The sequence below is a fragment of the Nelumbo nucifera genome, chromosome 5 (assembly GCF_055504915.1).
Source record: "Nelumbo nucifera cultivar China Antique chromosome 5, China Antique-T2T, whole genome shotgun sequence".
NCBI classification, from domain to species: Eukaryota; Viridiplantae; Streptophyta; class Magnoliopsida; order Proteales; family Nelumbonaceae; genus Nelumbo; species Nelumbo nucifera.
In genome coordinates, this window is record NC_142653.1 from 57,042,648 (window position 1) to 57,104,828 (window position 62,181).

The following is a 62,181-nucleotide window of genomic DNA, read 5'->3' on the forward strand; positions in this document are numbered from 1 at the left end:
ATGAACATGTTAGGTTGGTTTTATGCGATAAGCAGGTTGTGAAAGGAACCTAAGAGCTATGGGTTGTCGACCTTTCTCATAATTTTTTACTTAGGTTGGTAAATTCAAAATTTTATTAAAACTTGTAGACTAGCAAGATACAAGTAGAGGCTTGTAGACTAAGTATTTACATCAGGCTCTCCTCAATACCTCATGCCAAAACAATTTTGCTTCATTTACCCGATGTCTAACTCATCAGCAATGCTATTAGCACATCTACAAACCCATTGAAAGTTGAATCTAATTTCCTCATACACTAGGTTATTAATCGGGACAAGTATAAGATGGTTTATTTGGGAAGGATAAGGAAATTGATTAACTTGTTGGCTGAAAGAAATGCATCTCTTAGTTGGATGAATGGTTAATTTGATCAAAAGTGTATTTATAATGTCATTGATTTGAGTATAAATAATATGGAAAAAATAATGTAAATATCCAAGAGAATTTCCTTTCTAATAGATATGGAGACAAGAAAATGCTCATTTTGTTGCAACGGTATGGATAGTTAGATAGACTTATACACTTTTGTTGCAATGGTTTAATTGCATTACACTTAACAGGGGCTAGTTCTTTGGAGAACATTGATATGCTTTAATCTTAACTAAGGCTGGTGAGCTCAATTATGTAAATCTAGAATTGTCCTCCTATTCATAGATTATCACCTTTAACTTAAGCTTCTACTCCTATGTCATAAAATTTCCATTGACTTAGACCTAGAGGTGTTGATATCTAAAAAGCACAAGGATCTGAATTTGCATTTTTGCTTTTCTATACCTGTGAGTGCAGTTGAATTGTTTCAATATTTGAATGTATGTTTTTCAAATTTAACCATCTTGAATATGTATGTTTGTATTTGTACTACTTCAATCACCACATTTATAACATATTCAATTTTTGAGTCCCCTCCTATCTTAGAGGGGCCTGATCTCAATCAATTAATTTATAAGGCACAAGCCTCTTATCACAAGAGATATGCCAATATTAAAAAGGATGAAACCTAACCATTTAAATCTTCCCACCAAGAGCTAAGTTAACCCATCATTGTATCTCATTGTACAATGCATTAACAATGAGGCTAGATGGTATATGCATTCATGTATGAATAGTTTCTTGAAAAAAAATAAAGAAAAACAAATAGGAGAGAGAGGGAGAGGGAGTGAGTGATATAAAGAGAGAGGTATATATTACTAACACTTGGGTTGACCCAATGGCTCCTCTTCGCAAGTATAATGGTGATGTCAATTATTGGGAACAAATGTGTGAAGAGTGAAAACTTCCAAACACCAATAATAATGTACTATTGTTTGTATCATTCAGAACCAAACATAAACATTGCAAAGTGGGTGCCAAAATGTGAACCTTCTTTGCATTAATGAACCAAGAATAAATCGTAAGTGTAACATACATATTTGCATTTGCACTCCTTACAAACACAGCCCTAGGAACCATTTAGGAAAAGTGCAAATGCAAATATACTTAGTGCAAAACCTTATATACTGTATTTCTAAACCTTGTATTTACATTATTACATTTTTGTATTTGTGCTCTTCCTAAACTTAGCCTTAAGAGTTTAAGGTTTAAGATTTGGGATTTACATATAACAATCAAAAGGTGGTCGGGTGCTTTTAGCCAACCATGGTAGGAGCCAACTAAATCCCTTCAAATCAAACTTCAAATGGAAAAACTACACCCGTATACATCAATTAAAACAGTGTTCTCCTAGAAGTATTAAATAATCTCTCTCTCGCACACAAATTTATTACACGCTTTGTTTTATAATTTTCATTTATTTAATCCAGTAACCAAGTGATCAACTATGAAAATGAAGAGCACAAGATTTAAAGCTCACTACGACAATAATAGTGAATGAAAGAATAGCTTTTATACTATTTACATTGAGATGTGTACAACTATTTGTGGTTACAACAATAATTTAAGATAAGAGACGATTAAGATTCCAAGATAGAGTGGATTTTAGAGAAGATAAGTCCAATACTTCCACGTGTATGAGATGTCTAACATCCCCCCTCAAACTAAACTTGGGAGTCCAATATTCAGTTTTCTACAAAGAGATGTAGACCGAAAGTGTACTAAGCTCTTGGTGAGAATGCGAGCTAGTTGGTCAAACCTAGAAATATATTTTACAACAACCACACCACTTTTTTTTTATCAATAACAATAATTTTATTAAAAAATATATGGAAATTACATCCAGATTGGAGGGGTAAGATATCTTAACCCTCACTTACAGAACTGTAAACACCTATTACAATATAGCCCAAAAGAAATTAGATCTTCCCACCCCTGTTTAGTCAAGGTGTCAACCATGGAATTAGTACTCCTCTTAGCCCATTGAATCCTTACAATCATATTCTGAGTTTGTTGCTTGATTTTCTTTCTTTCATTTGAGAACTTCCACAGCCTAGACTCTTCCTTCTGCAACCAACTAACAGTCAGTTGAGAGTCTCCTTCCATCAGCAGCTTACTAATATTCATCTGCTTAGCTCTTTTTACTCCTTCTAGAACTGCCAGGATTTCAGCTCTCAGAGAATCCCCCCAGCCTATAGATCCTAAGAACATAGCAATAATTTGACCTTCTCCATCCCTGAAAATACCACCTATGCCTAAATGGCCTGGATTACCTTCATTGCTACCATCGAAGTTCAATTTGATGAAACCCAAATCTGGTGGAGTCCAAACAAGTCTAATAGCACTAGACATAAAAGTTGACCGAGCCACTTCTTCCAAGTTTCTAATGATGTCTCCTACTGAATAGGCTTCAAAAAGCTTCAAAGACTTGACCTAGTGTGCCATCCTAACGTAAACAATTTCTATGAGGGCTTCCTTGATTTTTTGTTTGTTAAGAAATAATCCTTGATTTCTTTCTTCCCAGACTGTCCAACAAATAACATAAACAACCACACCACTTTGAAAAAGCACCCGTATAAAGTAGAGGTCAATAGCAACATGCTTCTTGCATGAATGCAAAATAGGTTGGCATTAAGGTGTGTAGCACCCGCATAACTTCAAAACAAATGATTGAATCCACATAACTTCAAAACAAATAGTAGCCAAGTTGCGAGCAATAATCATCTAGGCATTTGACCCAATTAGCACCAAAGAATGCCTTAAGAGATGAGCTAGAGGAAGAGTAAAAGTTGAGGCCATTTGAAAGCAAGATGTGCTTCACTACAAGAAGATGAGTTGTAGTGGGTGTGTGCATAAATTGACACACTTTGTTCACTACAAATGTAAGTTCAAGCCTTGTGATAGCAGCGTATTGAAGGGCACCGACCAATTATACACATAGGGCTAATTATTTCAATATTGTAGTCAAGCCCTTCACGTTGGGTGTAGCCCTTCATAATGAGTTGTGCTTTGAAGTACTCAATACTCCCATCCAAATTCCTTTTGATTTATAAACCTAATGACAACCAATGAGATTAACATCGGAATGAAGGGTAACTAATTCCCATGTTCAATTAGCCATGAGAGCATTGAATTCATCAACCATTGTGGAATTCCAAGGTGCATCTTTATTAGCATTAGTGAAGCAAGTTGGTTCAACATCAGAGGGTATTGGATACTTGGAGATGGCATATAGCTTGGGTTTTTGAATGTCATTATTAGAGTGAGTGACCATAGGATGGATAAAAGTAAGGGGTGGTATGGGAGGAGTCATTGGTAGGTTGGCTGGTTCAACAATGGAAGGAGAGGGTGAAGGTGAAGAAGAGGAAGTGGGAGCAGTAGAAGGAGTGAGTAATGATTCAAGTGAGGAGGGTGGCAAGTCAACGTTGTAAGATGCCATTTTAATTAAGTTGGATGTGAATTTTTGAAACTCCCTACCACCATCAGATTGGAAAAAACATTACACATATGCTCACTAAATTTTAAACATGCTTATTAAACTTCATAAAAACATCCATAGCATCAGGTTTATGTATAAATAGAAATATCCAAATGAAATGAGAGTACAAATCAGTAAAATGAATAAAATATTTGTAGCCATGTGAAGATGGTATAGGGGAGAGACTAATGAATAAAATATTTGTATCCATGTGGATATGGTATAGGGGAGGAACCCTAAATGTCTGAAACAACTAAATCAAGAGGACCATCAACAGAATAGGAATAGTGTGAGAATGGGAGGCGATGCCCTTTTCCAATATGATAATCTCAACAAAAGGACATGGTTTTATTCTTTGAAAATAGAATCTAAAAATCATGAACGATACAAGAAACTATGGAAGATGCAGGATGACCTAACTTCTGATGCCATGTGTCAATGGTAGCATTCTCTCATACAAACACCATATGAGAAGCGGAGATGGGAAGCCAATAGAGACCTTTGTCATTCATTCCCTAAAGTAACACCACCTTGAAATTCTAATCCTTAATTGTAAAATAAGTAGGATGGTATTCAAAGAAAACATTATAGTCAGAAGTAAATTTAGCCATAGATAATAGGTTCTTGGTAATATGAAGTACATGAGGAATGTCACATAATTGAAGAGAGTGAGAACATGCAGAAATGACAGAGGAACCAATATGCATAATTTGAAGACCACTACCATTACCTATTTTGAGTTGTTCAGTACTAGTGTAGTTAGGAATAGCAATGGGGCGGGTTTGGAGCGGGGCACCCCCTCCCCGTCCCCGCCCCAAAGTCACGATACCTTGCCCCGTACACACCCTATCCCCGGTGGTAGGGCGGGTTCGGGGCGGGGCACCCATTCCCCATCGAGGATGGGGAATCCATGAATTTTCCCCGCTCCACGGCAATTACATAAAAGTAATTTATTTTATGGACAATTTATACATAGGATATAGGAATTTGGGGGTATTTTAGAATTGAATTATAATACTTTAGGGGTAATTCAAAAACAAAATTATGGGATCCTAGAATTTTAAAATTTTAGGGAAAACTTAGAGATATTTTAAATATCAATATTAAACCTAGAGATATTTTACTAATTTACCTTCGGGTTTGGGCTCACTCCAAAGTAATTACATAAAAATTATCTATTTTATGGACAATTTATACATAGGATATAGGAATTTGGGGGTATTTTCGAATTGAATTATAATACTTTAGGGGTAATTCAAAAATAAAATTATGGGATCCTAGGATTTTAAAAATTTAAGGAAAACTTAGAGATATTTTAAATATCAATAATAAACCTAGAGATATTTTACTAATTTACCTTCGGGTTCGGAGAATTATATACAAAACCTGTCCCTGCCCCGTACCCGGTTCGGGGAAAAATTATTTTCCCAATCCCCGCCCCATCCTTGTTTAGGGTCGGAGAAAACCCGCCCCGTTTGGGGCGGGGCCCCAATTTTACGGGTGAAATTGCCATCCCTAAGTGTAGTCATCATGAACTTGTAGATTTTCAATGTCAAAAGCGGAGATAGGAACCAATATGCATGGTTTGTAGCCCCTGAATTCGGGCACTAAGCATTGTCAAAAACAGTGAATTGATTGATAGAGTATGTTGTTGATGTTTTTGGTTCATACTGAATGCTCTTCTTAAACCTGCTTCAAGAAAATGGGTCTATAGCTACTGTAATGTATCAACTGACATAAAAAGTCATAGCTAAAACATAGGATATTGCCACGAACATAAAATGTCTGTAGCTAAAAGTTGATCTTTAACTACGACCATTTTGTCCGTGGTTATATATTATTTTGTCCATGGCATAAAGCTATTTATGGCTACGGATTGTAGTTATTGGTGGGTTGTATATGAATGAAATTAACCATTTACTACGAACTTATTGTTCGTGCCTAAAAGCTATCAGAGAGGGGAGTTATGAATACAACAACACAATAGTAGATGTTCCTAAATGCAAAACCAAACCTATCAATCACCACCTCTTCCTTTCTATTTGATTTTAGTCCATTTCTTCATTGATACCACATGGTTAATAAGAAAAAGTTTGGTTAAGAGTGTCTTTGTTTTTGAAATGTGAATACGGTCAAAGATTTGTTTCTTCTACTTTTCTTTGATCGATGGAGGTATTTTATTCTCGCAGGCTTGGTAGACTTAGATCTCAATGCCACCTGCATGCTTCCTTGAACCTCATGTGTTGTCTCATGAACTGGCAAACAAACATCACATCCCTTCACCATTTGAACTCATCGTTCAATCTTTAGGGATCGATGGTTGTGAATCTTAATTCTTGTCTTTGACAATGGATCAAATGTAGAGTTTTGGATTTGGTTGCTGGCATTAGGTTCGCATAACCATCAGGTTCATGTCAACTTCGTCGTTCTATCTTAAATTTCCTGGCCTCCGTCTAGTCTCAATGTTCTTCTTTTTTCTTGTGAGCTATTGTTTCTAATTCTCTATCCTCCCGTCTATAAGCCCATCTTTTGCGAAGCTCACCTCACCTTTCGTAGGACCCGCATACCTATATTTTGCAAGGATCATTTAATCCATTCTGACACCCAATCGGTCATTTGAATGTGTGATTCCTAATACCCTACTAAGGATCCATTAGTGATAGTCAATGGTTGTGAATCTTGATCCTTGTTTTTTGATACTCAGTCTTAGTGTCATCATTGAGTTGGGAGCCAAGAGCCTCCGGTTTGTTTATAAAACCTATCATCTTCATGATATCGTCACAAATAGGTTGGTTCTCTGTCATCCTGGTGGTCATTAACAATTTGAGGATATTTTACCGTGTAGGACGATTCTACTCCTCATACATGGTCTTTAAACTATCTAGAATTTTTTTTGCAGACATTTATTTTATCGAATTGTTTTTGGATAGAATTGACCATTGAGGCTACGATGTAACATTGGGCAAGAGAGTTATTTTCTTCCCAATCTTGATACTCTCTTCTTCTTGCCTCAAAGGCTTTATTAGGGGGTGTTTCAATGTAGGGTTATTGGCAAATTTTTTCAATTTCTAAAACGTGAGCACTACGTTAAGGTTGTGTATCCAGTCCGCATAATTGGGTCCCTTGAGTTTATTGTTGTCTAATAGTTTAGCGCATGGTCTGTGTCATAATTGGGTACCTTATTATTGTTTCATGTTATGTGCCATAAAAGGACTTTTATCTATGTTCCATTTCCATTTGTTTATCTTCGATATTTCCCTCTATCTCAATGATGGATACTTTATTCATGTCTCTGTAAATATAGGAAATCACATAGGCGCATGAGAACAATTGTTCCAGTTGCATAACTCTATCACTTTTTGTGAATGATCATGAATCCACCCATATCTCATGTGTTTTCCCTTTGGGCTCCATTAAACAAAGTTCATTGCCATTTTAGGTTAAACATTTCTAATCGATAAGTACTGACCCTCATATCGGGATCCCCAAGGTAGTGTGAGAGAATCTTCAATTTTAGGATAGGCCCATCTCACTAGTCTATGATGCCCCTATCATTTGATGAACCAATTCAACTAACTATCTCAATGAAACGGATAACCCAATTTTATGGTGCATCTCTGTGCACCAATTCAGCTCGTTTTCATGCGAATGATGAAAGGCCTTTAGAGATGTAATCTTATGGTATTCTTTATCTCCTAAAACTTATATTATTCATGAGGGAACAATTATATCAGTTCCTAGGTCGACTTTTGGTCTTACCATAGTGGCTCCCACTGACTTTCATAAAGTCAGATTCAAGTGGGCCATAAATGGGCTAAGGTTCCCGTAGGGTTCCTCTTTGGAGAGGAAAGAAGAGAATGGCCCAATAAAGGGAGATTATTGAAAATGATGTGCATTAAGCCATGATGGACATGGAGAGCAGGGGTGCTCATGGTTTGGTTTTTTTTTAAAAGAACTGGTATTACCAGTGTTTTGAAAACCAGTAACCGAAACTGAACCAAAGCTAGTCAGTTAACCATCGGTTCGATTCACCGGTTTTTTGGTTTTTTTATTTTTATAATATATATTATAAAAATATATATATATATAATATTATATTTGAAATAATAAATATTATATCATATATTATAAATATATAATATACATAAATCTATATATATATATATAATATATAGAAATATATGTATACCGGTTTTCTATATTGGTTAATTGAAACCGAACCGGTACCTTTGGTTTTTTAAAAACACCGAACCAAAACTAAACCGATCGATTAGGTTAACCAATTTTTTTGTTCGATTTTGGTCGGTTCGGTTTTCTGGGTTTTTTTTTGCTCACCCCTAATGGAAAGCCACATAAGTCTTTGCATGGACCAAACACTTATGGCCCATGCACGAATCACATTCACATAGCACATCACACGTAATTTGATCAAAATCAAATTAAATCTTGTAAAAATTAGATCCACTTAGATTAGCACATGATCATCCCATTAGTGGACCCAATTATCTAATAATATTCATCTTGGTATATGATCCCAAGTGCAAAACACAGTTCAGCCCATATAACAGTTCATGTTGAAGTGGGCTCATCTTGTTTTAATCTGATTCTAACTAGGTTTCACAAGAGTGGCTATTGGTTCATGTAATGGCCCATCAAGCCCCTGGCCTATATCCAAATTTGATCTCCTAAACAATGACCCAAGGGACTGTTAGCATTCTTCAAATAACCATAGGTTCGGCCCATGTAAGTTAGACCAAAACTAGGTCATGCATCAATTCCTAAAGACACTGATATGAAAATTTTAATTTATGATTTATAATCATATCGGCAAGTAAACAACAATTTAATAGATTAAACTACTAGGATTGTCAATGTGATGGTTCTGAATTCATTCCAGACAAAAGCAGAAGTCAGCGAACCTTTCCAAATCAATCATCTCTCTCCATCTTCCTTTGCGATCTCTGACGAGTTCTCCAATGTAAATAAACTAGAAAAAACCTAATTTCTAAGGCTTACATCAAAACGGTGCACATAAATCTTGCCACCATTAAAGAATTCGATCTCCATTACACTTTCAGCCTAAGAATTCAAGAATTTAGCATAGAACAATTCTAATTAATATCAGATAATAAAAATATTAATTTTCATATCATTGGCCCCATTCTATGAATCAAACTCTCAGAGATTATGTTGACTAGGTCAAATCGGCTAGACTTGTTCATGTTGATTTTGTATTTCTTTCAAATTTGATTCGGTCCAATTCAATAATTGAACCTCGTGCCCTGATACCATTGTTGGAAGGGTTAGAGTCCAAATTATAGATGGATGAACCAAGTTCAATGGCTGGCCAAATTTCAAGACTTTTCTAACCCCACCCGGGAACCGGTTTCCTAGAGGTTTTGAAATATGAAATTTCTTGATCGATCTTGCATTGAACTGGATCAGATTCGGAGTTCATAAATCACAGATTCCAGAGTGGTAGTTCAAGCCCAAAATCATTCCCAAAAAATTCCCTCCAACTGAAGATGGCACAGTGAATGAGAAGCAGATTTACCAACATTGTTTTCTTCAAAACTACTATCCAATTGCCTTGGATCGATTGGGATTTGTGAGCCTGATTTCCCCAACGTTTTTCTTGCAAAATCACAATGGAAAAACTGATAAAAATCAGTTCTTTCAATGGCTAGGTCGTGATAGGGTTTTTGGGAGAGAAGGGAGAAGGGGAGAGAGCAACAGAATGAAGAGAACAAATTTTGTTTGCCCTCTTCCTACTAATTTCCTTTTATGAAGCACTCTTCGAATCTAATTAGGAGATTATCCAAATCTGATTTGGATCTGGACTCTTTTAGGAGATAAGTATTATCCTCTTAAGAGGATAGGTGCTCCATAACCAGATCCATGCCCAATTTCGACCCAAATTAAGTTGTCATGTGATAGTTTAACTAATCTCATTAGTAATGGGCATTTAGCCCATTTTATTTAAAAGCTCATGTCCCTAGGTGTTGCATGGCCACTTTGGGTTTAATTTTGTATGGCGTGGGACCTTACAAAGGTCTCACGCAAGTCCATGAGGGTTCAGGTCCACCTTTGAAAGAGGTTAGGCCGAATTCACTACTCAAGGTAATGAACCCCTGAGCCAATCAACATTTACACCTAAAGGATCATTGGATTCAACCACCCTATGAAGACCCAAGGATAATGGACTTATGTGAGATAAAACCCATTAGGTAATCAGCCATGTAATGGTTTCTTACACTTAACCTCTCAGCCCATAATCATCAGAACACTACCCATAGGGAAGGATCTCTCCCTTGATGGCAAGATACAGTATTACACTCTCTACTTGGATGGATCCCGGGATTAAAACCTTTAGCAAACATTTTTCATAAAATAATAATATAATAATATATAAATATATTTTGCAAAACTAGATTTCAAACATAGATGAAATCCACTGCCGACAGTTTCGATTTCCATCAAAGAGAGTGCAAAGCTTGATATTCACTTTGTTTGACAAATGGATTAATCCTATCACTATGATCACCTACTCAAGTAATTTTACAAATTACCCCAACATGCCTAGATATTTTGACCTACAATGGATCTCACTGGTTGGCACATCAAAGGGAGTCAGGCCCACTACTTAGTTTAGTATCATAATCAAGTCTGGGGTTATGTGTAAATTTTCAATTTTGCCCATCTGTCTCCAAGGTCCAAGGCATAACTGGAAATTGGTCTGTATTCAGTGTTTCTTCTAATCACCCATAAGTTGTGCTTGGGATTTAACCCTAGTAGCTGAGATAACCTGCCCCAACTATTTAGTAGCACAATAGTATTAGCCTTGTCAGGATAAACTCTGCAAGTCTATCCAATTGTTGAAAACATTTGATAATAATACGAGTCTCATAAGTGTCCAGTTTAAGGAGTAATTCATAAAAAACATACCATCATTTACATGAAATAATGTTGCACTTTATTCATTTATAGATAAATGTTTATGTACATCAATTTGATTGGAGCTAAGGGCATAGACTATCCAAGATGTACATCCAATGGGAGCTTGGGGCGTACCTATCATTGCAATCTTGTATTTGGGGCTATCAGTAGCATAAAATATAAATTTGGCTCACTTCTAAATGTTATTTTGTCTTTGTTAAGTGGGGTACCTTTGGGTTTTGGGGCTTTTTTGTTTGGCTTAATTTCTTTGGTTTAGGTGTTTTAACAGGTCAAGTAAGGGGTTGGCATCAGCTGCCATCCTCTTAAAGTCTTAGGTTGGGACAATTGATGTGGCGATTTAATCTGGCACATCAAAATTGAGTCTTTCTAGTTTAACAGTCAAACAAATGAATAAGGTAGTGGAATTTGACGTAAAAGGGTTTTTGGGTCTCTGAAGAAGGTTGCATGGTCTAATCGGTCAAATGAAGGTTGGATGGTGTAGATTTATGGCTGTCAAGTTCAAATTAATGAGATTTATCGAAATAGAATCTTAACTTGATGGAGGGTCAAACATGGGAATTTGGGGATGAAATTTGGTGGACAAACACTTTTTAATGTCTTGAATTTGACGGAAGTAATGGATCTTTGGTCAGAGGTGTGGATTGATAGGTTTGGTTCAGATTAGGTCTTAGCTATTGGCTTACCAACTAATGAGAAGTTCTAAATATTGCTTATTTTGGGGAAAAATGAGTAATTTAACTCCAAGTCTAATGGGTGATTTATTTTGAAGATTTTGGTCTTGGGATAAGAATTTTTGTGTGGTTTAACCGTAAATGTCAAATTAGAATCTTTATTGATTGGACGGTTAAACAAGGGAACTTTGAGTTGAGATTTGACGTGCAAGCAAAAATTAAGGTGAGAGTCTAGTGGATGGTTCTGATCTAAGAAAGAAATGGCTGATTTCAGTCTTCGAGATCTAGTCATTTAAGGTCGTCAAAATGGAATCTTGGTATTTTCAAGGTTGATCGTCATAAATTTAAGGTGGAATTTGTTTGTTGATTGTATCCTAGTGATCTTGAAGCAATGGATGTATTGGGTTTGATTTTAGGGGGTCGGAGTTCGAGTATACATAAATCGGGGCCGTTAAAAGGAAGTTGGTGTGATAAATGGTGGATCTTTGGAGTTTAGTCCTGAAAATTAACTAAGTTATTGTTTTCCAAGTTTAGGGGTCATGTCTAATCGGATGTTAATGTTCATTTCATGGTTCTTATTTGTCCCATGGAATGTGTCAAAAGAAGAAATTTAAGGTTTTGGAATGTATCAAGTTAATCTGGTTGTGTTTTTTAAGTTTTTGGGTCTAAAAGGAAGGTACAAAGAGGTAGAGTGAAGGGACCGAGCAAAAATTGGGTGCTAACAAGGACTATTAATCTAAAGGTTCTAAACCTTTGCTTATACACCTTTATATTTTTTTTCCATGCTCTATCTCCAATACAAAGCAATAGATCAAGCATAGAACCTTGTTTTTTAAGGAAGAACAAACAACCATTAGTGCTAGAAGTTCTTATTTCTCACTCTTAACATTAGAGAGAAGTAGAAGTGGATTTTCACCTCTTTACATCTGGCTTCTGCTCACTGTAGAAGCAAATCGGCAAAAATCACCACGTGTAGACTTTTGCTATCCACATATTTGTATTTTTGGGACACATGTCTCTATTGTATATAAGGCAAAATAGAAGGCTGAGAGTTTGGCCGATAACCTATTCAAAGATGCATTAATTATGGTAAAATTGGTAATAAAATCAAGGTGTTTCACAAAAGAAATTAATCATTCTCAATTTTATAGATGGTGGTATATAATAGAAAGTTTTACTGTAACTTTGTTACTATTGTTTATTAATGACCTATTTCTTTACCTTGGTTTCACATAACTACAGAGAGATTGAGGAGGTCCGAGGTTGTTGCTTGTAGAATTAAAGCAGGATGTGTGAAATAAAGTGGGGCATCTAGAATTCTAGAATCCTGTATGATAAGAGATAAGAGAATAGCAATTTAGATAAAAGGGAAATTCCCTAAAAAAAATTATAAAGCTAAAAAATCTTTGTATAAAAAATAATATTCAATATTCAATAAATAACATATATATTCAAGGGTAAAATATAAAAATCTCCCCTGATGTTTCTAACAATCATAAAAACATTTCCTGAAGTTTCATTTTAACAAAAGCCTCCCTTGTAGTTTTGAAAAATCCTGGGACAAAGTGTAGGATTTTTCATAACTACATGGGAGATTTTTGTTAAAATGAAACTTCAGGGGAAGTTTTTATGATTGTTAGAATCCTCAGGAAAGGTTTTTATATTTTACTCTATATTCAAAACTAAATACATTAGGAATATAAATAATGAAATGGATGGTGATAAAACTACAAAGGATTGGGTAGAAATTAATCTTAGTAACCTAAAAGTAACCCCAATAAGTAAAGACATGATATGGGAAGAGTTTTGACTAATCAAAACCCACCTATAAATTTTGATAAATAACCCCCGATTGGCTACCATGTTTATGATACCAGATGATTGGTAAAAAAAAAAGACCATCTACAATACATCTCTTATATGGCGGGTTCCACTTTTATGGTGGGTCTCAGACTCATAGTGAGATGTGCGGTGTTGGATCATGTTGGGAGAGTATTCGAGAGTCTTTAATTGTTACTTGGTAGGTGATCCCAACTCCCACGACAGCAATAATAAGTAACATGTGTCTATAAAGAGCTAGGCCTGCCAAAAACGGAAGGGGTTGAACAGTCAGAAGTGATTTGAGGGCCCATAATTAATTATTGTAACTCATCTGAGTAGGCAATGACTCATAATGGTCAAATCTTTTACAGTCATTTTTTGACCAACAAAGCGAGCTTGAAGGGCTTACCATTCATACCATTTTGACCTAAAAAACTCGTTCGAGTTAGGCTTCAGTGTTCAAGCAGCCTTTACAGCTTTGCATTGAAAATATCTCCCTACTCATGTGCTTTATTTCATGGGAAATATTATGGATGCAAGATTGCAAGAGACTGTTAGAACAGTGTGAGCACGGACTTGCCCTGACCAAAGTCCATCTCATTTTTCTGGCCTTAAGACCTGATTTCTTCCTATCAACGTTTCTGCTTCTTGATTAATAAAGTCCTATGTCTCCTGCCAGTTTCCATCAATGTGGCTTCCTTTAACCACTTAATATTTTGATTTTTCCTGCTTGTATGTACAATATTGTCCCATTATTGCTTACTTTCTTTGGCCTAGCTATCAACGTTTCTGCTTAATAAAGTTATATGTCTCCTTGTGTCAGTTTCCATCAATGTGGTTTCTTTAACCACTTAATATTTTGGATTTTTCCTGCTTAGATATACAATATTGTCCAATTATTGTTTACTTTATTTAACCCACAGGGAAAATTTATGATTCCAGGAAAACATGATATAGATGGGAAGAACTTTGATCAATCAATCCCTGTGAATTTTGATAAATACCACATGATTAGTTATCATTTTTATGATCTAGTTGGTTGATAAGTTTTTCTATAATTATGTATTTTTTTGGTATTATAGTTGAACCCAAGGTTTAAAATATTGATACGCCCGATATGCTGGTAGGGGTGTATCGGGCATTTCGATACTTGTTTTTTTACTTTTTTTTTCAAAACTGGTTCAGAAGAGCCTATCTAGGACCCCTCCATCCCCTGAACCGGTCAGACCCCCGATACACCCACTGTAGGGGCGTATCGGAAGGGTCCTGGAACGATACGTATCGACCGATACGGGCGGATACGTAGCGATACTTTGAATCTTGGTTGAACCATTAAGACTGTATTTGGTTTGAAATAAAAGGTAGAGAAATGAAGAAAAAGGTAAGAAAACCTATACAAACCTTTCCCTTTCTTTTCCTACCTTTTCTTTTAAACCAAACATAGCCTAGATAAAATCTAATCATCATTATACTTATCAACATTACGTTGGGGTATCCGTGGCATTTTTTATTTTACACCTCCCAAATGGAGGGGGTGCTGGGTGCATGCAACCATCTCGAATACGGGGTCGTTGGCAATCAACATTATGTTGGTATCAAGGGAATTTTATTCCAGTTTATCTCTATTGAAACACATTTAACCTTTCAAATCTATGTATTTAGGCCCCATTTATTTTCTACTAAGTTATTTATCTGGCCCATGTTCTTTTGACCAAAAGTGTTATAAGTGTTCTTTTGATCAGTTTTATTTATAAAATGCAATTATTAGAAGGGACAATTTTGTTTCGTTTTGACAACTTTTTCTTAGGTGGAAAAGTTATTTACCCACTTAGGAGATGAGTACCAAAAAAACATGATGGGGCCTTAAAAGAATGTATAAGGGTCAAGGGATTACGTTAAAAAAGTATATGAAAGACACTATTGTATATCTATTATATATAACCTCAAGAAATTAGAATTAGATATTTTTTGAATAGAGAATAGAAAATAAGATCCTGATTGAGAATGATTACAACTCAATAAGCCTTGATTAATTTCATTTTTGTCATGCATTGTCTATGTAATCTATGACCTAGAGGTCACATTATTATGCATTGTTATGCATGTTAGTCAATAAGTATTCTTTGATTTTCATCTTCCAGTTAGATCACTAAAAGAAATGTTAAGCTGGACGTTAATTCTCTCTTTTTGTGTTTCTAGCCATTTTCAATCTTTTGTAAAAAATAATACTTATTCATCATACTCATTTTTTTGTTTATTATGATATAAAATATAGGATACACTCATCTATTCTATATTTTCTATAATTATTGTATTTTTATCTATTGACTTTACTTTTATTACTTGATTATGACATTACTAGTCTATCAATGATACCTGAAATTCTGCAGCAATTTTAATATATAAAATTTATATAATTATATTTAAAATTATACAATATATTTCTATATATTTTATTATATGAGTTTATATATAATAAATTCAATATGTTATATTTACATTAAGTTATTATATATAAAAAAAGAAAAGTAATCAATATTTAATTCTTTATTCTGTGTATTTTAAAAAATTAAAGCCAAGCCAATTTAAATTTGAATCCAATCCAAGTCCGTTAGGATTTGAATTCGAATATGCGATCTTCAAATCTAATCAGATTTGGATACAAGTTTCCAATAATTGGATCAAATTCATATTTTTCTAAACCCAATCTATTTACAGCCCTAGACATCACAGGCTAACCCATTCAACTTTCTATTTTAATATTTTTTTTCATTAATAAAATTCAATTCTTAGTTATCATATTTACTTTTGGTTCATATTATGAGTATAAAATATTAGATATTCCCAATTTTTCTACAAAATTTCTATTTTTCATGTATTTTTGTATTTTTATCTATTTATTATGTTTTTATTACTTAATTATGGCATCATTGATTCACTCATTAACCCGAATAGCCAAATTTCTTACCTATGATCTCGACAAACAGGTGGTTATGTTTTTAATCAATTTTGAAAATGTTGCAATGAATGTGCTTTTATTTTTACTAGTAAGTGTGCACATATTTTTGCACATGACAATTTTTTATGATGATAATGGTATAATATGTTTCTAAATTTTTCTACATTTTTTTATATTTCTATATCTATAAAAATTATTTTTGTTTAATATGATGAATATATAATATTAGAGATGCACCCAAATGTTTTTTACAAAAATTTTTATATATTTTATATTTTTGTATGTTTTCTTCCTTTTTTTTTAATTTTTATTATTATCTAATTACTGCAACAAGGGTTGACACATTTTGACTCAAAACTTTGAATTTTTGGCTTGTTGCCAAACAGAAAAACATCTCCATTTTTAGGTTGCAATTGGTTTTAAATTTGTATCTTATTTTTATCATCAATAAAAAATAATTATTCTTTGCCATACTTATTTTTCTTTAATATGGTTGATTAATATAGAATTCAATGAAAGGACAATGGAGGTTATTACCCTAAATATAAGACCTAATGAAAGGAAATTGAATGAGGAGAAGTGTAGTAGTTCAAATTACATTGCGTGCCCTCACAATTAAAGAGAGACCAAATTCAAAAATAGAAGTATTTTAGTCAAACAAAATAGGAGTTAATATCTTAAATATAAGACTTAATGAGAGGGACTTGAATGAAGAAAAAAATGGTTGTTCAAACTATATTTCTATCCTTACAATTAGAGAGGGACCAAATTTAAAAATTAGGGTATTTTAGTCAAACAAAAGTTCCACACTCTTATTCACACTTTTAATACTAGTATCGATGTAGATATAAACATAGATGTTAGAGAAGAACCAAACAAATGTCCCCTTATTTTCCCACTTTTCCATGTCAAAATAGTACGACTCTTTTCCCAAAAGTTGAGAACAACAATCCCTCTTTTTTAATCCCATCTCATAACATATCACACACCAAATGGGAGAAAGTGAAGAATATTTGAGAATATTCCATTTTTTCTCTTCTCACCCCACAAACCAAATGCCGCTTAAGCTATGTTTGATTTGAAGGAAGATGCAGGGAAAGGAAGGGAAAGGACAAAAATAAGGAGGAACATTGGTAGAAAAATAATGACAACCTTCTCAACCAGCCTTATTTACTCTAATCTATTACAATCTTCTATTGCATGTTCGTGATACATGATTCAAATTCATAAAATAATTTGTTAAAAAAAGTTCATAAAATAATTTGACTATTTTATCGTGCTTAATTAGAATAATATTTAAACTTGAGATCTTGTTGGAGCTTCTTCATCATCTTCTTTATGGAACTTCCAAACTGAGGCCATTATTCCATTGGAAGCAGATGATTTGGACTTTCCAGTACTCCTTTGCACCTGTGGTATCAACATGCTTCTTATTAAGAAGACAATAACAAATGGAAAATGAAAGAAAGTAATATTTTATTAGTTGACCAAAATGTTAAACAAATAAGCTAGCTCTATCTTCATACTTACTCTTTTACGTGAAACTCCCTTTATAGTTTTAACACTCTTCAAGCTTTCTGGTCTGTTCATCACGTATTCCTTCAATTGTTGGTCATCCATGGTTTCTATCATATTAGCCTATCATTCAAAAAGAATCAATGTTAATGTGATGTATGTGAAACTTGGATTCTTTGATAAGATATATGGAAATAAATTAAAATTAGGTGATAAATGCTTCCTTTCAAATATTTTCACAAAGAAAAATGGGTTTATAACAATATAGCGATAAATGTCTTTATCATCCATGAATCTCCGATTAAAGTTTAACATTCAACCATTATTTTCTTCAAGGTTCAAAGTATCAACAAGATATGTCTGATATGGGAGGTATTGTATCTTTGGGTGTCTATACATTTTTTTACAGGTGTTTTCAGAAACTCATTTTTTATTAAATAATATATAAAATATATTTAAAACTGAAATTTGAAAATTAAAGAAAAACTAAAAAAATAAAAGATGCATCAGTTAAAGTACTTTGAACTATGACTTTATTTGTTACTAGGCATAAATTAATAAATTAATTATCTCATTCCTCAAGCTGTAGAACCATATTTGCTGCATGGTTTTAAAAAATGACCTGGAAGCGAAACCGTTCTGACCACCAGTTTCCAGGTTGACAGTTCGACCGTCTGGTTCGAACAGGTAGTCCATTCTGACAACAAAAATAAAAAATAAAAAATAAAAAATGATCAAAAATCGTTGAACAGGTCAACAGGTTGACGTTTCGACCACCCAGATCAACGGATCATTGACCGATTCAACAATTTTTGCCTAAAGACCAAGTTTAGGATAAAACGGAAGTGATTGCCTGGATGATTCCCAGGCTGAACGAACCATCGTTTGTTGAATATCATCACCAAGTGGTAACCCGATGGATGCATGTCTTTTAACATAAGAAAGCCCATGGATTAGAGTCTCTCTATTGTCAAAGCCAAAAAATCGAAAAAGAAAAGCCACACTTGAAAAGTTCAATTGATTTAAAAAATGCTATGACAAAAATTGAGTACTATCGAGAAAAAAATCCACACACACAAGAATATAAATTATTTTATTCATTTATGTTTTAGAAAAATTACATTTTGTGTGTCATAAATGAGATCAAAATACTTTGCAATTAAAACATATTAGCAAATACTAATTGAAATCAATTGGTTAATGCCACAAAAACTTTATTCAAATGGAAAATGTAGAAAAAAAAAACTCAACGATAATATTAATCACGTAAGTTTTAATTATTTACAAGTTTAATGGTTTTGTTTGTATAAAAAAAAATATGATATTTTACTTTATAAGATTAAGTTGTCTATACAACACTATATTTCTAATACAATGCCAATCAAATTTAAATGGGAAAAAATTCCTAATTAGGTTAAGTAGGGAGCTTCCCAAAATGGCATACTCCATTTCTGTCACGTATAGGAATGATACACTAGATTAGAACTATCCACCATAGAGGGTAACCTAAATTTACCTGGTGTTTAGTCCGCAACTACGCATCAGCCCTAAACCACTTTGTGCAGCACGTGGGCTACACAACAGGGGTGGGGGTACCCATCCCCCAACCCAGGTGCAGGTGGGATTCGATCCCAAGTCTCCACTATGACCTGTAGGAGACCTTACCAACCAGCTGGTTGGAACCTTGCCTTTGTGCTGGTTGTTTCATCAATAGATGTTAACCGTTCAAAAATAGAATTTAGTATAGAACTTACCCCAATAACGGATCACTATTGATGCATCGCAATGCAGAAAACAAATTAATTTAGTGGGTTATTTTGCCCTGAACAAAGTTGCTATTTGAAGGATTGTTAATTGTTTAGTCTTAGTTTAGGAAAAGTGTAAATACAAATATGTACAGTGCAAAACTACTCCCATTTAGATAATTTATACTTTATTATAAGGTAATTTACAAATATTTAATTTTTAATAAATTTATTTTATATACTATATAGTACATTAATTAGAAATTTTATATTTCCTTTATTAATTGGCTTTTATGTTTAAAAGGATATAATAAAGAAAGAGAAAGAGCATATGAATATAAGACTTTATTATTTATAATTATTTATAACTATTTATAAATTAAGTAATTCTTTAGACTTGAAAACTTCCTTTTTTTCTCACTTCACTTCCCTAATGTAATTGTTAAATTGATAAAACATTTAATGTTCAAAATAGCAAATTATTAAAGAAATAGTTTGATTTGGATATTGTATGTCAAAAGTGCATTGCATTGAATAGATATGTGCCAGGGGAAAATGGTTGAACAAAAAAAAAACATTATTTGACAAGGATTTTACAATTTCAAAAGTAAATAAAGAAAATTAAATAGTTAAATAGAAACAGATTTATGGTATAAAACTATACTTTTGATATCAATACCATGAAGTGTACCTTAATCTACAAATGTTCACCTTAAGCAATACAACCGGGGTGGTGCATTTTTGCACTACTAGTATCAAAGTTGTGTTCTTATATTAAAATTTGTAAATTTATTAAGTTTTGAATAAAGAGATAAAGAAAGAGAGAGAATTTCCTTTTACATTATAGGTTGCATGCTATAAGGTGCAGAGGAATGGTTACTTCTAAATTTCCATTTTAAAATCCGATCTAGGAAAATCTTCCCAATTATGAATAAGATTTTGGGGTTACTATCCATTTAGTTATGAAATAAAATTGAATCTTGGTTTTTTAGATTTCTCAGAATTCATTGTCTCTTAGTGTTAAAAAGGATGGTTTTTCCTTAATGAGGAACCACTAGAACTTTTCCAATTACACTAATTAAATTATACAAGGAAATTAAGGCATGAAAATTTCTGCTATCATGGCTAAGAAGAATTTAGTGTTAATAACAGAAGGACAAGGTAGGTGTTAGATGATTTGTTGGTTTTTTAAGCTTAAAAGGCGTAGTTGTTCATAAACGCTCAGATTACAAATTAACCAGGAAACACAAATAACAACAAAGAGAAACAAAAATACAGTGTTAGAGATCAAACTGAACTTGTTGAACACACAAATGTAATCATGAGAACAACTCAAAAAACCTTTGCAAACGGCACAGAATTCATGAAGCGCCAAAAAGGACCATTTGCCTCCAATGGAGATCAACTTCAGCAAGCGTAACTCTCCTCGGAACTGAACTTAAGAGCTTGAAGAGAAAACTCACCATGACAAGCCCCACAACGTAACCATGGCTATACAAAAAAGAAAATGAGAGATTTCAGAGGAGGCGGGAGGGGAAGCCAAAGCACTTCAATATATTTCAATTGAAGGGTTTTGGGTCCTTGGTTGTTTTTGTAGGATGCTTTTAACATCAAACGCACTTCAACATTTCTCATTGTTTTTGTAGGATGCTTCTGGGTCCGGTTCCCAGATCGGATGGTCCAACGGTCCAGTCCGAATGGATGGCCCTCTTTAACAAAAATAAATAAATAAATAAACAGCCAAAACCGTTGTCTGGGTTGACATTTCGACCGCTTGAGTCAGTAGTTCACTGACCAAATCAACAGTTTCCGGCCAAAAAACAACTTTGAGGTGAAACGGAACCAATCAAGTGACCGTTTTCTGGTTTTTCTAATCCAATCATCCGATCCCGTCCGGTTTTGAAAACATTGCATTCATGAAGGTCAAGGTTGAAAGGTTGTGGTCTCTCAATTCAAGTCCAAACAAGCTTTTTCTATTATCCTTGAGATTAGTTTCTATTAAAGATCAGCGATGCTCATTAAAGGAGTACTAAAGCCAAGTGCTAACAACTATACAATTGCTATACCAAACTTATGGAAGGCTTGGATTAAGTGCAAGTAAAGAAATGGCAGAGACAATGAAAAAAAAACATAATTAAACAACTAAATCTAAACAAATTCCATATATCAATCACAATGAAATCTATGCTATTATATTTTATTTTAGAAACAAGGTTTAAAATATTGAAATGTATCGGTGCATATCGATTTTTAACCTCACATTGTTTACTTATAATTAGTTATGTGTTTTTCAATTGTAAAAGACATCATATGACATAGACTGACAAATTGTCAAACCAAAATGATAATTTAAAAAGAATTTCCCTCCATTGATAGAAGCACTCACAATTTTCTTTTCTGGTATGGACTATGGAGAGTCTTGATACTTTGAATATTATCTAGAGCAATAGAAGTATGAATTAAATGGTCCCACTAAGAAAATGAAACTAAACTAAGAATTCATATAAACAAATTGAAAACTGAATAAAACTGAAGACAGAGATGAAAAGTAATACCCATTTTGCCAATTCTTCCACATCTTTCTTAAGAACTTCCTCTTCCTTGTCTACAAGGGCTTTCTTTTGTTGCCATGTTAGCACTGCAGCATAAGCTCCTACCTTTTTTTTCTTTGCACTTGTCTCACCAAACATTATAAAAATGACATAGAAACCTAGGTCAGTGATGGGTGGTGGTGGTGGTAGTGATAACAGCAATAGCCAATGTTGATGAGCTTATTATATATAGTCAAGTTTATTAGGAGAGAATACAGGAAGAAAGTAGTAAAGTAATGAAGGAAACAAAGAATGTTTAAAACTTGGGGTATTTAAAGAGAAAAATTAATGTAACAGTTCCTCAAAAGACACTAAAACAAGAAGCAAGCATGAAACATCGGAAGTTGCCGTTACTTATTTACGGGGGAGGGGTATCCAACGTCTAGAACATGTGACGAGCAAGACAATGAAAATTAACAATAACAAAGAAAGCAATAAAGTTACTTTGATCAAATAAGAAAGTAATTTAATGCTACATCTTTCTAAATAAATTCTAAAGTCGTCCTAAGATGCATGAACCATACCATAAAAGTTAAAAGGTCGGCTCTATGTTCAAAACCGACTAAGATTTTTTGTCAGAAATGTGATCCATTGTCATTACCTTTGGGTACAAGTAACTATGTTTCGCCTTCAAAATTAGAAAGCTGTAATTTATCAATTCTTTAATGGCCTTACATAAGGGCAGTTTGAGGTTTAAAAATATAATATCATGAGACTCTTTTCTAAAGTTGTTCACTGACGGAATGCTACCGATGGAAGCAATGTTGTGGAATTTGAAAGTCCGGAGAGAGAGTATTTGTTGCAAATTTGGTTCAAAATATCGATACATCCGATACGTTGATAGGACTGGTAAGGGCATATCAGGCAATATCAATAGTCTTTTGTTTCTTTTTTTATTATTTTTTTTCAAAACCGGTTTAAGGGGGTCGGTTTAAGGCTCCACCTCCTGAACCAGTCAGAACCCCGATAACACCCCCTGTAGGGGTGTATTGGGGAGCTCCCGAAATGATACATATCGATACTTTGAACCTTGGTTGCAAATGAAATTCAATGGACTAAGTTTAACTACCCAAAGTATAGGGTGAGAATGAGCATGTGGTATCTTTTTTTATTAAAATGCCTTCATTTTTAAATTTAAACCCTCTCTAATTGTAAGGGCAAAAAAATATAATTTTAATCCTCTTTGAATCTTATATTTAAGGTATTAACTCTTGTTCTCTCACATTAAATCCTGTATTTAAGGTTCTTTTCCACTAATAAATTTTATTAGGTAGATAAATGTCCAACGCATTTAACAATATGAAAGCCATATTGTTTAAAATCAATTAAAAATAAGAAATTATCTTCCATTCAAGTGGAGACTAGGCAATTTAACCATTAAGGTCAAATGCTCCACACATGATGTCATAGTTGAATAATAAATTTTACAAAAAAATAAAATATAAATGAATACAAAAAAGTAAAAAAAAAAAAAAACACATCCCTAATATTTTATATTATATATAATCATATAAAAAGCATCATAAACAAGAATCACTTTTATTGATGACAGAAATGGAATACAAAGTTTATAACCAACACAAAAATAAAATTGTTTTATTATTTGGTGGTCCGTCATATGTGTCAACTTTTGATGTCATAATTAAATAATAAAATCTCTAATGCTATATTTTTATATTATATTAAATAAGAATAAATGTGAAAATAAAAATTATTTGTCAACACAGATATAAATAATGTAAAAAATTGGACACATTATTGGTATCGTTATCATTAAAATTACCGCGTGCAAAGCTCATATTCATTTGCTAATGATTTGAAAACAGCCAAAAGTGCATATTCTTTTAAATCAGGCTTGAGCCTTCAGCTAAGAATAGAATCAAAACAAACCTGTAGATAAAAAATAAAAAATAAATAAAAAAAAACTAATAATAATGAAAAAAAAAAATCTGTAGATTGACTTTGGCTGGTCTTGGATGGAGTAAACTTTTTGTTTTGTTTCTACTGGTAACCGACTTTTGTATCGATAAATCATGAAGTCTCTAGCTTATACGTCATACCAAAAACTTTGGCCAAGGAAGAAGCAAAGCATGCCGAGAGGAACAGCTTTCACGAAATTCCCTATCAGAATAGAAATTACAGGCATGCAGCTTTTGTATGATCTCCAATAAGTCAATAACAGCAACGAGATTGGTAAACAACTGCAACTGCAGCATCTTCTCTAATTGTATGGAAGCAGCTCCACAACATGATCTCTACATATTTCGTTTGCAAGCTGAGATTCTCAATGATAGTTCAAGATTCCACAAGGTTCATTGCATTATTAATTCAAAGACTGGAAACCCAGCACTTCGGGCGGCTACAGAAAATCAAGCTTCGCACTAGAATCTCTTGGTCCTGTGCACTAGAGAAGATTATAATGACAACCATCACTTAGATGGCTGCAAGTTACACCATAGTGGTCTTGCCGTTCATTCTCGAACAACCAATGTCCATCATTTTAAATATGTTTTCACTTTGATTTCAGATTCGCAATCTACAAGTACAGATACCTTTCCTCTTGTACCAGTTGCCACCATTAGCAAGTGTTCGTATCTGCATCAACTGGTAATGGCATTGTGATAGAGACAGCTTCCTTATGGTCACCCTGTTTCTTGTCCTTTCTGCTCTGCTTAAGTTTATTTGAAGCTTGGTCGGCTTTGGAAACAATCTTTGAGACTGTAAATCCTGCAACTTCAAATATCTGTGCTCTCTGTGGGATCATTGAATTACGCAGTGTAACATCTACCCCATCATATGTCCAAACACCTAACGTTGCCTCCCCCTTAAGTCCCAGGGCAACCCAGCCAAGCCCAGCAGCAGCAATATCTACAGAGCTCACATCCCAACTGCTTCCACAGATATGAAATTCCCTTTTCATCCATTTCCCAAGCTCCTCAACTCTTTTCTCACCAATAGGTGGCTGCAAGGATAATTGGATAATCACACTTTGATGTGTACTTTCATGAAACTAAAAGATGAAATAGAGACGAGGTATTCTGGAAGCATCAGCAAACTATGAAGAGAAATACCTGTAACTGATGACCAAAATGATATTCTAGCATTGTACTTGCATTTTCTGTTCTTCCCATATGTAGTGGAAGATAAGGAGATGCCCATACTGTGAGATAAATAGAATCTACTGATGCTTCTTCTACATCTACCCTCATAAGTCCAGCAATATGTACCGAATAACCAGTCTGTCAATGACAACATTATAACAAAATCAGAATGGAAATGACAGAGGAACAGGATGAAAACATAGAAATTTATCTTGGGTTGGAATGTTAGAGTTGAGTATTATCCAGCAATTGTAAGTGCATTCATAGAACATGAGCATTTTCCAAAACCAGTATGAAATCCCCATTACCCAGTCAACTCAATCTACCATTCCTAGTGTTTTAAAAGCGCGAGGCGCAAAAAAGGCACAAGGGCCAATTTGTGCCTGAGGCGAGAGGCGCAAGGCAAGGCACACACACGCCTTTTTGAAGCATGGTGCAAAAATAAATAAATAAATAAGTAAAGAGCTAAAAAATAAAAAAAAATAAAAAAAATTGTTAGAAAATTCAAAAAATGCCAAAAAAATTCAAAAAAAATCCAAAAATTAAAAAACAAAATGCAAAAAAAAATAAAAAATAAAAAATATTAAACATAATATTAATAAGAAATATAAACTTAAATTTTAAAATTAATGGTTTAAAAAACCTAAAATCTAAAATTAAAATACATAAACATAACATGTAAAGCATATTCAAATGAAAATTTAAAAATAAAATCAAACATTTAAAACATTTTCAAGCATGTAAAGCCCACAATCTCTTTTTTTCCTTAGTTGCATTACTTCAAGTAGCTAATTTGATGTAAAACATATTACATTCCTGATTTTACAAGTCACCTTAGCCATGCCCCTCAAGGCAAGCCCAAACAAGTCCATGTTCGGGTCTTAAATTCTTAATTCTCACACAAAAAATAATGATTTTAAAATTTTAATTGCCTTTTAAGAAGATGTTTTATTAAGATGAATGAATGGACAACATTAGCAAATAGGGGGTGGTCACGCCTGGGCCAAGGTGCAAGGTGCATCACGTGCACGCCTAGGCACATCAAGCCTGTGCCTAGGACCTAGGTGAGGCGCCCACCCTAAAATGCACCTCGCCTGTGCGCCTAGAGGCGCGCCTTTTAAATCACTGACCATTCCTACCCAGACAAATAGCTTTGTCAATTTGGATTATATGTTGGAGTATAAGTTTTCAACATACAAAGGTAATACAATGAGGCCATATATTTTGCATTACAGTGATAAGGAAAATATGATGACTAACAATTCAACACTTTTACATGGAATAACATGGTCACCAGAGATGAAGACTCATCAACCTCTCATGCCCCTTGCCAAAGTAAAGTTGTTATTCAAAATGTGGAGTAATTAACAGAAACAAACAAAATGCCATGGAGACCCAAAGAACCCTATCAAAAAAACAATAATGATACTCCCTCAGAAAAGTATGTTAGTTTTGTTTAGGAAGTGAATAAGATACAGTTTTTGGAATTGATGAAGAGGAGAGGGTTAGTAAGGCTGAAACCACATCTTCTGAATAATTTAATTTTATGATGTTTGTAATCTAGATATCATAAGTATGAAGGGGAACACGGTTTTCAAATCATGGTGGGAGGTGAGTTTGTTCTTTGAGGGAATGAGAGTTGATTTAGTATGGGTAGTTCTGGGCTAATTGATCTACTTTTGAAGATTAAGAAGGCAAGTTCATAAATATATTCAATACAGGGTTTACTTATGGTTGTTCTGGGGGGAGGTATTACAAATTAATGGTGTTCAATCAACACACCATTCCTGACTCCCCCTGAGCAACATACCTAGGGGGTTGCTCCATATCTACCTCATCTTAATAATAACCATGCAGAAAAGCATTTTTAACATCAAGCTGAAATAGGGGCCAATCAAAGTAGGCAGCTAAAGAAATGAGAACTCATACAAAACCTATTTTAGCCACGAGAGAAGGTTTTTGAATAGTCCACACCGTAGGTCTAAATATACCCCTTAGCAACAAGTCGAGCTTTGAACCGCTCAATACTACCATCTTGATGGTATTTAACGGTATATACCCATCGACAACCAATGGCCTACTTCCCAAGTGGTAAGGAAGTGAGATCCCAAGTATTACTGGATTGAAGAGCATAAAATTCTTCATCCATCGCCTTCTTCTAATTAGGAGATGAGAGGGCTTCCTGTAGAGAACACGGTAGAGAAACAGATGATAGAAGGGAAATGAAACGTTGATGTGAAGGAGACAAGTGAGCAAAGGAAACATAACGAGAAAGGGAGTGATCTGTGCAAGTACGCTAACCCTTACAAAGAGCAATAGGAAGATCAAGATCTGAGGATGGTGGATCTATCAATGGCAAAGACTCTGGTGGCATGTCAAAAGCTGGAGTTGGATCAACTACTTGTGACAATTCTGGTTGTCTATCACGTCTAGAGTACACTCTATGAATAGATGGTCGAATAGGCTCCTCCAAAGTAGGCAGGGGAATAAAGACATCACCATATTCAAAGGGAAGAGGAATAGAAGGAGAAGGTTCAAGTCTAGAGAAATAAGGTAACTCTCAAAGAGGTAACATTCAGAGCAACAAAATCTTTTTGTAAAACAGGATCATAGCATTTGTAACCTTTTTGAGTACAAGAGTAACTAGGAAAAACACATCTAATAGTTTTGGAATCAAGTTTATCATGACCTAGACCCAATTTGTGAACTAAACACATACAACCAAACACACAAGGAAGAGAAAAAGGCGAGGTGGAAGGAAACAAGATAGAGAAAGGTGACTCACCATTTAGGATTGAAGAGGGCGTATAGTTTATGAGAAAACAAGAGGTGAGAACTGCATCACTCCAATAGATTTTAGGGATTAACATTTGAATCAACAAGGCTCGAGCAGTTTCAATCACATGACGATTTTTCTTCTCAGCCACACTATTTTGCTAAGGAGTGTGTGAACATGAGGACTGATGTATAATACATGAGAGTCAAAATAATACTGAAAATTATTATGAAAGTATTCCTTGGCATTATCAAAATGAAACACTTTAATGCATTCACCAAATTGATTCCTTATCTCAACATGAAAAGAAAGAAAAATAGAGAACAATTCTAAACGATCCTTCATTAAGTAAATCCATGTCATTCTTGAATAGTCATCAATAAATGTACAAAATATCTAAATCCATTATAAGATGACACACGACTAGGACCCCAAACATCTGAGTGGACTAAACCAAAAGGACTCAAGACTCTCTTATCATCCCTAGGAACAAAAGACACTCTATGATGTTTACTTAACTAACATGACTCACAATCTAGCTGAGTTACAGACTCCAAGGTTGAGACTTACTTTTTCAAAACACACAGAGAATGATGACCAAGATGATAATTCCACTGATGTGGTGTAAGAGAGGAATGAAGAGCCTTCTGAGGACAATGGTCATCCAAGTAGTACAGTCCTCCAACTTCATGACCGCCACCAATCGTCTTCCATGTCTTGAGATCCTAAAAGACAATATGAAGGATAAAATGTTACTGAACAATGGAGGGTTTGAGTAAGCTTACTTACGAACAAGAGACTAAAAGGAAACTTGGGAACATAAAAAATAGAGTATAAACTAAGGTCAGAACCAAGAGACACATTACCGGTACCAGTAATAGTAAAAGAATAACCATCAGCTAAAGTAATGGTTTGAGAGTTAGAAGGTGGTGACAATGATACAAACATATCTAAGGAGCTAGTCATGTGGTCTGAGGCTCCAGAATCAATTACCTAGGGTAAAGGTGAAGAACTAGAAACAAGGCAAGTAGTACCTGACTTTACAAGTGTAGTAGTGGTAGAACTAGAAGAGGCAAACTAGTTAAACTTTTCATACTCCTCACGTGAGATAGATATTGTCTTTATCCTTACAAACATTAGAAGCATGAGCATCTTCAGTCACACTAAGACTGAAGATGGAGGGCCATAAAAATCATAACAAAAGTTGACTGTGTGACCTTCTCATTCACAATGTAAGCACTCACGAGCTGAATCACGACCACCACCAAACTCTCTACCACCTCCTCGTACACCTCTGGGCCCATAGCCAAAACCCCTCACATTACCTCCACCTCTACCACACATATTTCTACCAAGAAAACCTCCTCTGGGAACCACCATGGCTGATCTCTCTAAAGGTGGGGGATGATCACTATGTGGATTTGAGGCTCTCCTTATGCGAGATAAAACCTCAGACAATGATGGAAGATCACTAATCCCTAAGATTTGGGCCCGCAGTGATTCAAATTCAGACCTCAACCTAGATAAAAATCTTACAACATCTAGATGTTCTCTTTGTTCTTGTTGAGTCTTCAAATCAATGGATAGGGGTTGATAAACATTGAGCTCATTCCTTAAACTTTTTAGAGAAACATAATATTCTTCAACACTTTTATCCCCTTGTTGAAGAGAAAAATAGTCTTGGTATAACTGGTAAATTCTTGTGACATTGTCTTGTCTAGAGTACAATTACTTGGCATGATCCCAAATCTCCTTGGTCATGTCTAGAAACATAAGGTTCACATTAATGTGATTCTCCATACTATTCCAAAGGGATGTCATAATTTGGACATTCTCTTCTCTTGTACCAATTCATTGTACCCTTCTAATTCACTTTTCAATGGACCCTCCTTGATGTACTTCAACTTGCCTCTTGCAATGAGAGATACCTTAACCGACTTGGCCCATGGGATATAATTAGTACCATTGAGTTTCACCATAGTTAATCGAGAAGTCATGAAATCTGATTACACAACAATTGTAGGTTTAGTGCTACTATTTGATAAAGCCATGAGTGAGAAGAGATAACTGATTTGTCACCTAGGCAAACTGTCAAACAGCTGGTATGCAACTACTGTAACACACCTTTTCCTTTAGGAAAAACACCAAGAATCATCAGCCCTCTACTTTAGAAACACTTGGGAAAGATTACACACTTACCACAAGGTGTCACCACACCACAAACCATTACAAAATCACCACACATTGAGGAGCACCTACCTCACAACTTGAGACATCACAGAGCTGCCCTCTTCGAATTACCGAATAGAGGGCTTTTAGAAAAACACCACCAACTCACACAACACTGCAACTTGAGGCATTAAAGCCTAACACAACCTGGGTTGATAGTAAGGAGTTCAAGCCCACTTGGAAAAGACTACAATACCCTTAGGTAAGTTATAGTAGACATAAGAGAGAAAGATTGCCCCCGTTAGCTAACTCTAGCAATTCTAACAGATTGCAACTTTGCAAGTATTAATTCTTTCCAAAGCTATTTCCCAACAAAGGGCTCCAACCCTATGTGGGACCGGTCTCCCCCACACTTCTTTAGAAGGGCAGGGAAGGGCAGAAGGAGTAGGTTGAGTTAGGGCATTGAAAAAAAAGGCACAAGTGAAGCGCCAGAGGAGGAAAGGGTCCAAATATGAGAATCTGCCCTATAAGGGTCCAAGAAGACCTTTTGTAGTACTTGAACTAAAGACAACACCAAAACCAACTTTGATTCTCCGAGACCTCTTCTAAACCCCAAATCCCAATTGAGTTCAAGCCCTGGACCAACGGAGGCAACAAAGGTGGATGCAATCTTATTTTTGTACCTAGAAAGGGAGAATAAGGAAGGGAATTGATCTTTAAGTGGTACCTCCCCCACCCACACATGTTCCCAGAACCTCACCAAATTTCCAGAGCACAAGTTAAAGCTAACAAAGGATAGAAAAAGAGGGAGGATGGCATAAATAGCTTTCCAAGGTGCTGCAATAGTTACTCAAGTTGAAACTCTTGTGACCCAACCATCAGCTGCCAGCCTATGTATGCTCTTAACCACCTTTGTCCACAATTTATCTTGATCCACTAGAAATCTCCACAACCATTTTCCTAACAAAGTCGTATCCCTCTTCTGAATGTTCTTGATTCCTAGGCCCCCTGAATCCTTACTTCTACTCACCATTTTCCATCCAACCCTATGATCCCTCTTTTCCTCTCCAGGCTCCCACAAAAAATCCCTCATTGACTTCTCTATCCATCTACAAATCCTCACAAGCATCCTAAAAACCAACAAGAAATAAACTAGTTGATTGGCCAAGGTAGATTTGATCAGAGTGATTCTTCCACCAAGAGAGAGATAGTTCCTTTTCCGGGAGGCTAGCCTTTTCGAGAACCTATCCACTACCTGGTTCCAAAAGTTCAAACTTCTAGAATTCCCCCCCCCCCACCCCCCACAAAGGTAGCCCCAAGTAATTCAGTGGCCATTCACAAACCTCGCAACCCAAAATTGTTGCACAATTAACTACCTCTCTTTCATCCATGTTATGACTGCCACACAACTCTTACTGAAGTTAACTTTCAGATATTTAAACATCTTCTCAAAAACTTGAACTACCTCCTTCAAATTCCTCACCCAATTTAGATCACCTCCCTCACAAAATAAAATGGTATCATCAGCAAACTACAGGTGAGTGGTAGGCACTCTTTCTCTGCCCACCCTCTAACCTCTCACCAAACCTCTCAAATCTGCTCACTGGATAAGGATTCCTAGCACTTCAACTACTAGGGTGAATAGGAAAGGAGAGGGGGGGGGTGTCCCCTGTCTAATACCTCTAATGGCTAAAAAATGATCCACTATTGTACCATTCACCAGAATTGAGTAGTCAAAAGTACTTATGCAGCCTTTAACCCACTTATACCATCTATCTCCAAATCCAACGTTCATCATCACTTCCAACAAAAATTCCCAGTCCACCAAGCCATATGCTTTCTCTAGATCAAGCTTAAAAATCAACCCTTTCCAAATCTTTTTAACTCCTCCACACTCTCGCTAGCAAAAAGGATTTGGTTGGTGATCTACCTATCCATAACAAATGCACCTTGATTTAAGGATATAATAGAAGGAAGCACTGATTTAATTCTTCTTGACAGCACCTTAGTAATAATTTTGAATAAACTATGGACCAGACAAATGGGCCTAAACTCCTTTGGTTGGATTGCCCCAACGTTTTCCGGAATCAAAGCAATGAAGGTAGAATTTAAACCTAAATTTATTACCCCTCTACTAAAAAATTCGTCAAACACCTTTTGGATGTCCTCCTTCAAAATGTCCCAGAAGTCCTAGTAAAAGGCCATAGTAAATCCAACTAGATCTGGTGCTTTGGATCTATCCATCAAAAAAACCGCTTCCTTTATTTCCTCCAAATCAAACCTTCTTTCTAGCTAATTCTTTTGCTCTCCCAACACTCTTGGCCACTCCAACCCTTCCAACAAAGCCTTCCAACTAGAGGTTTTCTAAAGATAGACTTGAAATGATTCACAAGGGCTTTAGCAATTTCACTCTGTTGATCAATAGTTTCACCTTCAACCTCTAATTTAGAGATGAGAATTTTTTCCTCCTCCTGTCATTAGCTAAAGCATGGAAAAAAAAATTATTTCTATCTCCCTCCTTTATCCAAGTTATCTCTTCTCTGATTAAAATATCCTCCAATTCCTTTCTTAGTCTCCCTCTGTCCTACTTCTCTATTTCTCCAAAGATTCCACCATTCTCTTACTGTCCAGCAGCTCAATATTATCAATTACCTCTTGCTTCTTTTGTTCTAGTCTCCCAAAATTTTGTACATTCCATAACTTGATTTTTGCTTTCAACTCGTTCAACTTATGGTGGAATTTCATACCAACCAAAAGATCACTAGGATTAGCCTCTGTCCACCATTCTTTTACCAGCTCTCTAAACCTTGGGTGACAAAGCCACATGTTCTCAAAACAAAAAGGGGCTAGGCCGTTTCCTCTTATCTCATCCTTAGAGAGGGAGATAGGCCAATGATTAGAGGTTATCCTAGGTAGGCCCTTGAAACCAACCCTCCCTAGTGAGCTTCCCAATCCATTGTAAATAAAACTCTATTGAGCTTAGAGCAAATTGGGTTAAACCGCAAGTTGGGGTAAGTAATCAGATGCTTGGTGTAGCAAATTTCGAACCCCAAATTTTTTTAAGTTTGACAGCTTAGAAAATTTTAAACCTTGTAGCAATGCCATCAGTTCAGCTTTTACTGAATCCCCTACCCCTATAGGTCCAAGTACATAGCCAACACCTGAAAAATCTCTAAACACACCACCAATACCTGTCATGCCTGGGTTTCCAATAGAGCTCCCATCAAAGTTTAGTTTCATTTTAGAGTAAATTATAAAGACCCTCTCTATCCTATGGGTTAAGTGACAAAGACCCCCCTATACTTTAATTTGTGACAAATACCCTCTTAGTCGTTAAGTCAAATGACAGAAGGTGTTAAGTTACCAAAATACCCCACTAAACTTTCTCTATTTTCTTCTTCTTGCCCATTTTCTCTTAAAACATAACTGACCCAAAAATACCTTCATTACTTCTTGTTGAGAAATACTTTTGTCATCCCACCAATGATTGCCATCGAAAAAGGAAAAAATCTCCGTTAAGTTGATTAAAAAGGGGCACTCACCGTTCGAAAAGGAAAAAATCTCTGGTGAGTTAATTAAAATGGGAAATTCACCTATTGGGCATGGATTTTGAGAACTCTAGAGAGGCTTGATACCTTGATTACATAAACCCCTCAGATCTGATACACTCACCTGTTGCCCCAAAGTTATTCTTCAAGGTTGCAAGTTATATTTTTAAATCTGCAACAAACCCAAAGGCCAGAAACAGAGAATCTTACTTCGTTTCAAGACAATCCATTTGACCCAGCAACATGGGAATTCTTAAGATAATGCCATATATAGTAAAATCAGCCAAATACACCTTCTTGGTTCAACTTGAAAACTGAGATCCCCAAACAAAACCAAAATTAGGTTATACTAATTTCAAATATGTCATTTGCATAGTCAAAACCAAATGCGCTCTTTGTCAAAGTTATTACGAAAATCTCAAGACCATTCGTTACAATCTCAACATCCATGTGCTCCCTTCTTCAGATTTTACGAAGGGGCTGAGGGTTTTAAGAGAACAAAATGAAATTTTTTGAAATAGAATTCTTGAAATGGTAGATCTATATGGGAGATTCAATAGACAAAATTACCTAACTGAATCCAGGTTAGTGGTTAGATTGATGAATGTGGCAAGGTCAACAGTTTTTCTAACATAATTGTGTCGTTTCTCCATACAAAGGCAAGCAAAATGCAAAGCAAACCACCCTCCTCTTCCATGTTTTGCACCTCAAGTGTGTTTCTACTTAATGTCCCAAAATCATTGTTTTTAGTTTTTACCATAGCCATTTCAGTTAACTTCAATGGAGAAGACAATGAGCAATACAAAGTGTAAAAAAAAGTAAGATGATTTCATCAATAAAAGAAAAGGGTAAAATAAATTAGTAAAGGGCAGTTTGGGCATTTAGAAAACTTTTAAACAGTTGGATGAGAATCTTTTTCAAAGTTAACTGACGGAACACTAATGGAGGGGGTCTTTGTCTAACGGCTGAAGTTCAAGAGGGTCTTTGTCGCAAATTAAAATACAAGGGGGTCTTTGTCACTGACCACACATAGTACAAAGGGGGTCTTTATAATTTACCCTTTATTTTATCCCTTACTAGGTGCTTCCATTCAATCATCTTTCTTTCCTTTTCTTTAGAGGAGTGTGCCACTTCATTCTATGCCCTTATTATATTAGTCACTATAAATCTTTGAAAGAGATCAAGAGTTTTTATCCAGTTTGCAACTTTGACTTTTATAGTTTCCACAATTTCCTCCTTTGACATGCTCTTCTCATTGAAGATTATTGCATTTCTCTCCTCCCAAATAGTCCACACCACTACTGCCCCGACAGTTTTCCACATTATTCTCCCTCTCTTTGTTGGCTGCCTTAGGAAGTTTGGGTTGAAGAGACTCGCTACATCCTGAGGAGCAATCCACCCGCAACCAAAAAGAGAGCAAAAAGACTCCCAAATATAAAGCACAACAAAATAATAGATTAACAAATGGGGTAAAGATTCTCTATTTGCAAAACAAAGTATGCGCACATAAAGGGAGAGGCACTTATTTGGCCTCCTTTTTTGAAGCATGTCATAGGTGTTCACCTTTCCAAGAAAAACTTCCAACATAATGCTTGAACTTTGGGTGGTATGGGTTTACTCCAAATCTCTTTAACTAGGAAGTTCTCCTCCACTACAATAGGTTGCAAAAGAGTGTTGAAGAGAGATGCACAAGTAAAGATTCCATCAAAGGAGGTAGACCAAACTCTAGTGTCCTCCATAGATTGAACCAAGAAAACTGACTTAAGTTTGTCCAATAGTTGAATAAGGGCCTCATTCTCATTTTTGGAAAAAAACCTGACTCCTCCAATGAGCCATAAGGGAGGCCAAATCCGGAGGGGTGACCCAGCTCATATCAAACAACTTTAACACATGAGCCTAGATTTTGTGAAAGAAACTGCATAAGATCAGAAGGTGATTGACAGTTTCCTCGTCCTCCTCACACAAACAGCAGCGATTCACGAGGATTATGCCCTTTCTCCTCAAGACATCTATGGTGGGGATTTTTTCTTTTAATAGCAACCCAAATGGAGAACTGAACCTTTTAGCGGAGTTCAAGTCCTCCAAAACCAGATCCAAGGAGGTTTAGGATCATCAATGGAAATTAAGGAATTCAGCATCGACTTCACTGTAAAGATACCAGGATTTTCTTTGGTCCATCTGATTTTGTCCACATCCATGGGATTCGCCTTTACTTTGTCCAAAACATGCAGCAGGCCAACTAGAGAGTTCATCTCCCAATCATTTACCTCCCTTCTAAGCCTCAGCAATCAGACTCTCTGGACAGTAGAGGAATCAAGATAGTCGCATACCCATGCTTCCTTGTTTACGGCCAGCTCAAAGATAGAGGGGAAGTCCAAACTAAGAGAATTAATACCACACCACCTATCTTTCTAGAACTGAATTCTTTCACCTGAACCAGGATGGAAGGAGATGTGACTGAAGAAAGCTTCCCTATTCTGCAAAATACCTTTCCACACGCTTGTCCAATAGGGATCAGTAGCATTACCTGATTCCCACCTGAAAGAAGCTTCCCCATATTTATTTTTTATCACAGATTTCCAGAGCTGCTCTCTTCATCTATCCAAAGATCTTCCTAAAAAAGAACCCTAGACCCACATCCCACATCAAACCTGATGAAATTAATAAAAGTTGGGTACACCTCTTGAATTGCTTTCCAAGTAGAGCTTGAGGTTAAAAGGGGGCAACATTTGCATCCCAGCCATTATTCATCATCCCATGAATGCTTTCAATGACCATATGCCACAACCTATCTCTTTCTAGAGGAAACCACCAAAGCCAGTTTCCTAGCAAATAAGCATTCCTATGAATTAGGTTTCCTATTCCTAGCCATCCCTTCTCCTTTGCTTTACTGACTTGTTCCCACTTCATTACATGATCCCTTTTTTCATCCCTAGGCTCCAAAGAAAAACCCTCATAAGCATCTCTAGTTGTCTTGCTATTCTAGTTGGAATCATAAAGGTGGAGAGGTCATAGATTGGTAAATTGGCTAAAGTTGCTCTAATCATAGTTATTTTCCCACCCAAAGAAATGTGGTTTCTCTTCCAAAGAGACAGCTTTTTAGTGAATCTCTCTACCACCAGTTTCCAAAAAACTTCTGATCTCGGGTTCCTACCTAGAGGTAGCCCTAAATACTCAATTGGTCATCATCTAACCTCACACCCTAGAATCCCTACCAGCACACTCGAATATTCTTCTTCCACATTAACCCCCACTAAACAACTCTTTTTCCAATTCACCCTCAACTTGGAAATAGATTCAAAGGAATTACTGAGCTCTCTTAGATTTCTTGGGTTTTCTTGATTACCTTCCTAATAGAAAAGAATGATGTCCTGCAAACAGCAAGTGCATAACTATCACCTCAAGCATTCCTATCCTCCACTCTCTAAACAAATTATTCTGATCAGCCTTGATAATTGTTAATCAGAGTACTTTTGTGCCTGGAAGACAGATGGTTGACTCAATTTTAATTGCCAATGAGTTAATTGATTCTAGAAGAAGAGAGGGAATCCTAGTGTGATTTGTAAACTTGATATTGAGAAAGCATATGACTACATCAACTGTAATTGTCTGGATCGTGTGCTGGAATGCATGAATTTTGGACAAAAATGGAGAAACTGGATCAGTGTTTGTACTAAGACCCCTAAATTTTCAATCATAATTAATGGCCAATCCATGGGGTTCTTTGGTAGCTCTAGGGGTCTGAGGCAGGGTGATCCTCTGTCCCCTCTGTTATTCATTTGTGTTATGGAAATTCTCACTCTCTTTAGTAAGAAGGCTGCTGATTCGGGCTTATGGAATGGGTTTGCTATCTCCCCTGGAAAGGAGAAAGTCAATATCCTTCAATTTGCAGATGACACCCTATGCTTTGTGGATGCTTCTCTGTCTCGGTTGGACTCAGTGCTTGGAATCTTGAGCTGGTTTGAAGTGGTGTCGGGTCTCAAAGTCAACTTGAGTAAAAGTAAGATCATCCCAGTGGGCCATGTTTCAAATTTAGAAGATTGTGCGAAAGTGATGGCTTGCCAAACAGATTTCCTCCCGGTAAAGTATTTGGGTCTGCCTCTTGGGGCCAAATATTCTTCCTCCTCAATCTGGAACCCAATCATTGAGATGATGGAGAAGAAGTTGGCCTCTTGGAAGGCAAAATATCTATCTTTTGGTGGTAGGGTTACTTTGATTAAGAGCACCCTCTCCAACCTCCCCACTTATTTCCTTTCTCTCTTTCTCATCCCAAACAAAATAGCAAACAGGTTGGAACAGCTCCAAAGGAACTTCTTATGGAGGACGGAAAGATGAGAAGAAGATTCACATTGTAAATTGGGAGAAAGTGTATCGTCCTAAGGAAGTGGGTGGTTTGGGAATTAGGAAGTTGAAAGAATTTATTCTGCTCTTCTCAGTAAATGGTTATGGAGATTGGCTTCAGAGAGGAATGCATGGTGGAGAAGTCTTATTGCGGCAAAGTATGAAGTGGTATGGGGTGATTGGAGAACTCTGGATCCCCATCAAAATGGGGGTAAATCTCTTTGGGCAGACATCTCAAGTACATCAATCTTTTTCTGAATGGGATCAAGTAAGGGGGACAGAATCAAGTTTTGGAAGGACCCCTGGTGTGTGGAGGGTCCCTTGGCTGAAGCTTTTCCTCGTCTGTTCCAAATTGCTGTGAATCAAGACTCTTCTGTTGATGATAACATTTGCATTTCTGATGATTCAATCATCTGGACTCCTCTATGTAAGAGGAATTTGTTGGATTGGGAAGTGGAAGAGTATGTGGATCTGTTGGGGCTGCTTCAAAATCAGAGGATCGACTTGAGTTTGGAAGATGAATGGTCTTGGAAGTGGAATGCAGATGGTAGCTTCTCTGTAAAATCCCTTTTTCTTAAGGTGTGCATTTCAGGTCAGGAGAACTTCCCTGCTGGACAGATTTGGAACCCATCCAGCCCCCCCAAGATTAACTTCCTCGTATGGACAATGGCTCTTGACAAATGTTTGACTAGGGCTAACTTGGTGCGAAAGGGTATTCAGATTTTGGACCCCTCTTATGTTCTATGTGGTAACTGTGTAGAATCTATAGAGCACTTGTGCATCCATTGTCCAGTCTCCTCCTCAATCTGGGGACATTTTTAAAGAAGTTGGAGATTAGCTGGTCTATGCCAAGATCTGTGAAGGAGCTACTAATGTGTTGGAGAATGGAGGGTCTCAATAAGAAAGGAAAGATTGTTTGGGATACCATTCCACAAGCTGTTCTTTGGTCCGTTTGGACTGAAAGAAACAACAGAATTTTCTGTGGTCACCTCAGAAGCTCAGAAGTAGTGCAGAAAGCGGTGGGCAAGATTTGTTCCTGGGTGTCGGTGAATGAGGAATTTAAAAATCAGAATGTATCTCAGTTGTTTTGCACAAAATCACAGATGAGCTTGTAATCTGTTTTGGGCCCAGGCAGATCTAGTGGTCTGGGCTTTGTTGTATTCTTGTTTGACTGAATAAAATACTTTAGCTTTTTCAAAAAAAAAATTAATTGTTCTACTCAGAACCTTTGCAATTAAGGTGAACAGGGAGATAAGGGATCTCCTTGTCTCAAACCTCTTTTTGCTGGAAAGAAATCTCTAGCCACACCATTTGTCAAGATTGAGTAGTGCACTGAGCTTAAACATCCCTTAATTCACAACCTCCAACGCTTGCTCACCCAAACTAATTCTCTCTAATATCTCCAAAAGAAATGACCAATCAACAAAATCATAAGCCTTTTCTAAGTCCAATTTAAACACCAGACCAGCCCTTTTCCTCTTTTCTGCTACACACTCATTTACCACCAAAATTTGATCAATCTGCTTCCCTTCAACAAAGGGTCCTTGACATTGTGAAATTACCATTGGTAAAACCATCTTCAATTTCCAAGATAAAACTTTTGCCATGATTTTGTAGAAGTTTCCCACTAGGCTTATTGGTCTAAACTCCTTTGGTAATTTTGCCCCCTTTTTCTTAGGGATTAAAGCAATGAAAGTTGATTTTATTCTTTGAGAAAATTCCCCATTTTGATAGAACTCATTGAAAACGTTACCTCTCTAATTTCCTCAAGGATAAAGACATTCTCTGAAGCTGTTGATGAGGCTTTGGGCACTCTATCCCACTCAAGATCTAGAAAGGTCAAGCTCCTCTCTCCTGAATTCATAAAAGTCCCTTTAAAATGGTCACCAAAGCCTTAATGATATCCTCCTCCCTGGTTACCTCTTAGCCATCCACTTCTAACCCGGTAGTTGGGTTCTTCCTTCTTCTACCACTTGCTAAAGAATGAAAAAAATCATGTTACCATCTCCCTCTAGAAGCCAAGTGCACCTAGATTTTTTTTCCACGAAATCTCCTCCTTTCTTAGCACTTCTTCCGACTCACACTTGAGCGTCCACCTTTCCTTTTTTTCCTCCCCACTAAGTTCTCTAAGTGCCTCTTTTTTATCCAATTCTACAACCCTTGAAGAAATTCTCTCCTTTGACTCCACCTTTCCAAAAAGATCTTTACACCAGGCTTTTATTTTCTCCTTTAATCTCTTTAAATTCCTCGAGAAGTTGACACCTGTCTTCAAACCCCTACAACCTACTTCAGTACTTCTTGCCACCAAGATTTAACCTTCTTCACAAAGGTAGAGTCCTCCAACCACATGTTTTCAAAGCTAAAAGGCGAGGGACCTCCATAGGTAGTTCCCTGTATTAGGCAAATAGGACAATGATCAAAAGTAACTCTAAGTAAGGCTCAAGAGGTTAGGTTCTCCCACATTTGCTCCTAATCCACCAAAACAAAAACATGTTCAATTTAGAACAAATCTAAGGTAGGAAATTTATTAATAATAAAAGGTGTACAAGAAGTACACAGAAGGCAAAATAAAAGCAAAAGTCATCCGGTCACCGGACAACTAAAGCCAAGAGAAATCGAAAACATTGACCACCAAACCTCCTTCCAAAAGCTGAGACACAACCTCCCTGACAACAACTCACAGCAGCTAAGAATAGAAGATTGCCCTACTTGGCCACAACATTCCTGCCTTTGCCTCTTCTACCCCTTCCTCTAGAGTCCCGAACTCCACAGGATGGAGGGTCCACCACTTTTACATCATAACAATCAGCTAGGCGTTTGGATTTCCTGCTTCCATAGGGGAAACCCATCGTAATAGAAGAGCAGTCAGACTAAGAGGGGTCAGTCTTGAAATCAAAGTCCGACACAGTACCAGGAGCATCCAGCGAACTAACTAATTTGGCTTCATTGGAAAACTTAGCATGCAACCAATATTGCACAAACAATTCTTGCTCCGCCAGCCAAGAGACTCCAAGGAGCTTTCCGATGCTAAGAGCCTTTTCTACTTGATTTGCATAGCTACCCTGAACAGTGAACACCCTCCTCATACAACTCGTAGGGTGAACCCCTCACCTCCTCACCAACCGGGCTTAGCTCACCCACACCAATATATTCACCCCCAGGCTGAAAACCAAGAGATTCACCCCTAAGCTCGCTAGAGGGTCCAACGAAATTCGGAGAGACACCAAAAGAAGTACCTTTCAGGGGAGCAAAACATTGTCAAATGGAAGTTCAAAGGAACCATACTATTGGTATATTCAGCAGGACTTGGTTCTTAATAGGGTTTTGCGGGCCCAAGCCCAGTTCGAGGTAGGGGTGGCCACGAGCCGAGCCTTTCACGAGCTATTTGAGCTCAACTTGGCTCAAATTAAACCGAGCTTTGAGCCAAATTCGAGCCCAATATATAGGCTCATTTGCTAATCGAGCCGAGCTCGAGCCTAGTGAAGCTTGGCTTGTAAGGCTCGTGAGCCTAGTATTAAATAAATAATTTTTACTATTATATATAATAAATCATTTTTATTATTATATATAATAATATTTTTATTAATATAATAATTTTATTTTTATGTATAATAGTAAATAACTTTTATAACTATTTTTTGTATATATAATATTAAATAATTTTTATAATTCGTAATTTTTTGCCTGAAAAATAAAAAAAAAATAATTTTATACATATAATTTTTAGTTTTCAAAAAAAATCTTGGCTTATAGTCGAGCTTGAGCCAAGCCGAGCTCGAACTTGCGAGCTATGAACCGAGTTGAGCTCGAGCTCAAGTCTCTAGCTCAAATCAAGCTCGAGCTCAAGTCTCTAGCTCGAATCGAGCTCGAGCGTGATAACTATTCCTAAGAGCCGAGCTCGAATAGCCAAGTATTCGGCTCAAATCCAACCCTAGCTCAAGGTTACTAAGTGGGGCACACCACGAAATCGGGTGCACCCAAATAGGTCGGGCCGGACCTCCACAAGGGGAGGAACTAAAATCAAAATTGAAAAAGCCCCGGGTAGTGAAATAATTTAATTTTTGAAAGAAAAAAAATCTCCCACCCTTGATAGCTTATTGAGAATAGGGGAGGCCACTGCAAACACCGGCTCCGGCAGATTAGCACCCACCTATACGACTTCCCGACCAAAATCTGACGAAAACAAAGAGAGACCCAAGTGCTCCCATCCCACCGGTTCCTGGGACTGAGAACACCAATCTTTCCGCCCCACCTCTTTCACCAAGACCCTCTACAAATCCTCTCCCCTTTCCTTCACCTGCGACACCTTCCTCCTCGTCTTCTTTCTTTTTCTTCTACGGTGTTTTACCGGAGTAAAAGAAACGGGAAAGCCACCAAGCCCACCACCAGAAAGCAGAGCACCACAAGGCTTAGACGAATAAGATCCAGCCTTGTAATATGGGTATTGAGCAGCAACACCTACATTTCTTCGATCGAGCTGAGATTCAAAGTCCTCTACCGCGATCAGTAGGAGGTATCTCACGCCTCCCACCACCAGCTCTAAGGATTTAGGGATATCTTTCACTAACCCACTATAGGCCAGAAGACGTAGGGCTTCAAGGTTTCTCCACGCCATGTTTCTTGGATCTACTACGACAAAGCCTCCGATCGCATTTCCAATCTCCTTGAACACCGCAGGGCTCTAGGATGATAGGGGCACGCCAAAGATTCTAATCCACCATTTCCTGAAGCCTTTCGCAAGCCCCTCTGAGCAACCTAGAGGGGACCAATGTGATAGTGAGACTTGCAGGCCATTTAACGAGGACAAGCCAAACATGAGGGACCCGTTAGCTTCTTCCTCCGGCGCAAAGATGATGAGCCACTTATTCCCTTCCATCCTTCTCACCATCGGCTTTTGTAGATTCCTCCATCACAAGGCAGACCAGGTTTTGACCTCTTCGCTTGAAGGGATGCCACCAGAAAAACGAGGAACCAGACATCTTCGAAGAAAACTCTCACATTCTCAGACCCCGTTTTCCTCCATGAAGACCTTAAGCAGACCTCCCTACACTCTCACCATCGCAGCCCCTTCCTCGGGAATGCCTAGTTCCGCCATTGTTTGGGAATAAGGTTTAGATAACAATGATGATGCTGATGTAATGGTTTGCAGGCTCCTTGTTCGATATGCGCAAGAGTTTCACAAAAAGTACTCAAAATCTAGGGGTATATAGTTGGTCAAACCAAGAGTATTTTGACCAAGTGAAGTCTGCTTATATTTTTAGTTGCCCGGTTGACTTTCTGCTATGAACTTTTGAACGTTATCAACTCTCTTCTCCTCCACTCTTGATCTTACTTTTCTATTTATCTCAAGCAAGCATCAAGCCACTAAACCTCCAAAAGAAGTTGCAGGCCATTTAACGAGGACAAGCCAGACATGAGGGACCCATTAGCTTCTTCCTCCGGCACAAAGATGATGAGCCACTTATTCCCTTCCATCCTTCTCACCACCGGCTTTTGCAGATTCCTCCATCACAAGGCAGACCAGGTTTCGACCTCTTCGCTTGAAGGGATGCCACCAGAAAAACGAGGAACCAGACATCTTCGAAGAAAACTCTCACATTCTCAGACCCCATTTTCCTCCACAAAGACGTTAAGCAGACCTCCCTGCACTCTCACCATCGCAGCCCCTTCCTCGGGAATGCCTAGTTCCGCCATTGTTTGGGAATAAGGTTTAGATAACAATGATGATGTTGATGTAATGGTTTGCGGGCTCCTTGTTCAATATGCGCAAGAGTTTCACAAAAAGTACGGGTATGTAGTTGGTCAAACCAAGAGTATTTTGACCAAGTGAAGTCTGCTTATATTTTTAGTTGTCCGGTTGACTTTCTGCTATGAACTTTTGAACGTTATCAACTCTCTTCTCCTCCACTCTTGATCTTACTTTTCTATTTATCTCAAGCAAGCATCAAGCCACTAAACCTCCAAAAGTGTTGTGAATTATTAATGATTCTAATCTAATGGTTTATCTATTTTTCTAAGGCCAACTAATTGAGGCATGAGCCTAGAAATTAAGCCTCAAGATCAAAGGCACACACCTCAAAGCCTTTTAAAACCATGCATTTGACAAATAATGACAAAATCTTATGCAGAAATCCTCTCCCACTCTCCTATAAACATTATTGCACCAGATTTATTACTCCGAAAAAGCTTCCCTCTAAGCCATAAAATTGCAAATAAAGTTATTGTTTTCCCCCAATTAAATGATGTTCTTTGCTTTATTCCTCCAGCTGGCAATCTAAAAATCACCCTATAATGAGCCCTTTCCTAGAGGAAGATAATGAAAGGTACTTCTTAAGCTAACCCAAAGAAGAAAGCACCAAAATTAAGAAGCCAAGAATATAATAAGGTTTGAAGCAATAATAGGAAAAGAAAGAAAAAACAAAAGACAAGACAGAAAATGGGAAAAGAAAATCAACAAAGCACTAATAGCTCCACTCCACTACCACCTTAGACTTGAGTAGATAAAGTGATTAAGCCAAATGACAAAGCAGAGTAAGACATCTATCATCCTTAAACTATACTAAATTTAGAAATTACAGAAGCATCATGTGTCTCTGAATAAGATTTTATCAATGTGCTATGCAATGGGCAATACCCCACTAACAAAAGGGCAAATTATATGCATAATTTCTTATCCTCAGTAAATAGTTGAGCATACTAACCTTGATCCTGTATGTCCTTGGCTTCAATTCCTTGCTTATATGCACCAGTTTTTGCTCTTCTCTGGTCAACCTTGTCAAGATCTGGTGTGGATGCAGAAGCCCAGGTGTATCAAACAATTTCGCCATCCCAGGAAGGACACCCTCAACCCTAATGATCCCCAAAGTAGTTCCAGGCACTGGAGCTTCAGTTAAGTGAGTAATGTTACCCCCAATGTGCTTCCCTAAAGAATTAATCAAGGTTGATTTCCCTGCATTCTGAGCCCCAATTGCCCAAATATTCCCTCTTGGCCCAGCCAATCTGCACACATCATCAGCCAGATTCTTCAGCCCCCAGTTCTTCAATGAGCTAACAAGGTGAACACTGGTCAGCTTATTTGCTCCCCCCTCCCGAGCTCGCTGTCGAATCCAGTGCTCTAATCTGGTTGGAGATAAAGACGGTGGAAGGAGATCAATCTTTGTAATCACAAGTACAACTCGAGGAACATTTCCCGACTTCCCCTGCTTCCAAGCGGCAGAGTTTTCCTCAATGGTTGCTGAAACCAGCTTTGCAACTTTCCGAGGGAATGAACCATCAAAATCTGCAGCATCAACCACCATCATAACAACTGAACGAGTCCCCATGGTCGTAACCAGTTTTCTACCAATAGTGTAGTCAAAATCAAAATCTGGGAGCAAATTCTCAACACTAGCATCTTTTACTCTCCCATAATGGCGTAAGGAATGGCATCGAGCACAAACCACTGGTTTCCCAACTAAATTAAGATCAGTGGTAGGGTATTCAGGGTTGATGAGTTCACTGAGAAATCCCCTCTTGAGGGAATCCGAGATTTCTGATTCTTCAGCAACAGGTTGACGATCAATGGGGGAATGATAATCAGTGTCTTTCCTGGAGGGTTTAATGAAGTAGCCTGGGAGCTTGGGATCATCGCCTTGCATGTAAACACCACAACCAGGGCAAACAAGGAGATGGGGAGAGGTGATTTCATCGTAATTTCCATCTCTTAAGGACTTCGGAAACGGTTTGCTTTCTGAAGAGAAAGATCTATGTATCGTAAAGAGAAGGTTACTTGGAGAATAAAAGGGGCTTGTTGTTGTTGTTGTTGTATCAAAACCAAAAAGGGAGTGGTGGCACGAGGGTGGGTAGTATGAAGCAGCAAAAGCGAGTGGAAGAAAACGGGTTACAAGTTTAGAAGGAAACAGCTTTCGAGCTACTAGCATTCTTTGATTATTATATAATGATTCGTTGTTGTTCTCCTTCAGACTATACGATGGTTGTAGCAGAGCTGCAATTTGCGCCGATTTTTTTTTAACACGTTGTCAAATTCTGTATCAAAAAATTAATAAATAAATAAATGAACACCGAAACCTTTAGGCTGTCTTTGGTTTGATAGAAAATAAGAGAAACAAAGAACTTTACCTCAACTTTCTGTTTATCTCTTAGTTTCTATCAAACCAAACATAGCCTTAAAGCTGAAGGGTGACTGATGCACTTTAGGGTTCAATGCTTTGGCCTGTTTTCCAAACATTACGCTTAGTAGATAGGCTTAAGATGATTCAACGTAGGAGACCAAGAACACAAATTGTTTGTGTTTTGTAGAATAAATCAATGAACTCAATGAGTCATGAAAATTTTGAAACAGTGGACTGTATATTTTCTTCCCCTCAAACAGAACATAAAGGAAATCATAACGAAGAAGAAGAAGAAATTTTTGATATTTCATACCTGACTACAGTACATATTACAGGCGGCTAATATTGAACGACGTGCCGTTTGATGGGTGGTGACTATTCCAAGTTCTCACAATGGCGGCCTGAAGAACCAGAGACGTGAATGTTTCTCTCCTGCGACCTTAAAGATCAATCTAACGCCAACAAAGACGCAAAGATTAGGGAGTTAGGGTTTTATTACGAACCAAAAAGCCAAAGGATACCTCTTCTATAGCCTTCTTGCCTTACTTCTCACGTTCTTCTCAACCAGCTGTGGCGGCAGGGGGTGGCAGTGTCACTGGCGAGTGGCGATGGTTTGGAAACAAGCCCTCCTCGCGGCAAAAAGGGAGGCCTGCATTGTAATTTGCAAATAGTAATAAGCCCCGACTTTAATCAAAATCCTTACAAAATAAGTAAGATGGCGTTCGATACTTTTGCGAGTAATTCGGTAATTTACTTCTCTACTTTTGCGAGTAAAATAAAATTTACTTCTCTACTTTTGCGAGTAATTCGGTAATTTGCAATCTAACATTCCGTTTGGTTGGTGAGAAGCGATGGGATGGGATGAGAAGAAAAATTTTATTTTCTCATTTTGGCATTCCAGTGTTTGATTGATGAGAAGGGAAATTTACAACTATTTCATTTCTTCATCGTAGGCTGCGCCAGCGTTTTGAGATATGGTCCGCTTATATCTCTGCAACACAGCAATGGTGGTTTTTTCGGCAAGAATAGCAATGAAGGCCATGAAAGAAGTCGATTTCTCAAGGAGATTTTTCAATCGATCAAGATATCTCTCCTCTTTTCCCTCCTCGCCCTCTTTCTTTTTTTTTCCCCTCTTCTTCTTCATCTTTTTCTTTGCTTGCCTCTGGTCTGCTACTTGAACTAGAGGCAAGCGACCATTTTGAGTGCACCTCCATCGGACCTCTGACATTGTCGACAAGCTAACGACAATCTGACGACGACGCTACTATTTCGATGCGGCCACTTCAATGCGCCTCCACTAGACCTCTGATGTCGACAACAATCTGACGACACCGCTACTATTTCAGTGCTAACGACAAACTGACAACGATCCGACGACGCGTTCTAAGTTAGGGAAGGAACATGTAATATGGTTCCAAGTTAGGGAAGGAACAGTAAGAAACCGTGCTAACGACGAACTGACAAACGCCACTACTATTTTAGTTCTTTTACAACGAACTGACAAATTTTGCATGTGGTTTCCTTTCTCACTAAGGTCACACCGTTTTAGTGTGACCTCACGTTCCAAGTTTTGGGAAAACGTGTCTCACTATTTCTCAGTCCGTTTCACAAAACAAACGAATGAAAATGGGAATCTAAAGAGAATATTCTCATTTTCTCTTCTCAGTTGCACCAACCAAACAAATGGTAATGTTAGTGTCTGAAAACTATATACTTTACAAATTTACCCTTCAAAGTTGTTATTTAAATAAAAATGATTAAAATGCACAATAAAAGAGTAATAAAAATTAATATTATAAAAATAATAAAAATTAATAAATAATATTATTACAAATAATATAAAATATAATAATTTTAATAATACAATAATACTAATAAAAATAATGTAAGATAGAAAATTTGCCTTTATTATTTTAAAATCATAAAATATCAAACAAATTCTTAACCAATAAATAAAAAAATATTAAATATACTAATACTATTAAGGATAATTTAAATATTACAACTATTTTAATAAAATAATTAAACATCATAATAAAATATTAAATGGGGTTTAGACAATCAACGATGAAGGAAAACAGGGGTTAAGAGATCTATCATTTTTTTTTATTAATTTTTGAAAGGGGTACACTTAAAGTTCATTTGGTTGTTGAGAAGGGATGGGATGAGAAGGGATGGGATGGGAAAAGGATAGGATGAGAAAGGAAATTTTATTTTCTCATTTTGGCATTCTGGTGTTTGATTGTTGATAAGGGAAAATTATTGTTCATCATCTTCCTTCGAACTTAAACCAGTGGCGTGGACGAGGTGAGTTCCAATCTCCCCCTCATTAGTAAATGAAGAACGCCTAGAAAAACTGAGATCCATACCTTTATGAAGTTATTGATCTCCCCACCCATTCTCTCTATATGCTACAGGTTCTGATCTCCTATGGGTTTCTGCCTATTACTTCGTTAGTTTTCTTTGCTTTTGATATGGAGCTAATGCGAGGATGATCAGTTTGGGGGTCGGAAATTGGTTAATGGCATTCATGACCGTTGGTTTTGGCATCAGAATGGTATTTGACAAGAAGCATTTGGGGGTCGAAAACCTAACCATCAATTGAAATGCTGGGTGAGTCACAGTGGCCGCTGGGAGTTCAGTTTGGTGTTGTTCCCGATGGTTAGGCAACCATTTGATGTTTAGAGGCATGTTCAGTTTGGTGTTGCGGTGGTTGTCACAGGGTGTTGAGTCGCAAGTTTTTCTTTTCTCCTGCATCCCAGTTTTTGAGATGTGATATCCCATCATTTCTCGCACCATTTCATCAAACAAACACGGGTTTCAAAGAATCTAACCCGAATATTCCATATTTCTCATCCACGTCGCAGCAACCAAACAAATTGTTAAAGATATGAGAGAAATTCTCTAAAAAACTGTTTTGATTTTGTTTTCATAGGGGCACACCTACCATGCTTCACGAGCAACAACAGTAAGAACAGCGCCACTGCTCCTCCCCATCTTCCCTTCTCTCCATTTGCTTTCCCTCTTTCTCGTTCTCCCTCCCCTATTTTCGTCAATCAATTGTTCACTACAGTGAAGAAGAAGAAGAAGAAGAAGAAGAAGATATGGGTGAACGGTGGGGGTCCATATTAGGTTGTTACAGAGGACAAATGGCAATCCTATTACACCGCTCCTTTGTTCACCACAAGTGAAGAAGAAGAAGAAGAAATGGAAAAACAGCCAGTGATCCCTATTAGGTTGTTATAGAGGGCAATCAATGATCCCTGCTACAAAAGAAGACAATGAAGGGAGGAACAGAGTAAAGAGGGAAGAGGGGTAGAAGAAGAAGAGGAGAAAGAAAATATAAATGGGTATTTTCGAGAAAAAAATATCATGCACTACCTCTAAGCACATTTGGAGGTAGCAAACCCACTGAATGATTCAAATGAGTTTTTAGATTCCAAATGTTGAGTTCAGAGGTATTGCCAAACGACCCTGAAGCACTAAAAAGCAAAAATTTTGGTATTCGAAAGTTGATTCAATGCTACTAAACACCACATAAATCATAACAATTACCATGTACTCACGAGGCATATTCAAATTTTTGAATCCCAATCCAACTCTATTAGTAGATTTCAAAAGCCCAAATAACTTTAATAGAAATATTTAATAAATAGATTCCCCTACCATGTGAAGCAACTTATCTATGTTGATGACTTGGAAGACAACATGATTTTCCATGTCATTTTTTTGCAACATTTCCAAAATACCTTACAATTGAAAAAGACCTAAATAACCTCTAAATGAATAACCATAAGCTTATTTTGAATCTCTATCTCTCTCTCTCTACGTTCTTCTATCGTGAGGTCACTCTATGTTCCCTCACTATAGCATTCTCATTCTTCAACTTGTTGCACTACCATTTTGTTCAACTTGTTCATCGAAGTTGGGTTTCTCCAATACATTGAAGCCAACCCTAACTAAGGTGTTAGAACTTTGTAGTTGAATGCTTGTGGGATTAATAGGTATTTGCCTTTTTTTTTTTTTGCATGAAAGTTCAATTTGTTTTAGTTAATGAAAAACTCCCTTCAAATAATTTCATATTTTGGTTTTCTTTGCGTTTTTACATACAAAAAATATTGCTTAAGTTAGGTTTTATGCTAATTCATGCTTATTGAATGTGCATTAGATAATCCTTTATAATAGATCTAGTGTACCATATTGATCATATATGCCAAAACTACTAAGTTAGTAAAACACCACAAAGATATATATGAGGTATTTATGTTTAAGATAGGCTGTAATCATTCTCCTACAATAGAATTGATTGTAGAAAATCCCAGTTTGGTACAAATCTTCTTAAAAGGGGTAGTTGATTAAACTGATTGGTAAGGACATTATATCATTAGTTATAGCATGTTTACCCTTTTTTTCGTTACCTTACATGCCCTAATTACCACCTCAACAAAAATTTACCAAGATAGATTAAGGTGCTAACTTAAAGAGTAAGAATTTATGGCAACCATCATGGATGTTTTATCATATATGGATAGCACATAACAACGTTGTTTTTACTTTAATCACTCTTACCCATCCCGTTTTGGCCATATTTGCCCTAACTACCATATTAGCCTTATATGCTTTAACTGCCATCCTAATAAACATTTACCAAGTTGGGTTTGAATTTTAAGTAAATTAATTGGCAAGGACATGACACTATCAATTGTTGTAATGTTGCATAGTGATGATCTATTAACAATGAGATAATATAGTAAAACTTTACCATATTGTCAATATAGTAAAACTTTACCAAGATAAGTTTGGGTTTTTTGTTAAATTGACTAGAAAAATAAATGACACCCTAAGTTTGCCTTTCTATTGCATGACGGTCCCATGAATAGTTGCAGTTATTGTGTGTTTACGCATCATGATGGACATGGCATAATAGTTGCGGTTATTGTGTGCTCACCCTTTTTGTATTAGACTTATATGCTTTAACTACCATTTTAATAAACATTTACCAAGATGGATCTAAAATTGTTAGGTAAATTGATTGGCAAGGACAAGACATCCTCAATTGCATTGATTTTGCATAATGATGGCTTTATCAACAATGAGATGATAGTATTGGTTATTATATGCTTAGCCCTCCCATATTGGCATTAATTATCATAATTGTTAATCTAGTAAAAATTTACCAAAATACAAGTTGTTAAATTAATTAGTAAAGAAATTATACCATAAGTTGGCCTTTATATTGCATGATAATGGTCCCATGAATAACGTAAGGGTGTTGATAATTGTGCATTCACCATTTCCATATTGGTTGTATAAGCCTTGACTATCATCTTGATAATAATTTACTAAGATAGTAATAAGGGTTAATTTTAAGAGTGAACTACCAACAATAAAATATCATCACTAGAATTTTCTAGAAGGATGAACTATGAGCATTTAATTTTAAGTTGTGACTTGTGAGATAACAAGCCTCTATTAGAATGATAGGTTACTTCACTTGATGAATTCAAATTGCACAATAGTGTGATAGGTTCTAATTTAGAGAAATAAATGTGATGTTTATTGGTTATGATTCTTTTTGAGTTTGTTTTAAGATAAAACAAAAAAGAAAATTTATTAGGGAAAAAGAAAGAAATACAATTATAGGTGATAAGAAATCATCTTAAGTGAACAAAAAAAAAACACCATCGAAGACAACACTCGTACATAAACAAATTCCATAATCTCCCCTACATAATAAAAAATGAATTCACTCACCTAACAACTAAGAAATATTAGCTATTGTAAGGAGGTTAAGTATACAAAAACCTACACTCACTACAAAGAAATTGCATATTGGTGACATTAGAAAAACGTTACCAAATATGTCACAAACGTCACGAAAAAGTTTTCGTGACGTTTGCTCCCCTCTCACCAAATGTAATATTGGCAAAAGTTTTCATGACGTTTGCTTTAATTATGGTAACATTTAGTAAACATCACTAAAAGTTTTCAAGAGTCATCTATGCCCAATTTTGGTGACATTTATTTGCTTATTTTGTGACGTTTCAAAAAACATCACAAAAAATACTACTTTTGGTGACATTTATTTAAACGTCACAAGTAGTGCAAACAATGGTGACATTTCACAAATGTCACTAAAAGTTTTCAAGAGTTGCCCAAACACAGATTTAGTGACATTTATTTGTTATTTTGGTGACGTTTTCTATAACGTCACGAAAAAGCCACTTTTTAGTGACAGTTGTTTAAACGTCACAAATAGTGTAAAAAATGAAATTTCTTTCCTTTTTTGTGATGTTTATTAAACGTCATAATAAACCATAGTGGTTTTGTCATAGCTCAATATAAAGCTCATATTAACCTATTTTTAAATCAATTATATATAATAAAAATCTTATACCCATTTATTAAGTCACATGAAACCATTCATGATAAAAAATAATATCATTAAAAAATGAAATCCGATATTAATAAAAGGCAATATATATTTACAATTGCTGACATTTTAATTCAAATGAAATTAAAAGATTACAGAAAAAGAAAAATAAAACATTTATCAAATGAGTGTCCTGCCCTTTCCCTTTCCTTTCTCCTTCCCCTTTTCCCCTACTCTTGTAGGCACTTCAGATGACATTGTTCTAAACTCTTGCATCTGTTATAAAACACAAATAAATACAATATTATTTTCACAGTAAAAGATGTGAGCAAGTGAAAAATAAATTAAACTTATGATAGATTACCAGATTTGGTGATGGTACTTTTAGAGTGGGATGAACGTTATCTCCACTATGAATTGGAGGGGTTGTTGACTCACATCTCCACACATAAAAAACAAAGTTATGAAAATGCATTATTATTTTCATTGTAAAAGATATAAGTAAATGAGAAATAAAACCCAACTTATAATAACTTGTTGGGTTTGGTGGTGTTACTTCAAGAATGGGATGTAAATTATTCCCACCATAAATTGGAATATTTGCCAATCCATGGCTTTACACCTAAAAGCAGTAGAAAAATATGAGAAAAGTATTTTTCATAAACTAAACAAAGAACAAAAAAGTTGAAACTATCATGAAATTGTTTATTCTTAGGATAGTTATAAGAGCAAAACGAAAAGACTACTTATCATAATTCAAATGAATTCCACCCAACTCTGCAATCAAAATCTTACCCATCCATCTATCTGAACTATCTAGACAATTAGGGAAATGGGATTCAAGAATTGTATCCATAAAAAAAAATCAGAAGTTGTTCCTTTTTTCTAATTGTTTGAACAAGGTATTTGACAACTTGAGCTAGTACCTAATGATTTAGTGTCATTCCCATGAGATTCTTAAATTTCTGGGTTGTGCCACTCTTCCATATCAAGTGATGGATTTGATCTTAAAGTTAGTCATATTGGGCATGTTTATTGTTTGGTAAATCAACCTTTAGATGTTTTCACCTGAAGTAAAAAATCCCTTCTTGCCATATAGACATTCCGGTTCTGTAAATAGCTTACTGAAGAAAGCATTGGCATGGGTAAAAGTCTGGTTCCAAAATTTAATGTTTTGCAAAAATAAACCCAATGGTGGTGGAAACTATATAGTCCAAATCCTATTAAAGCTGTTCATAGAATTTGTTTCTTGTTTCTTTCTCTAGTGAAAATAACCTTGCCATTATATCTTTTTATTGATGAACTTGAATGGCCCATGGCCCAATTTATCATAGAAACCATCAAACTTAAGCATCCAATTAATTACAAAACTTTTGATAACTTAACTTGAAGAACACACAAAGGCTTAACCAACCCATTGCAAATCTCTTCAAAGAGAAAGCTAGAAGCTTTATGCTTATCAAGAGAAAGATTTTTTGTAGTCAATTTTGTTCCCCAACAAACTATAGGAGAAAAGTAGATAATGGACAAAAGTATGCCATACAAGGAGTCTTTACCTGAGAATGGTACTCTTCATGGAAAACATGTAGATAATTAGGAGAAAGAATGTGAGATTGATTTGAACTAAACAAACAAAATAATGATATATCTCTTCCATTGTTAAAGGATTTAATAGCAGTTGAAACAACATGACTCCCAAATCAATAGGTTATAAAAAATATCTAGGTTTGAGTCAAAATTAATTATGATAATCCTATAATAATGGGTTAATAAAAAAATATCTTTTCCACTTCAAGGAGGAACAACTCTAACTACCTCTGTAAAACAAGTAAATCAACAAACTAATAAAAGTCATCTTCAATACCAAGAACAAGAAACCATCTTCAATACCAAAAGCTTTATATATATATATATATACATATGGTTTATTAGTTATTTTTTTATTAATTAATTAAGGTTAAAAGCAATTCAACAAAGTATATGCAAATTCCATGCCAAAATTCCCTTATCTAAATCTGGGTTTCAAATAACTAATTGAAACAAATTAACAATCTAATTAGCTATTCAATGGAAAGAGCAAGCATATGAGGATAACCACGGGGATATGCATGAGGCTCCATGCTTCTTTTCTTCTGAGTTTCCAATAATTAATTGAACCAGATTGGTTACCACTTGTCCTTTTTTTTTGTAGTATTGTTACTTCACTTTTGAGTGATATTTAGTGCATATCATCCCATTTGTTTAGTTTCCTAAAATAACAATAAATAGATGGATTCATTTTCTAGTGTTTTATCATGCATGAGATGTGCAAATAATTGCTCCAATTATGTTTATTGTTGAAGTGAATGATTTCTAGGATTCCTTCCTAACTCCACAACTTACAAGGTTGACAACAAATGAGAAGCATCTTACCCTTTATTGCCTTTTCCATGGTTGTTAGCTCAGATCATGTGGATTACTTGTGGTTAACTAAACTAAGAGACCAAACAATTCTAAACGGTTGATGACTTCAAGAGCTTGTGCTGGGTCATTATTTTCATTTCTTAGAAGTTAAAAACAGTCAATGAATGATATAGCATTACTAGTTGAGTGATTAATTGTCCAAAGTTCAGAATTTATCCTCAACAAATTTTCTATTCTATTTCCTTTTGGTTTTAATTCTAAGAAGACATAAGACACAAAAGAAGATATAATCTCACTAAATCCATGTCAATTGGGTACTTCTGAATTCTATTTGTCATAATGGTCACATTGAATTACAATATAATGGTTACACTTTAAATCACAATGTTGATATAAGGATGGCTATGTCCTCACCAAGGAACTAATTAGCTAATGCTTTAGACCCATCTTAGTAAGCATATCTAATTGGTAATTAAAGCATTTGAGGCATATTTCCTCATTATCAGCACCTAATGTTTGCTTGGATTGCCACTTGAACTCTTAATTTACCCTAAATGCCTGATTAGATCCTCCTCATCTCTTCAAAACACCCAAAAGCCTAACTTTCAAACCCTAAAGCCCTCAAATCTACCATTAAATTTGCCCGATACCAATCCAATGGCCCTATTTAACACCAATTAACACCTATATACTCATATCAGACACCACCATTAAACTCAAGGCATCCCAAAATACCTAAACAACAATTCTCAAATAAAAATTCCTCTGTTTACCCTACCATCAAATGAAAATTCCATTTTGATCTATCTCGTTAGCTTAAAACACACACAACCTAGATCCTCTCAATCTTAACACATATGAACCAATTAGGCCACACCATTAAACTTCAAATATACCAAATCACCTACGTATAAAGTTTCACCCCTAGATGCCCCCATTTGCCCTTCCATCAAACCAAGATTCAGTTCTATAACATTTCGTTAACCCAAATTCCTATGATTTTGACCCTCCAAGACAAATAAGACATTACCATCAGATCCTGTACATATCCAAATACTCACCTGTAAAATTTCAGCCTAAAACACCTTTATTTACCCCTCCATTGCACCTAGATTCTATTTCAAGACTCAAGATTGACTGGATTCCAAATCCTTTTAATCTAGGCCCATCTAATCCAAGTTGGCCCCACCAATCAACCCAAAACGTCCAAAAAACTCCACCCTACAAAATGTCAACAAAAAATGCCCCAATTTATCCCTTTATCAAAAAAGATTCTATTTTGGCCAATCTCGTGGGTCCACACACACAAACCCGCTCTCTGTGGTCAGACCCATCTTAACCCTCCATTTTTTATCTGGAACCACCCACCATTGGACCAGAACCCTAGTTTGACCCCCATTGGACCGACCTTAACCTAGACCGCGAAATTGCCAAAAACTACCCCCAAACTCCCTAGAAATTATGAACATGTTGTTGCCCCTATAAAAATTAAATGATTGCCCTAATGAAGAAGAGGGGGCAAAAATCCCCGAAGGTAACTATTCATCATCTTCAACCTCCCTCAACATCAAACAATAGCAGGGAAGAATTCTCTCACCACTAATCTTTCCCTCTTCTTCTTCTTCTTCTTCAGTTTTGAACAGAGATGAGGCCCAAGAATTCAAAGAGATTACTGTTATTCTTTTCCATTCGAACCGGTGGTGGCTTCCCTCAATTGATTGTTTCTCTGGTAATACTGAGTGACAAAATTAGATTTATAATTCTTATTCATATACCCTCTTTATATAAATTTACATATTCACATTTCTATTCTAACTTACAATAAGGTTTTCTAATTATTTATTTTGTAGAAATGTGAACAATTCCATGTGAAGTGTTGCTATGCTATTGCACTTTTGAGGAAAGCATAGTTAGGGTTCGTGTTAACAACCAAACATAATTTAATGAATTTGTTGATGATGTTTGTGATGGTTTGAGCGTTGACTCTAATAGCGTAACTCTATATTACACAACATGTTTCTTACCACTAAATGGGCTACATGACTTATCAAATATGTTAGAGTTTAACAAAGAGAGTGCAAACATGCATGTATTTCAGAAGGGCATAAAACAAATCAATATTGATAATCAACCAAGCCATTACTCACAAAATGTATAAAACCATGGTAATGATTTAGCAACATCTTTTGGAAGGTTGATGACCAAGCTTAACAACAAACATGCCAACTTGCCATCACTTTTGAAGCATGAGATAGTTGGAGTTTGGCAAACATTTAACAATGGAGGTGAATTTTGGAATTCATTAAATAAATGTTTTATGGTTGGAAGATTTGCATAAAGGATTTTTAAGAATGATAGAGAATACATATAGCCTAAATGTGTTGTTGAAACATATAAGGTGTATAAGTATCATCTCACACATACATTCAGCTGGTGATATTGTCAACTTCGTAAATTAAATAAATTTATAATATTGTGATAATGGAAAAGCTTCATGATACTCCAAGTATGTTCCATCATATATAATAAAAGATTTTAATTGTGATTATGTCATTCCATTAGCTTACAAACAAGCATGGCAGGGGAGAGAGAGAGCTAAAGAGTTGCTTAATGGATTTATAAATGATTCGTATAAGCTTATTCATTGGCTATGCAAAAATTTGATGGAAATTAATTCAGGAACAATTGCTAGTTTTACTATTGATGATTTTAGTAGATTCAATCAATTATTTGTTGCTTTCCATGCTTCCTTACATAGCTTTCGAGTTGGTTGTTCTCCAATGTTATTCATTGATATGTTCCATTTAAAGGGGAGTTATCAAGGACAATTATTAGTTGCAAATGCATATGCTGCCAATAATCAAATGTTTCCAATTACCTTTGCAATTATTTCATTTAAGTCAATTCTATATTGAAATTGGTTTTTAGAGAATTTGAAAATTGCATTGAATGATGATTTGAAACTAGTAATTGTTTATAATCGTAATACTAGCACTCGCCATGCAGTAGAGGTTATGTTTGACCATGAATACCATGCATATTGTTCAAGACATTTAATGCGGAACCTTAAGAGGGGTACATGTGCCATCTACGTTTATCAAAACTTAAAAAAGAAGTAATCGAGGAGTATATGAATCAACTCAATTATGCAAGAAATACTTTAAAGTTTGATTTCTATCTCAATAAAGTACATAATTAAAATATAAATATCTATTAATGGACATTGAGCAGTAATCCAGCACATTAGGCACATTCTTTATTCAATGGCAAAGGGTGTGACAAGTTTACATCAAATCTTATGGAGTCATTTAATACATGGGTGTTAAAAGCACAAGAGCTACCTATCATGTCGTTAGTTGGCTTAAAAATAACAGAGTTGATGTCTAAGATGCAATGTGAAGCTTAAGGGACATAAACAACTAATGTGCCCTAATATAGAGGATTTTCTTAAGTTCAACATATCAAATTCCATAAATTTGGGGTATACACAATCCAAGTTAGATGAATTTGAAAGGGAAAACATGAAATGGTGCATCTGACTTCTAGAAGTTGTTCATGTAAAGGAATTGTAAATGGTAGGATTACTATATGTTCATTCATGTCATGTCATTGGTTTATTAGGCCTAAACATTTATTATTATATTGAAGAGTGCTATTTGAAGGAAACTCAATAGACAATTTACTAAGAGCACATGCATGTAGTGCCTAATTTAAATATGTCTGATGTTTTCTTCGTAAAAGAACTTTAGGAAGTCATAACAGATAGAAGATAGAAGAGAGAAAAAAAGATTTGGAGTAAAATAAGATGGCTGGCAACACCGGCTTTTAGTATTTATACTAGGGGGAACATAACTAATAAACAAAATAAAGCAAAATACACTTGTACCCCTATGGGACATAAGTACACAAAAAGTAATAGTTTTAACACTCCCCTCAAGTTGGGACAGAAATAATACATAAATAATGGAAATTGCTAGTTTTTACAACACAACATAGGGAGCAGATAACCCTCCCTCTAACCCTGGTGAAGGTAAGACTCGGCCCCAGGTATCCACAACAACCTGCTAAAGACTTTATTAGTAGGTTAGTTGACACCTTCAAATGGAAATTGCAGTTTTAATAGGAATTTTCATGGTTTTGTACAACTAATGGCATATATAGGATGTGGAATGTGTAGCTAGAAATGCTACAAAATGCTTCATAGCCCGTAAAAAAAAAAAAAAGACTGCTTTAGAGTTTGCAAATGGTCCTAATTAATTCACAATGTGGCCTTGAGGCAGAGCATATCTATTACTATATATTAAATTAAGGTTGGCTATGCCAGATGGCCTCTTCTTGCTCCATTACTCCAAGAGAACAATTCTAGAGGGAGAGGGGTGCAAGATTCCTTTTAATAGCACTAGGGGTTGCCAACTCAGCATGACAATCTCCCTTTCCCACCCCTAATGGAAACGTGTAGTCTCAAATTTGTTTACTTCTTAATCCTCACTTCTCAATTACCTAGAAATCTCCCTAAAATATCTCTCTCTCTCTCTCCCCCCCCCCCCCTAAAACCTCTCTAACACATTAGGAAACTTCTCCAACTTTCATGCTACCCTTAATGCACTAACCAAGTCAACGATTTTTGGCCAAGATACATGTTAAGGGTGAAATGGAATTGGTTGCCTTGATAGTTTTTGGGATGAACAATCCGAGTGTCATGTTTGAATGGATAGCCCATTCGAATTTAAAAAATATAAATAAGAAAAATAATTAAAATAAAAAATGACCAAAAGCCATTATTTGGGTCAAATAGGTTAACGGTTCGACCGTCAACGGGTTGCTAACCAAGTCAACGATTTTTTGGCCAACGATTAGACCGTTCGATCACCAACAGTTCAATCGTCAAGGTGAAACGGAACCGATTACCTTGATGGCTTTGAGTCGAAATGTCTGACCGTCCGAGTCAACAACGAATAAAAAACCATGATATTCATCATAAATATAACAAAGTACTTAAATTGTAAAAAATAGTTATCAATCTATGAATGGTTATCCACTTCAAACAATTCAATGATTATATAGTCTGAATCAAAGGTCCAATAACCAAAATCAACTATATTTTACAAAATAATGGGCTAAGTGGTAATTAAATAAAAAATGTGGTGAAGTTTCCATTGAAAGACCTAAGCTTAAGGATCTTGGTAGGGGATGAGCCATAATTTTTTCTAAGGGGGTCAAAACCTAATTAAATGGATAGGGGCTTAAGAATAAACATGGATGGGGTTAATCATTAGGTGGGGTGGGGGGACAGGGAAAATTTACATGGAAAGGGTAGTATAAGTGGGGATTAGGGTTCCCTCGAGTCGCATTGGCTCCATCCTTGATCATTGGGGTTGCTTTACCCCTTGCTTATGTTTGAACAATTTTCCCTCCTATATCAAAGGGGGCGGGGTGGATTTGATTTGGCTTGACCCAAGTAAAAGTGTCATTTTCAGCACCCGGTTTTTGCTCGGTCCTTTGTTTGAACCCCTAATTCACCTTTAAACATCAATCAAACCATTTCGACCCTACCAAAATGCAGAGAGTCCAAAGAACCAAAATCTTAACCCCCAAATCCACAAAATCCACTATTGATCTCACTTGATATCCTTAAAGCCCAAAAATGCCCCTTCTTTCCAAATTTCCAAGATGTCATTGACCAAATTACCAAAATACCCCTCATGTCAAACACCTAAAACTACCTTCTTTCCAAACTCCCAAAATATCCCCATTCCAAATTGCCAAGATCCTTTTCATCTAAATGACTAAAATACCCCTTGATCAAATTACCAAAATACCCCTTCTTCCAATTTTCCAAAGCTCACCCAGAGCAAATGACCAAAATACCCTTCATTCCATAGAACATCCTTTAACAAAAACTACTAAAATACCCCCATTTGATCAAATTACCAAAATACCCCTTATTGCAAACTCCTAAGATACCCCCTTGACCAAATTACTATAATACCCTTTTTCTAAATCCCCAAAATACTCCTCATACCAAATCATTGAAATGCCTTTCACTAAAAAATTACCTAAGAGCCCTCTAAGCCTACCCCTTTGGACCACAAATTACCATTTTGCTCTTTAAACCCAAATTACCAAAATCACCCGAATTACCTAAATCCTCCTCTAAACTTGTATTATCCTCCTCCAAACCCTAACTTACCAAATTGGCCTCTTGCTTTTTGATAAAAGTCTGTGCCTCCCTTTATACCCTTTATAATAAGAGGTTTGGGTCGAATGAGAAAGGGGGACTCTTGTAGGGATTCCTTTTGGAAAGGTCACCGAACTCAAAGTAGAGAGGTAGAGGGTCTCTCGATTTAGAGAGAGAAAAAGACAGAGGTCGGCCGAGAAGGGGAGGAAAAACAAGAGAAAGCTCGAGTGAGATGAAAGCATATAGGGGGTTTTTCAAAAGTGGGAGAGAGATAGCGAGAAAACAAAGGGTAGAGAAGATCTGAGAGAGAGCCTAGGCGAGAGTAGAGGGTATTCAAAGAAAGGGGGTTCTTCGAAGAGCTTTGAAAGATGATAGAGAGGATTCTAAGAGAGAAAGTTTGAGAGAGAGAGAGAGAGAGAGAGAGAGAGTTATAGAGGGAGAGCTCTGAGAGAGTAGAAAAGAGATGAGTGAGAGAGAGAGAGAGAGAAAGCTTGAGCGAGGGGTTGTAGAGGGTTTGAGAAAGAGAACGAACGAAAGTTTAAGAGTGAGGAAAGGGCGTTTTAGAGCAAAACCTAACGACACCATCCTCATTCTTGCGCTGTTATACAAAGATTTCGTCCGACAAACCCTCTCAGTTCATACTCTTTGACCTCCAATTGATTTTTAGCTGAAATCTCAACTTTCAGTAAAGTCATCCAAACTAACACGTTCGGGTTTGCTGGTTCAACCAATATTAATAGCAGTATCACTTGTTTGCTTTGAGGCTACATTGAGGTAATGTGCTTACCTCATACTCAATTGTTTAGATTCGAGTTTCACACATTTGTTAGATGCTTTAGTTTTAGTTCAGTTTTGTTATAGTTCTTTTTTTGTTTGTTCTATCTTTTCTTTCTAGTTTCTTTTGTATTGTGTTTTTGTAAGTTTAAGGGCTGCTATGTTTTTTGGGAATTTGGACAGAATTGGTGTGCTCTTTCAACCTTTAGATTGGCTAATTGAGTCTGAAAGTGGGGTTCCTGATAGAAAAGGGGTGGGTTTT

General features: G+C 36.2%; 2 protein-coding genes across 14 annotated transcripts; both read right to left on the minus strand.

Annotated features, from left to right (window-relative positions):
- Positions 1-17,393: 17,393 nt before the first annotated feature.
- Positions 17,394-23,246, minus strand: LOC148791640 (uncharacterized). Its single transcript, XM_088889121.1, has 3 exons — positions 22,110-23,246; positions 17,825-17,932; positions 17,394-17,704 (listed from the first exon to the last, which is right to left on the minus strand). The coding sequence occupies exons 1-3, from the start codon at positions 22,242-22,244 to the stop codon at positions 17,591-17,593; spliced, it is 357 nt and encodes a 118-aa protein (XP_088745247.1). The 5' UTR covers positions 22,245-23,246; the 3' UTR covers positions 17,394-17,590.
- A 990-nt stretch (positions 23,247-24,236) lies between these two features.
- LOC104596820 (P-loop containing nucleoside triphosphate hydrolases superfamily protein) lies at positions 24,237-46,889 on the minus strand. 13 transcript variants are annotated; one of them, XM_088889124.1, is made up of 6 exons: positions 46,713-46,868; positions 46,505-46,592; positions 46,199-46,292; positions 44,782-46,105; positions 25,217-25,384; positions 24,237-25,107 (listed from the first exon to the last, which is right to left on the minus strand). In XM_088889124.1, exons 4-6 carry the CDS (start codon positions 45,997-45,999, stop codon positions 24,724-24,726), a joined length of 1,770 nt encoding a protein of 589 aa, XP_088745250.1. In that variant the 5' UTR covers positions 46,000-46,105; positions 46,199-46,292; positions 46,505-46,592; positions 46,713-46,868; the 3' UTR covers positions 24,237-24,723. The 13 variants fall into 13 exon arrangements, with proteins under 13 accessions (XP_088745250.1, XP_088745251.1, XP_088745255.1 ...); XM_088889125.1 differs by having other exon boundaries at positions 46,695-46,866; XM_088889129.1 differs by having other exon boundaries at positions 46,505-46,623; positions 46,713-46,863.
- Positions 46,890-62,181: the final 15,292 nt, after the last annotated feature.

Bases quoted from the DNA above. Each gene is read 5' to 3' on its own strand.
- LOC104596820 (XM_088889123.1), bottom strand. From the start codon at position 45,999: ATGCTAGTAGCTCGAAAGCTGTTTCCTTCTAAACTTGTAACCCGTTTT. The intron at 25,385-44,781 runs GTTAGTATGCTC...TGTCATTGACAG, and splicing joins CAAGGACATACAGGATCAAG to ACTGGTTATTCGGTACATAT. The intron at 25,108-25,216 runs GTATTTCTCTTC...TTATCCTTGCAG, and splicing joins ATTTTGGTCATCAGTTACAG to CCACCTATTGGTGAGAAAAG.
- LOC148791640 (XM_088889121.1), bottom strand. From the start codon at position 22,244: ATGTTTGGTGAGACAAGTGCAAAGAAAAAAAAGGTAGGAGCTTATGCT. The intron at 17,933-22,109 runs GTATTACTTTTC...TTTGAATGATAG, and splicing joins TGGAAGAATTGGCAAAATGG to GCTAATATGATAGAAACCAT. The intron at 17,705-17,824 runs GTAAGTATGAAG...TTGATACCACAG, and splicing joins AGGGAGTTTCACGTAAAAGA to GTGCAAAGGAGTACTGGAAA.